Genomic DNA, 72,089 nt, shown 5'->3' on the forward strand with positions numbered 1-72,089 from the left:
TGGCAGGACTCAGAAGGGAAGGAGTGATATTTGGATTTTGCAGCACAGATTCTGGTGGAATGAATGGTGGGTGCTATGTCGCATTAGCAAGACCCCCGAAGCACCAATACAGTGGAACCCCCCCCCCACAAGTGACCCCATTTTGCAAACTACACCCCTCAGGGAATTCATCAAGGGGTATAGTGTACATTTCAAACCCCCAGGGGTTTCACCAATTTTGGTACAACTGGGCTGTGAAAATGAAAAATTACATTTTTTTACACAAAAATGCAGTTCTGGCTCAAAATTTTTCATTTTCACAAGGAATGAAGGAGACAAAGCACCCCAAAATCTGTGCCGCAATTTCTCCCGAGTACGGCAATGCCTCATATGTGACCAAAAAATACCATTTGGGTGCATGGCAGGACTCAGAAGGGAAGGAGTGATATTTGGATTTTGCAGCACAGATTCTGGTGGAATGAATGGTGGGTGCTATGTCGTATTAGCAAGACCCCCGAAGCACCATTACAGTGGAACCCCACCCCCACAAGTGACCCCATTTTGCAAACTACACCCCTCAGGGAATTCATCTAGGGGTATAGTGTACATTTCAAACCCCCAGGGGTTTCACCAATTTTGGTACAACTGGGCTGTGAAAATGAATAATTACATTTTTTACACAAAAATGCAGTTCTGGCTCAAAATTTTTCATTTTCACAAGGGATGAAGGAGACAAAGCACTCCAAAATCTGTGCCGCAATTTCTCCCGAGTATGGCAATGCCTCATATGTGACCAAAAAATACCATTTGGGTGCATGGCAGGACTCAGAAGGGAAGGAGTGATATTTGGATTTTGCAGCACAGATTCTGGTGGAATGAATGGTGGGTGCTATGTCGCATTAGCAAACCCCCGAAGCACCAATACAGTGGAACCCCCCACAAGTGACCCCATTTTGCAAACTACACCCCTCAGGGAATTCATCTAGGGGTATAGTGTACATTTCAAACCCCCAGGGGTTTCACCAATTTTGGTACAACTGGGCTGTGAAAATTAAAAATTACATTTTTTTACACAAAAATGCAGTTCTGGCTAAAAAATTTTCATTTTCACAAGGAATGAAGGAGACAAAGCACCCCAAAATCTGTGCTGCAATTTCTCCCGAGTACGGAAATGCCTCATATGTGACCAAAAAATGGCAGGACTCAGAAGGGAAGGAGTGATATTTGGATTTTGCAGCACAGATTCTGGTGGAATGAATGGTGGGTGCTATGTCGAATTAGCAAGACCCCCGAAGCACCAATACAGTGGAACCCCCCCACAAGTGACCCCATTTTGCAAACTACACCCCTCAGGGAATACATCTAGGGGTATAGTGTACATTTCAAACCCCCAGGGGTTTCACCAATTTTGGTACAACTGGGCTGTGAAAATGAAAAATTACATTTTTTACACAAAAATGCAGTCCTGGCTCAAAATTTTTCATTTTCACAAGGAATGAAGGAGACAAAGCACCCCAAAATCTGTGCCGCAATTTCTCCCGAGTACAGCAATGCCTCATATGTGACCAAAAAATACCATTTGGGTGCATGGCAGGACTCAGAAGGGAAGGAGTGATATTTGGATTTTGCAGCACAGATTCTGGTGGAATGAATGGTGGGTGCTATGTCGCATTAGCAAGACCCCCGAAGCACCAATACAGTGGAACCCCCCCACAAGTGACCCCATTTTGCAAACTACACCCTTCAGGGAATTCATCTAGGGGTATAGTGTACATTTCAAACCCCCAGGGGTTTCACCAATTTTGGTACAACTGGGCTGTGAAAATGAAAAATTATTTTTTTTTACACAAAAATGCAGTTCTGGCTCAAAATTTTTCATTTTCACAAGGAATGAAGGAGACAAAGCACCCAAAAATCTGTGCCGCAATTTCTCCCGAGTACGGCAATGCCTCATATATGACCAAAAAATACCATTTGGGTGCATGGCAGGACTCAGAAGGGAAGGAGTAATATTTGGATTTTGCAGCACAGATTCTGGTGGAATGAATGGTGGGTGCTATGTCGCATTAGCAAGACCCCCGAAGCACCAATACAGTGGAACCCCCCCACAAGTGACCCCATTTTGCAAACTACACCCCTCAGGGAATTCATCTAGGGGTATAGTGTACATTTCAAACCCCCAGGGGTTTCACCAATTTTGGTACAACTGGGCTGTGAAAATGAAAAATTACATTTTTTTACACAAAAATGCAGTTCTGGCTCAAAATGTTTCATTTTCACAAGGAATGAAGGAGACAAAGCACCTCAAAATCTGTGCCGCAATTTCTCCCGAGTACGGCAATGCCTCATATGTGACCAAAAAATACCATTTGGGTGCATGGCAGGACTCAGAAGGGAAGGAGTGATATTTGGATTTTGCAGCACAGATTCTGGTGGAATGAATGGTGGGTGCTATGTCGCATTAGCAAGACCCCCGAAGCACCAATACAGTGGAACCCCCCCACAAGTGACCCCATTTTGCAAACTAAACCCCTCAGGGAATTCATCTAGGGGTATAGTGTACGTTTCAAACCCCCAGGGGTTTCACCAATTTTGGTACAACTGGGCTGTGAAAATGAAAAATTACATTTTTTTACACAAAAATGCAGTTCTGGCTCAAAATTTTTCATTTTCACAAGGAATGAAGGAGACAAAGCACCCCAAAATCTGTGCCGCAATTTCTCCCGAGTACGGCAATGCCTCATATGTGACCAAAAAATACCATTTGGGTGCATGGCAGGACTCAGAAGGGAAGGAGTGATATTTGGATTTTGCAGCACAGATTCTGGTGGAATGAATGGTGGGTGCTATGTCGCATTAGCAAGACCCCCGAAGCACCATTACAGTGGAACCCCACCCCCACAAGTGACCCCATTTTGCAAACTACACCCCTCAGGGAATTCATCTAGGGGTATAGTGTACATTTCAAACCCCCAGGGGTTTCACCAATTTTGGTACAACTGGGCTGTGAAAATGATTAATTACATTTTTTACACAAAAATGCAGTTCTGGCTCAAAATTTTTAATTTTCACAAGGGATGAAGGAGACAAAGCACTCCAAAATCTGTGCCGCAATTTCTCCCGAGTATGGCAATGCCTCATATGTGACCAAAAAATACCATTTGGGTGCATGGCAGGACTCAGAAGGGAAGGAGTGATATTTGGATTTTGCAGCACAGATTCTGGTGGAATGAATGGTGGGTGCTATGTCGCATTAGCAAACCCCCGAAGCACCAATACAGTGGAACCCCCCACAAGTGACCCCATTTTGCAAACTACACCCCTCAGGGAATTCATCTAGGGGTAAAGTGTACATTTCAAACCCCCAGGGGTTTTACCAATTTTGGTACAACTGGGCTGTGAAAATGAAAAATTACATTTTTTTACACAAAAAGGCAGTTCTGGCTCAAAATTTTTCATTTTCACAAGGAATGAAGGAGACAAAGCACCCCAAAATCTGTGCTGCAATTTCTCCCGAGTACGGCAATGCCTCATATGTGACCAAAAAATGGCAGGACTCAGAAGGGAAGGAGTGATATTTGGATTTTGCAGCACAGATTCTGGTGGAATGAATGGTGGGTGCTATGTCGAATTAGCAAGACCCCCGAAGCACCAATACAGTGGAACCCCCCCACAAGTGACCCCATTTTGCAAACTACACCCCTCAGGGAATTCATCTAGGGGTATAGTGTACGTTTCAAACCCCCAGGAGTTTCACCAATTTTGGTACAACTGGGCTGTGAAAATGAAAAATTACATTTTTTACACAAAAATGCAGTCCTGGCTCAAAATTTTTCATTTTCACAAGGAATGAAGGAGACAAAGCACCCCAAAATCTGTGCCGCAATTTCTCCCGAGTACAGCAATGCCTCATATGTGACCAAAAAATACCATTTGGGTGCATGGCAGGACTCAGAAGGGAAGGAGTGATATTTGGATTTTGCAGCACAGATTCTGGTGGAATGAATGGTGGGTGCTATGTCGCATTAGCAAGACCCCCGAAGCACCAATACAGTGGAACCCCCCCACAAGTGACCCCATTTTGCAAACTACACCCTTCAGGGAATTCATCTAGGGGTATAGTGTACATTTCAAACCTCCAGGGGTTTCACCAATTTTGGTACAACTGGGCTGTGAAAATGAAAAATTATTTTTTTTTACACAAAAATGCAGTTCTGGCTCAAAATTTTTCATTTTCACAAGGAATGAAGGAGACAAAGCACCCAAAAATCTGTGCCGCAATTTCTCCCGAGTACGGCAATGCCTCATATATGACCAAAAAATACCATTTGGGTGCATGGCAGGACTCAGAAGGGAAGGAGTAATATTTGGATATTGCAGCACAGATTCTGGTGGAATGAATGGTGGGTGCTATGTCGCATTAGCAAGACCCCCGAAGCACCAATACAGTGGAACCCCCCCACAAGTGACCCCATTTTGCAAACTACACCCCTCAGAGAATTCATCTAGGGGTATAGTGTACATTTCAAACCCCCAGGGGTTTCACCAATTTTGGTACAACTGGGCTGTGAAAATGAAAAATTACATTTTTTTTACACAGAAATGCAGTTCTGGCTCAAAATTTTTCATTTTCACAAGCAATGAAGGAGACAAAGCACCCCAAAATCTGTGCCGCAATTTCTCCCGAGTACGGCAATGCCTCATATGTGACCAAAAAATACCATTTGGGTGCATGGCAGGACTCAGAAGGGAAGGAGTGATATATGGATTTTGCAGCACAGATTCTGGAGGAATGAATGGTGGGTGCTATGTCGTATTAGCAAGACCCCCGAAGCACCAATACAGTGGAACCCCCCCACAAGTGACCCCATTTTGCAAACTACACCCCTCAGGGAATTCATCTAGGGGTATAGTGTACATTTCAAACCCCCAGGGGTTTCACCAATTTTGGTACAACTGGGCTGTGAAAATGAATAATTACATTTTTTACACAAAAATGCAGTTCTGGCTCAAAATTTTTCATTTTCACAAGTAATGAAGGAGACAAAGCACCCCAAAATCTGTGCCGCAATTTCTCCCGAGTAGGGCAATGCCTCATATGTGACCAAAAAATACCATTTGGGTGCATGGCAGGACTCAAAAGGGAAGGAGTGATATTTGGATTTTGCAGCACAGATTCTGGTGGAATGAATGGTGGGTGCTATGTCGCATTAGCAAACCCCCGAAGCACCAATACAGTGGAACCCCCCACAAGTGACCCCATTTTGCAAACTACACCCCTCAGGGAATTCATCTAGGGGTAAAGTGTACATTTCAAACCCCCAGGGGTTTTACCAATTTTGGTACAACTGGGCTGTGAAAATGAAAAATTACATTTTTTTACACAAAAAGGCAGTTCTGGCTCAAAATTTTTCATTTTCACAAGGAATGAAGGAGACAAAGCACCCCAAAATCTGTGCCGCAATTTCTCCCGAGTAGGGCAATGCCTCATATGTGACCAAAAAATACCATTTGGGTGCATGGCAGGACTCAAAAGGGAAGGAGTGATATTTGGATTTTGCAGCACAGATTCTGGTGGAATGAATGGTGGGTGCTATGTCGAATTAGCAAGACCCCCGAAGCACCAATACAGTGGAACCCCCACACAAGTGACCCCATTTTGCAAACTAAACCCCTCAGGGAATACATCTAGGGGTATAGTGTACATTTCAAACCCCCAGGGGTTTCACCAATTTTAGTACAACTGGGCTGTGAAAATGAAAAATTACATTTTTTTACACAAAAATACAGTTCTTGCTCAAAATTTTTCATTTTCACAAGGAATGAAGGAGACAAAGCACCCCAAAATCTGTGCCGCAATTTCTCCCGAGTACGGCAATGCCTCATATATGACCAAAAAATTCCATTTGGGTGCATGGCAGGACTCAGAAGGGAAGGAGTGATATTTGGATTTTGCAGCACAGATTCTGGTGGAATGAATGGTGGGTGCTATGTCGCATTAGCAAGACCCCCGAAGCACCAATACAGTGGAACCTCCCCACAAGTGACCCCATTTTGCAAACTACACCCCTCAGGGAATTCATCTAGGGGTATAGTGTACATTTCAAACCCCCAGGGGTTTCACCAATTTTGGTACAACTGGGCTGTGAAAATGAAAAATTACATTTTTTTTACACAAAAATGCAGTTCTGGCTCAAAATTTTTCATTTTCACAAGGAATGAAGGAGACAAAGCAGCCCAAAATCTGTGCCGCAATTTCTCCCGAGTACGGCAATGCCTCATATATGACCAAAAAATACCATTTGGGTGCATGGCAGGACTCAGAAGGGAAGGAGTAATATTTGGATTTTGCAGCACAGATTCTGGTGGAATGAATGGTGGGTGCTATGTCGCATTAGCAAGACCCCCGAAGCACCAATACAGTGGAACCCCCCACAAGTGACCCCATTTTGCAAACTACACCCCTCAGGGAATTCATCTAGGGGTATAGTGTACATTTCAAACCCCCAGGGGTTTCACCAATTTTGGTACAACTGGGCTGTGAAAATGAAAAATTACATTTTTTTACACAAAAATGCAGTACTGGCTCAAAATTTTTCATTTTCACAAGGAATGAAGGAGACAAAGCACCTCAAAATCTGTGCCGCAATTTCTCCCGAGTACGGCAATGCCTCATATGTGACCAAAAAATACCATTTGGGTGCATGGCAGGACTCAGAAGGGAAGGAGTGATATTTGGATTTTGCAGCACAGATTCTGGTGGAATGAATGGTGGGTGCTATGTCGCATTAGCAAGACCCCCGAAGCACCAATACAGTGGAACCCCCCCACAAGTGACCCCATTTTGCAAACTAAACCCCTCAGGGAATTCATCTAGGGGTATAGTGTACGTTTCAAACCCCCAGGGGTTTCACCAATTTTGGTACAACTGGGCTGTGAAAATGAAAAATTACATTTTTTTACACAAAAATGCAGTTCTGGCTCAAAATTTTTCATTTTCACAAGCAATGAAGGAGACAAAGCACCCCAAAATCTGTGCCGCAATTTCTCCCGAGTACGGCAATGCCTCATATATGACCAAAAAATACCATTTGGGTGCATGGCAGGACTCAGAAGGGAAGGAGTGATATTTGGATTTTGCAGCACAGATTCTGGTGGAATGAATGGTGGGTGCTATGTCGAATTAGCAAGACCCCCGAAGCACCAATACAGTGGAACCCCCCCACAAGTGACCCCATTTTGCAAACTACACCCCTCAGGGAATTCATCTAGGGGTATAGTGTACATTTCAAACCCCCAGGGGTATCACCAATTTTGGTACAACTGGGCTGTGAAAATGAAAAATTACATTTTTTTACACAAAAATGCAGTACTGGCTCAAAATTTTTCATTTTCACAAGGAATGAAGGAGACAAAGCACCTCAAAATCTGTGCCGCAATTTCTCCCGAGTACGGCAATGCCTCATATGTGACCAAAAAATACCATTTGGGTGCATGGCAGGACTCAGAAGGGAAGGAGTGATATTTGGATTTTGCAGCACAGATTCTGGTGGAATGAATGGTGGGTGCTATGTCGCATTAGCAAGACCCCCGAAGCACCAATACAGTGGAACCCCCCCCACAAGTGACCCCATTTTGCAAACTACACCCCTCAGGGAATTCATCTAGGGGTATAGTGTACATTTCAAACCCCCAGGGGTTTCACCAATTGTGGTACAACTGGGCAGTGAAAATGAAAAATTACATTTTTTACACAAAAATGCAGTTCTGGCTCAAAATTTTTCATTTTCACAAGGGATGAAGGAGACAAAGCACTCCAAAATCTGTGCCGCAATTTCTCCCGAGTATGGCAATGCCTCATATGTGACCAAAAAATACCATTTGGGTGCATGGCAGGACTCAAAAGGGAAGGAGTGATATTTGGATTTTGCAGCACAGATTCTGGTGGAATGAATGGTGGGTGCTATGTCGAATTAGCAAGACCCCCGAAGCACCAATACAGTGGAACCCCCCCACAAGTGACCCCATTTTGCAAACTACACCCCTCAGGGAATTCATCTAGGGGTATAGTGTACATTTCAAACCCCCAGGGGTATCACCAATTTTGGTACAACTGGGCTGTGAAAATGAAAAATTACATTTTTTACACAAAAATGCAGTCCTGGCTCAAAATTTTTCATTTTCACAAGGAATGAAGGAGACAAAGCACCTCAAAATCTGTGCCGCAATTTCTCCCGAGTACGGCAATGCCTCATATGTGACCAAAAAATACCATTTGGGTGCATGGCAGGACTCAGAAGGGAAGGAGTGATATTTGGATTTTGCAGCACAGATTCTGGTGGAATGAATGGTGGGTGCTATGTCGCATTAGCAAGACCCCCGAAGCACCAATACAGTGGAACCCCCCCATAAGTGACCCCATTTTGCAAACTAAACCCCTCAGGGAATTCATCTAGGGGTATAGTGTACGTTTCAAACCCCCAGGGGTTTCACCAATTTTGGTACAACTGGGCTGTGAAAATGAAAAATTACATTTTTTTTACACAAAAATGCAGTTCTGGCTCAAAATTTTTCATTTTCACAAGCAATGAAGGAGACAAAGCACCCCAAAATCTGTGCCGCAATTTCTCCCGAGTACGGCAATGCCTCATATATGACCAAAAAATACCATTTGGGTGCATGGCAGGACTCAGAAGGGAAGGAGTGATATTTGGATTTTGCAGCACAGATTCTGGTGGAATGAATGGTGGGTGCTATGTCGTATTAGCAAGACCCCCGAAGCACCAATACAGTGGAACCCCCCCACAAGTGACCCCATTTTGCAAACTACACCCCTCAGGGAATTCATCTAGGGGTATAGTGTACATTTCAAACCCCCAGGGGTTTCACCAATTTTGGTACAACTGGGCTGTGAAAATGAAAAATTTATTTTTTTTACACAAAAATGCAGTTCTGGCTCAATTTTTTCCATTTTCACAAGGAATGAAGGAGACAAAGCACCACAAAATCTGTGCCGCAATTTCTCCCGAGTACGGCAATGCCTCATATATGACCAAAAAATACCATTTGGGTGCATGGCAGGACTCAGAAGGGAAGGAGTGATATTTGGATTTTGCAGCACAGATTCTTGTGGAATGAATGGTGGGTGCTATGTCGCATTAGCAAGACCCCCGAAGCACCAATACAGTGGAACCCCCCCACAAGTGACCCCATTTTGCAAACTACACCCTTCAGGGAATTCATCTAGGGGTATAGTGTACATTTCAAACCCCCAGGGGTTTCACCAATTTTGGTACAACTGGGCTGTGAAAATGAAAAATTATTTTTTTTTTACACAAAAATGCAGTTCTGGCTCAAAATTTTTCATTTTCACAAGGAATGAAGGAGACAAAGCACCCAAAAATCTGTGCAGCAATTTCTCCCGAGTACGGCAATGCCTCATATATGACCAAAAAATACCATTTGGGTGCATGGCAGAACTCAGAAGGGAAGGAGTAATATTTGGATTTTGCAGCACAGATTCTGGTGGAATGAATGGTGGGTGCTATGTCGCATTAGCAAGACCCCCGAAGCACCAATACAGTGGAACCCCCCCACAAGTGACCCCATTTTGCAAACTACACCCCTCAGGGAATTCATCTAGGGGTATAGTGTACATTTCAAACCCCCAGGGGTTTCACCAATTTTGGTACAACTGGGCTGTGAAAATGAAAAATTACATTTTTTTACACAAAAATGCAGTTCTGGCTCAAAATTTTTCATTTTCACAAGGAATGAAGGAGACAAAGCACCTCAAAATCTATGCCGCAATTTCTCCCGAGTACGGCAATGCCTCATATGTGACCAAAAAATACCATTTGGGTGCATGGCAGGACTCAGAAGGGAAGGAGTGATATTTGGATTTTGCAGCACAGATTCTGGTGGAATGAATGGTGGGTGCTATGTCGCATAAGCAAGACCCCCGAAGCACCAATACAGTGGAACCCCCCCACAAGTGACCCCATTTTGCAAACTAAACCCCTCAGGGAATTCATCTAGGGGTATAGTGTACGTTTCAAACCCCCAGGGGTTTCACCAATTTTGGTACAACTGGGCTGTGAAAATGAAAAATTACATTTTTTTTACACAAAAATGCAGTTCTGGCTCAAAATTTTTCATTTTCACAAGCAATGAAGGAGACAAAGCACCCCAAAATCTGTGCCGCAATTTCTCCCGAGTACGGCAATGCCTCATATATGACCAAAAAATACCATTTGGGTGCATGGCAGGACTCAGAAGGGAAGGAGTGATATTTGGATTTTGCAGCACAGATTCTGGTGGAATGAATGGTGGGTGCTATGTCGTATTAGCAAGACCCCCGAAGCACCAATACAGTGGAACCCCCCCACAAGTGACCCCATTTTGCAAACTACACCCCTCAGGGAATTCATCTAGGGGTATAGTGTACATTTCAAACCCCCAGGGGTTTCACCAATTTTGGTACAACTGGGCTGTGAAAATGAAAAATTAATTTTTTTACACAAAAATGCAGTTCTGGCTCAAAATTTTTCATTTTCACAAGGAATGAAGGAGACAAAGCACCCAAAAATCTGTGCCCCAATTTCTCCCGAGTATGGCAATGCCTCATATGTGACTCAAAAATACCAGTTGGGTGCATGGCAGGACTCAGAAGGGAAGGAGTGATTTTTGGATTTTGCAGCTCAGATTCTGGTGGAATGAATGGTGGGTGCTATGTGGCATTAGCAAGACCCCCGAAGCACGGTGAAATGATGAACCTAATAATCCATAGATGTGTGGTATATTTTAAAACACTCCTTTATACATAGGCCGGGTTTGTCGGGGCAAGTTTCACAGTGGAAAATAGTATCCTTTCTTATTCCCTTTTTATAGCAAACTTTGCACCTTTTTTGTGTCCTGCCCTTTTTTGCAGTGGAGGGGATTTCGTTAGGAAAATGCTGCCCTGGTACAATACGGGGGCCAGTACTAGAAGTACTGGGGCCCTCTGCGTGCTGGTTCCCAAATATTAGGCCCTTTATGACTTCCTCTTGAAAGTGCATTAATGTCCCCCTCTGGCTGGTAGAACGGAATAGCACGTAAGCGTTATACAGTGCCATCTGGATGATATACACGGCCAGCTTCTTGTACCAGATTTTTGTTTTCCGCAGGGTACTGTACGGCTTCAGTACCTGATCTGAAAGATCCACTCCGCCCATGTACTTATTGTAATCTAGGATACAATTAGGTTTTGAGGTGTGGGTACTGGTACCTCGTACAGGGACGGAGGTGGTACTGTCTCCATGAATTGTTGTCAGTATAAGGACATCCCTCTTGTCCTTATATTTGACCAACAACATATTTTCGGTGGATTGTGCCCTGCTTTCACCCCTTCTCAGTACTTGGGCAATGTGCGTTTTTGGGAGGCCTCTTTGGTTCTTGCGCACAGTACCGCAAGCTGCTGTACCTCTTGAACCAAGGGCCTTAAACAGGGGGATGCTAGTGTAAAAGTTATCCACATAGAGGTGATAACCTTTATCCAGGAAGGGGTGCACTAAATCCCAGACAATTTTTCCACTAACACCTACGAGGGAGGGGGGGCATTCTGGCGGTTCAATTCTTGAATCCTTCCCTTCATATACCCTAAACCTGTGGGTGTACCCTGAGGTGCTTTCACACAGTTTATACATTTTTATGCCATACCTTGCCCTTTTACTGGGAAGGTACTGGCGGAATTTAACCCTTCCTTTAAAATGTAAAGGGGCTCGTCGATACAAATAAATTTTTCAGGGATGTACATCTCTGCAAATTTGGCACTGAAATGATCAATGACCGGCCTGACTTTGAATAGCCGGTCAAAGGTGGGATCATCTCTGGGTGGGCACTGTGCATTATTGGTGTAATGTAAAAATTTAAGGATTGTCTCAAAACGAGTCCGGGTCATGGCCATACGATGAAGTGGGGTGCTGTACAGAACATCTGTACTCCAATATTGTCTAATTTCTGGCTTTTTAACTATGCCCATATGTAACACCAGACCCCAAAACGTCATCATCTCTACTGCATCTACAGGGGTCCACCTAGCAAATGATGACGTGGGGTTTTGGGCAATAAACTGCTGGGCATATAAATTACTTTGGTCCACCATTAAATTTATAAAATCATCAGAGAAAAAGACTTTGAAAAAGTCAATTTCTTTGAGGCCTGTACTATCAAATTGGATTCCTGGGTTGGCCAAAAACTCAGAAACCTGGGGCTCAAAATTGTCTGGTGGTGGGGTCCATACGGGATCAATCATTTGGGGGGGGGGGGTCTCAGCTGCTCTACGGGGGCGTCTTTGAGGGGGTCCCTCATCACTAGAGGAGGAAGATGAGGTTAAGACGAATCCTTCAAATTCCCCGCTTGCATCACTGGCTGTGTCAGAGTCAGAGGCAAGCATGGCATATGCCTCCTCCGCTGAATACATTCTTCTGGATGACTGGGATGAAATTTGGGATGACATTTGGGATGCCATTTTTATTTTTGTGTTTCTGTAAGTGTAATGTTTCAACACGTGTATAGTGTAGGGGGGGTACAAACTTTATTTCAACACGGAGGGTATGTAGTGTGTAGTGTGTATGTAGTGCAGAAAAAAAAATACTTTATACAGGAATTTGATCCCAATTAAAAAAAAAAATTAGATCAACCCTGTGGCAAAAATGCTGATCTGTGATGTACGTCACTTAGCAACTTCAAGGCAGCTTTTGGTACAACCTTGAAGGGGTTAAAAAAAAAAAAAAAAAAAAGGTCCTGCGCCAAAAATTGAGCACAGATGTTGGTCAGTAACGTCCGTCACTGAACAGCGCTCAAAGGCAACATGAATTTGATCCAAAAAAAAATAGATCAACCCTGTGCCGAAAATGCTGATCAGTGATGTACGTCACTGATCAGCGCTCAGCGGCCACAGGACACCCACAAAAGCAACGTGGGTGTAAAAACAATTTAAAAAAAATAAACCACAGCACTCTCCAAAAAAAAAACTATTTAAAAAAACTGCAGAAAAAAAATTATATCAACCCTGTGCCAAAAATGCTGTTCAGTAATGTACGTCACTGATCAGCGCTCAGCGGCCACAGGACACCCAACGTGGGTGTAAAAACAAAACCCCACTGCACTCTCCAAAAAAAAAAAAAACCTGCAGATCAGTGATGCAGTGATGCAACACTGATTAGCAGTGAGGGGCAGCAGGCACACAACTGTGGGTGCAACCTGACAGGGTATATATATAAAAAAAAAACCTGCACCCCCAAAAAGTTGCTGATCAGTTAATTTATACTGATAGGCACAAAAGGGGGGGGGGCAGCAGGGGGGGCAGCAGTCAGTTGCACAGGCAGCACAACCTTTGGTGCAACTGACAGGTATATATATAAAAAAAAAAACCCTGCACCCCCAAAAAGTTGCTGATCAGCACAGATATACTGATCAGCACAAAAGGGGGGCAGCAGACACAAAATATAGCACTCTCTATCACTCTCTGTCACTATCTCTCACTATCTCTCACTATCTCTCACTATCTGTCACTCTATGACACTGCAGCAGCACACAGGAAGTCACAAGATCCAGGAAGCATCCAGCTGCTGGCAGCACGCTACCAGCGGTGATCAGGTAAGTATCAGGCAAGGATCAGGTCAGTATATCACGACAGATTGGCACGGTGACCGCTCTGCACGCAATTCCAGACCGGAATGGCGTCTGCAGCGCAGTCACCGTTAGTTTAAATCACGCGCCATGGCTGTGATTGGTCCTTCGGTCCGACGGACCAATCACAGCCTTGGGGGCAGGTGGGGTGAGGTGTGGTCATCACCGGTGACCCCCTCACGCCCCCTCACACCCGGCGGTGATTGATCCCTGTGTTACCGAGCGTCTGATTCGCCGGTAACACAGGAAAACGCTGCGATTGGCTGTTCACATTGAACAGCCAATCGCAGCGATCGCCGACGGGGGGGAGGCATCGCCGCCCCCCTGGGCATGCTGGGACATGTCAGGGACAGCAGACATGTTTAAACTGTCACCGCGTCTATAGACGCGGTGACAGTTTAAAGTCATGACGTATATATACGTCATGTGTCGGGAAGTACATCCCGGCCATGACGTATATATACGTCAAATGTCGGGAAGGGGTTAAAGCAGTGCAGCAAATAACATCCAAGTTACTAACAGGGTGAGCACAGTTTGTATTTATCAACGGTTCCATTGGCCAGGATAAAGATTTCTCAGTGTCACTGGCCGGGGAGTGCAGTGACAGACTGGAGAGACGGATATGGGGGAAAAAAAGGGAAAAATGGTACATTTGGTACAGTTTTTACTTGCCGGTACAGACTGTCAACAAACGGCAAATTCTGGAACAGTTGGAGGGCATGCTATGATGCATTAATTTGTTTTGTGACAAGAGAATCTGAGGGTATGGAAGACACTCCTAAGAGATCTCCAAAAGACCCGCAGAACCCAGCGCTTTAAATAGTGAAAGGTATAAATTAAAAAATTAATGTTAAATTTATAAAAAATATATATCAGGTTATGGCTGCAGCAGGGGCAGGTGAGTCTGCTTAAGGCTCACTAGGAGATTGGACAAAAGAAGGTTTTTTTGCACTTGCGCTGCCAGAAACTGATTTGTAAATCACCTGCGATCCACACTGAACAGAAGGACACCAGGGCACAAAATGATGTAGCAAAATTTTATATATAAGAAAAAGACATATAATACACAAATACACATATACTAAAATTATGTATATAAAAATATATAATATATAGGCAGATACCATATATTCAAAATCAAGGGTTACTCATATGCAAATGAGGTCCCAAGAGGAAAAAATGGGTTAAAAATAGCCAGCAGCACCAAATAAGTCGTATAGTCCGCAAATAAGCGTATCAGCACAGTTAGTATGTAGTAGCATCAGCCAGATGATAAGTAGCAGGAATGAATGGGTTAATGACAGAATGGAGCAGGATTTTAGTAAGCCAGAAATATTTGAAGCAGGTTGTTAGAATGGAAGCTCAATGCGGTATGCCTGGTTTAGCGCTTGTAACTCCAGGTGGTATAAGGTCAGGTAGCGCAGAGACTTTCCTTAAGGTATGCTCACCCTCCTTGATGTTTTGGAGACGGAGGGGCGGGGAGCCCAGCTGACGGTGGGCTCTACCCGCTGTAGATAGTGACTGGCGTCCTTTGCTCTCCAAAGATATGGCTGTCGGGCCGTGAGCCGGTTTGTTGGCGGCAGTGGCTGAGTGCGCCGAGAGGGGAGTCTGCAGCTGGAAGCCGGAATAAGCACAGTGGGACGCTGGATCAGTGGTGCTGTAGCGTGACCTCTCACGTAACTTGGTGTGCTGGCGGATGTGATGTTGACGCGTTTCGTTCCCTAGCAACGGGAACTTTTTCAAGACGGATTGTAGTGGAACCCAGTATACAGTATTTATAGGCATCTGCCATCTGTTTTTAATTAGCACTTAAATGACTAGATTATCTGATAAATTAACACTCACAAATGTGCCCGGTGTCATGGTCATACAATATACGAAAAATATATACATTTAAATAAAACAGTGTTGCAAAGACTATATATATAGTTCATTGGTAGTTAATTGAACGGCATTTTTATACAGAGAGTTTAAACAAATACATAAATAGATTATACTTAATGATATATTACTAAGTCTATATATTTTTAGAGAGATAGAATTCAATCAAATTTACGAATATTTTCCATATGAGAGAGAGATTTATTTTCAACATTAGTCTATAACGGGTTAATATTCTGAAAATTTATTTGCATTAATTAGCATACTTCAATCAACTTCAAGTCATATCTGCGATTTTAATGTGCTTTTTTATATCAAGACAAATATATTAGTTGAAATATGATTACATATATGTATGTACCCACAATCAATTTATACATAGATAGAATTATATTAAGAGACTCAATATCAATTATAGTATTTATTTATTTGTTTATTTATTTATTTATTTCTTGGAAAATGTATTGTCTGAGCCCAAATGAAGAAATTCTTCCAATATATAAGAGTAAGAAAGGAAAGGGGGAGGGGAGGGGGGAGAGGGGGAAGGGGAAGAAAGAGAGCGGATAGTTGGAGTCAGAGGGATGTATAAACTGACCAATGCACATATTTTATAGTTCATTTTTCACATATTGATAGGTTTATATGTTATACCAGTAATGATTTATTACTATCAGTCTAAATAAATCGAGATATAGGGATCAGTGTGTTGGGAATGCGGGGAATATCATCTGCAAACCTAGGGCATCATGGAAACCCAAGTGTCCTGGGTAGACTTAAGTCCCCGCAGTCGAAACACAACGTCCCTATTTGATATTCAATATATTTGAATCTTACCCTATGGTTCTTAGGATATAGACAAAGGGGAGGAATAGGGGAGACTGAGAAAAAAGGGGGGGGAGGGAGGGGGGGGGGGGAGTTTGGGGGGTAGCTAAAGAAGAGGGGGACTAACATGGACCAACCCCGGAATCACCCGAAAGGTTAATCCATACAGGTGAGGTCCAGAGCTTCGTTCAAGCCTGAGTGACTCAAGGTGTCAAGCTTAAAATTCCATGAAGACTCGATGATACACAGCCTTCTAAACCTGTCACCTCCTCTTTTAGTGTTCCCAACATGATCAATGCCTGTTATTTTGAGGCCAGCAGGATCTCCATTGTGAAATTCTGAGAAATGTCGGGGAATGCTATGATTAACTGTTTTCTTCAGAATATTATTGCGATGTTCTCTGAATCGAGTTTTTATATTATTATTAATTTGTTTTGTGTTTTGTGTGTGCTGTACTGTTTTTGTGTGTGTGTTGTAGTGTATGTTGTTGTGTTTGTTGTGGGTATCTGTCCAAGAGTGTGAGGTGCACTACATCTATACGGTATATGTGTTGTGTGTATCTGTGCTATGTTTAAGTGTGTGTATGTGGTGTGTTTGTGTATCTGTGCAATGTTTAAGTGCGTATGTTGTAATGTCTTTGGGTGTCTGTAGTGAATGTGTGTGTGTTTTGTACTGTTAGAGGTGTGTTATGTGTGTGTTGTGTGTATCTGTCCTATGTACATGTAGGTGTGCTATGTATATATGTGTTTAAGTGTGTGTGTTCTGTGTGTTGTAGTGTTTTTAGATGTGTGTTGTACTGTGAGTGGTGTGGTGTGTTATGTGTGTATGTTGTGCTGTGTATATCTCTCCAATGTGTAAGTGTGTGAGTTGCGTTACGTATATGTGTGTGTGCAGTGTATTGTGCGTATCCTTGCAATGTTTAAGTGTGTGTGTTCTGTGTGTTTCAGTATCTGAGCAATTTTTAAGTGTATGTGTTCTGTGTGTTTTTGTTTTTGTATTGTTTTTGGATGTGTGTTGTAGTGTATGTGGGTTTGTGTTGTACTGCATATGGGGGGTTATTCTAGTTCACTTTTTCTGACATAATCCTTCTTAGATGGACAAAACCATGTGCACTGCAGGTGGGGCAGATGTAACATGTGCAGAGAGAATTAGATTTGGGTGGGGTTTTTCTTCAAAGTGAGATCTATATTGCAGTGTTAAAGTAAAGCAGTCAGTATTTTCCCTGCACAGAAACAAAATAATGCACCCAAATCTAATTCTATCTGCACCTGTTACATCTGCCCCCTGCAGTGCACATGGTTTTGTCAATCTGAGAAGGAATTTGCCTCTAAGAGTAAACTAGAATAAGGCCCATGGTGTGCAATATGTGTGTGTGTTCTGTTGTGTGTATCTGTCCAGTGTGAAAGTGTGTGAGTAGCACTGCGTATATATTGTGTGCGTATGTGGTGTACTATGCGTGTACAATGTGTACGTGTGTGATGTGTAGTATATGTATATATAACTATTTGTTTAAATCCTTGACCATAATGTTAGAATGTGTAATTCATGCTCAATGACAGCAAAGAAAGCAGATGTGGAATTGTTCCTCCTCCATCTTTTTTCCAGATCATCAATCTAGGCAAATTGAACCTTGGTGTTTTCTAAATGAAAATTCCCAAAAACGGCTTTGAGATGCACACCACCAGGTACATAGGTACCTTGTTGCTGAATTTGGTGGCTTTGAGTGCCACAGTGTGTCTGCAATGCGACATAAATGCACACACAGGCACGCACAACTTTAACTTTTTATATAGATTTTGAATAAGTAGCTGCAGTTTTGAAAGGGTCGTTGTCCCTATTACCATCGAACAGGAGATACATTTTTCCCAAATACTATAATGGACCTGTTAATTTAGACCCACTATGAACACAACTTTGCATACTGAGTAGCGCAAACAGCTTTTATTGTACTGTACTGTGATGGCTGTGGCTATAAGTGATATCTTTATAATTATAATGGAAAGAGATAAAAGCTCCTCCCTAAGTTCCTGGATGCCAAAACACTGTGCTTAGCATTTATATACAGTTTTTGTTTGTTTTTTTTCATTTTGAGTACTAAACAGCTTTTATTGTACTGTGCTATAAGTGATATCTTTATATAATGGGGAGAGATAAATGCTCCTGAGCAAGTTCCTCTATACCAAAACACCGTGCTTAGCATCTACATACAGCTTTTCCATTTTTGAGTTCTAAGTAGTACTTTGCATACTAAGTAGCTGAAACACATACTGCATTAAATAATAAAAGAAAGACCGAATATCATTTGAACCAGGAGCTCATTGGCCGTATTGGCTATGGGACATAGGCACTCACACAACTTCCCCATTGTGCAGGTTTTAGCTAACTATGAGATGTTGATTAATGCTGTCACCTCTACCCTGCCACTTCCCCCTTCCCTGGGAGACTGCTCTTTTCACATGCAATGAAGCCAGTGTAAATAATGTAAATATCATCCAAGTCCCATAGCCAGAATCCCCTTCACCTGGGCAGACAATTGGAGCATGCAACAGCATAGGTTTTACATGTCTGAGGGTAACGCTGAAGGTGCATCTCATTATGCTAGTTAAAAACACGCAAGAGCTAATTACAAAGGCACACATGTATAAATGTCTCACAATATTACATTTTACCCGTAATCTTGTGATTCCCATTGTGACACATTCGCTTTTACTCAGACATCAGTTGTGACCAGTGATCATATAATTATTTATTTTTTGTTGTTGTAATAAATGTATTTCCTCATTAACTATATAAATACCTGGCAAACAATCAAACCATGCAGGGGAGGAGACAAGGGCTGGTCCAATGTTTATGTCTACATACTGTATTTTCACTATTGTATTAGATTTACACAGAGCATTAAATGTAAGAATGTAATAGGTTAGATGTGTAACTCTGTAGAGGTACCTATACATATTGATAAAAGGGTATGACATCAGGGGAAAAGGTTGAGGCATTGTATACTAATGCTCTACATGAGGCTTTACATATTGTTTTTCACAAGAATGATTGTTCTGGAGTTAAGTTCTGGTTTTATAAGCAGAATATAAAGTTTTGGGAGAAATATACAGCCCAGAACTCCAGCACATGAAGTCAGTATGGCGAATATCTCCACAGCCACCGCATCTTTCCCCTTGGTGCTCAGATAGGCCGGGATCATTGCAACCCACACACTGCAGAACACCAGCATGCTGAAGGTGATGTACTTGGCCTCATTAAAGCTGTCCGGTAATGTCCTCACCATGAAAGCCAGAACAAAGCTCACAGCAGCCAGGATCCCCATGTAACCCAACATACAGCAAAACCCAATCACTGACCCTTCATTACACTGAATGATAATTATTCCCTGGTAGGTGTGATGGTCATACTCCTGGTAGGGAGGAGACACAGACAGCCAGACACTACAGATCAGAGCTTGGACAGAGGAGCACACAATGACCACATAATGAGATAATTTGAGTGTGACCCACTTCCTCCAGGTACTGCCGGGTTTGGTGGCTTTGAAAGCAATGCAGACATTAACAGTTTTGGCCAGTACAGAAGAGACAGCTGTGGAGAAGAAGATCCCAAATGACGTCTGTCTCAGCCTACAGGTTATATCCACCGGCCGGCCGAGGAACAAGAACACAGAGAGGAAGCTCAGCAAGATGGAGGCAAGGAGAATGAAGCTTACAGTACGATTATTGGCTTTCACAATTGGGGTGTCCCAGTAATAAATAAAGTTCCCTAGTATGAATAATGTTATAGCAGAGAAAAATAAAGCTGTGACTGAAGATATTAGCACCACAATGTCCTGCTCATACGACAGAAAGTTGTATGTTTTGGGAACACATCTGACTTTTATTTCATCCGGCCATTCCTCATCAGGACACTTATAGCAGATCTCACTGTCTACAATGAAACAGAAAACACACATCAATAGTAATTAGACAAAACAGCCTCTATCCATTTTATTAGCAAAAGGATGTTCAACCATCTGTTAACCTAATGGGGGTATTCAGTCCCAGACAATATTTCAAACGGGTGGAAATATTGTCCGTTTTGTCAAGATAAAGTCAAATTGATATTCAATGGGCAGCAAGATTCCCTTTTTTGGGGCGAGAATGCCATTCCTTTCGCCAAATAATGGTCCTTGCACTATTCAACGCTCCTGGTTTTCCAAAAATGAACAGCAAGCTTTGCCTTGTTTGCTGCTTTGTGCTCGCCATTGCTCACCCTTGTTTTTTTTATGAGATTTTTTGCGTACGTTGCTGTTTGTGTATTCAATGCTTAAACAGCTCACTTTATTTTGGAATGCTTCTTTATTTAGTTTTCTGCATCTTTTCTAGGTGAATTCAACTTACGTACTTATTTAAAAAAAAGTATTTTCTTTGTTTTATGGTGACTCCAAGTCTATTTTTCGTGGTAATCCCCCCCCCCCCCCATGATGCATTTTTTTCTCACTATTTATTATACCCATGATTCACCTTAGTTATTACAGATTATTCACCTCTTCTTCCTCACTACTTCATTTGGCCTTTGAGAAGATATACACAGCTTTAGCTGTTTGCTGATTTGGAATAGTTTTTTTTAGGCTAATTTGCGTTTCTCTGCATCTCTGCAATATTTGAAGACTGGCTACAACAACTCCGTCCACCTCCTCATATGCCGCATTGGCCAATGCTCGCCATCAGGGGCAGCCAGCAGCTGATGCATTAAATAGGGTGAGCAGGAGGCATAGTGAGGGGTGGAAAAAACTGCGCATGCCGGAGCATTTAATTCTGTCCAATGTTGGGACCATTTTTTTTAAATTGTCCTAATAGATTCTGACAGATGAAAAGTTGGTAGATTGGCAAAAACATTTGCATGTTGTTGAATATGGCCATGGATTTGACAATCCAGCGGCCGTTTTGACAATGCAGCTTTTAATCTGCACAGGTGGATCCCGTCCAAAACAAAATGCGATAAAATACTGATGCTCATGGCCAATATTTCCACCTGTTGGAAATAGCCAAGATAGGACACCGCCTATATATCTCATGTGGCATTAGTGTACAGGAAAACTATTATAAACATATTACAGATGGGGACATCTCTGTCAGGTGTGCTTGTGCGCTGAGGTGACTTGACTGAGCACGCCATTTGCCAGGACATGGATTCGCAACCATCTTACATACATGCACTCCTCATTTTCCCCAAGGCGCACTAAGCCATTTACTGGGAGCCACTCAGATGAGAGCAGATCCATCTGTATCTACAGTATGTGAATGCATTTTTGTATGACCACAAATTAAATAACACTGTGCTAGTACTCTGTGAAGATTGAAATGAAGAATAACACATTCTGAAACAAATAATAAAAAAAACTTTTTTTGTATCTTGGAATGTTCGGTCAGACACATATTAAACATCTACTAAATAATACATATAATAAGTATATGTGCACATACACATGGAGCGCCCCTCATCAGACTGCAAATGGTGGGGATGCGCGAATCTCACTTGCTCTCGTATTCCACTCAGCTGGGTGGCAGGGAGAGGGGTCAGGGTGCTTCTCTGTCCATCTCTGCTTCAGGGAGTGGGCAGAGTGGGCAATGAGTGTGGAGACAGGCAGGGAGCGGGGACAGGGCTGCAGGGCTACCGGGAGAATGGGGGGAGCATGCATGCCTCCTTCCTGGCGCATACCGCGGGATGGCGATGGCGATAGCCTCATCAGGAGCCGCATTAATGAGAGCAGCTCCATCTGTATAAACCAGCGGTTCTCAAACTGTGGGTCCTGACCCCAAAGTGGGTACGACTTTCTCAGCATGGGGTCTCTCCGGTCACAGGACAGTAGGAGTAATATTCCTCCTTACCGCAGGGACACAGAATGAGCAGTCCCTTATGCAGCTTCCAATATAGGACAGCATGTTCCGGTTACATTCTCCTCCAGTCACAGGAGAGTAGAAGTAATATTCCTCCTTACCGCAGGGACACAGAATGAGCAGTCCCTTATGCAGCTTCCAATATAGGACAGCATGTTCCGGTTACAGTCTCCTCCAGTCACAGGAGAGTAGGAGTAATATTCCTCCTTACCGCAGGAATACAGAATGAGCAGTCCCTTATGCAGCTTGCAATATAGGACAGCATGTTCCGGTTACAGTCTCCTCCAGTCACAGGAGAGTAGGAGTAATATTCCTCCTTACTGCAGTGACACAGAATGAGCAGTCCCTTATGCAGCTTCCAATATAGGGCAGCATGTTCCGGTTACAATCTCCTCCAGTCACAGGAGAGTAGGAGTAATATTCCTCCTTACCGCAGGAATACAGAATGAGCAGTCCCTTATGCAGCTTCCAATATAGGACAGCATGTTCCGGTTACAGTCTCCTCCAGTCACAGGAGAGTAGGAGTAATATTCCTCCTTACAGCAGGGACACAGAATGAGCAGTCCCTTATGCAGCTTCCAATATAGGACAGCATGTTCCGGTTACAATCTCCTCCAGTCACAGGAGAGTAGGAGTAATATTCCTCCTTACCGCAGGGACACAGAATGAGCAGTCCCTTATGCAGCTTCCAATATAGGACAGCATGTTCCGGTTACACTCTCCTCTGGTCACAGGAGAGTAGGAGTAATATTCCTCCTTACTGCAGGGACACAGAATGAGCAGTCCCTTATGCAGCTTCCAATATAGGACAGCATGTTCCGGTTACACTCTCCTCCGGTCACAGGAGAGTAGGAGTAATATTCCTCCTTACCACAGGGACACAGAATGAGCAGTCCCTTATGCAGCTTCCAATATAGGACAGCATGTTCCGGTTACACTCTCCTCCAATCACAGGAGAGTAGGAGTAATATTACTCCTTACTGCAGGGACACAGAATGAGCAGTCCCTTATGCAGCTTCCAATATAGGACAGCATGTTCCGGTTACACTCTCCTCCGGTCACAGGAGAGTAGGAGTAATATTCCTCCTTACTGCAAGGACACAGAATGAGCAGTCCCTTAAGCAGCTTCCAATATAGGACAGCATGTTCCGGTTACACTCTCCTCCAGTCACAGGAGAGTAGGAGTAATATTCCTCCTTACTGCAGGGACACAGAATGAGCAGTCCCTTATGCAGCTTCCAATATAGGACAGCATGTTCCGGTTACACTCTCCTCCGGTCACAGGAGCGTAGGAGTAATATTCCTCCTTACAGCAGGGACACAGAATGGCAGTCCCTTATGCAGCTTCCAATATAGGACAGCATGTTCTGGTTACACTCTCCTCCGGTCACAGGAGAGTAGGAGTAATATTCCTCCTTACTTCAGCGACACAGAATGAGCAGTCCCCTATGCAGCTTCCAATATAGGACAGCATGTTCCGGTTACACTCTCTCCGGTCACAGGAGAGTAGGAGTAATATTCCTCCTTACTGCAGGGACACAGAATGAGCAGTCCCTTATGCAGCTTCCAATATAGGACAGCTTGTTCCGGTTACAATCTCCTCTGGTCACAGGAGAGTAGGAGTAATATTCCTCCTTACTGCAGGGACACAGAATGAGCAGTCCCTTATGCAGCTTCCAATATGGGACAGCATGTTCCGGTTACATTCTCCTCCGGTCACAGGAGAGTAGGAGTAATATTACTCCTTACTGCAGGGACACAGAATGAGCAGTCCCTTATGCAGCTTCCAATATAGGACAGCTTGTTCCGGTTACAATCTCCTCTGGTCACAGGAGAGTAGGAGTAATATTCCTGCTTACTGCAGGGACACAGAATGAGCAGTCCCTTATGCAGCTTCCAATATAGGACAGCATGTTCCGGTTACACTCTCCTCTGGTCACAGGAGAGTAGGAGTAACATTCCTCCTTACTGCAGGGACACAGAATGAGCAGTCCCTTATGCAGCTTCCAATATAGGACAGCATGTTCCGGTTACACTCTCCTCTGGTCACAGGAGAGTAGGAGTAATATTCCTCCTTACTGCAAAGACACAGAATGAGCAGTCCCTTATGCAGCTTCCAATATAGGACAGCTTGTTCCGGTTACAATCTCCTCTGGTCACAGGAGAGTAGGAGTAATATTCCTCCTTACTGCAGGGACACAGAATGAGCAGTCCCTTATGCAGCTTCCAATATAGGACAGCTTGTTTCGGTTACACTCTCCTCCGGTCACAGGAGAGTAGGAGTAACATTCCTCCTTACTGCAGGGACACAGAATGAGCAGTCCCTTATGCAGCTTCCAATATAGGACAGCATGTTCCGGTTACACTCTCCTCTGGTCACAGGAGAGTAGGAGTAATATTCCTCCTTACTGCAAAGACACAGAATGAGCAGTCCCTTATGCAGCTTCCAATATAGGACAGCTTGTTCCGGTTACAATATCCTCTGGTCACAGGAGAGTAGGAGTAATATTCCTCCTTACTGCAGGGACACAGAATGAGCAGTCCCTTATGCAGCTTCCAATATAGGACAGCATGTTCCGTTTACTCTCTCTCCGGTCACAGGAGAGTAGGAGTAATATTCCTCCTTACTGCAGGGACACAGAATGAGCAGTCCCTTATGCAGCTTCCAATATAGGACAGCTTGTTCCGGTTACAATCTCCTCTGGTCACAGGAGAGTAGGAGTAATATTCCTACTTACTGCAGGGACACAGAATGAGCAGTCCCTTATGCAGCTTCCAATATGGGACAGCATGTACCGGTTACATTCTTCTCCGGTCACAGGAGAGTAGGAGTAATATTCCTCCTTACTGCAGGGACACAGAATGAGCAGTCCATTATGCAGCTTCCAATATAGGACAGCTTGTTCCGGTTACAATCTCCTCTGGTCACAGGAGAGTAGGAGTAATATTCCTGCTTACTGCAGGGACACATAATGAGCAGTCCCTTATGCAGCTTCCAATATAGGATAGCTTGTTCCGGTTACAATCTCCTCTGGTCACAGGAGAGTAGGAGTAACATTCCTCCTTACTGCAGGGACACAGAATGAGCAATCCCTTATGCAGCTTCCAATATAGGACAGCATGTTCCGGTTACACTCTCCTCTGGTCACGGAGAGTAGGAGTAATATTTCTCCTTACTGCAAAGACACAGAATGAGCAGTCCCTTATGCAGCTTCCAATATAGGACAGCTTGTTCCGGTTACAATCTCCTCTGGTCACAGGAGAGTAGGAGTAATATTCCTCCTTACTGCAGGGACACAGAATGAGCAGTCCCTTATGCAGCTTCCAATATAGGACAGCATGTTCCGGTTACACTCTCCTCTGGTCACAGGAGAGTAGGAGTAATATTCCTCCTTACCGCAGTGACACAGAATGAGCAGTCCCTTATGCAGCTTCCAATATAGGACAGCTTGTACTGGTTACACTCTCCTCCAGTCACAGTAGAGTAGGAGAAATATTCCTCCTTACCGCAGGGACACAGAATGAGCAGTCCCTTATGCAGCTTCCAATATAGGACAGCATGTTCTGGTTACATTCTCCTCCAGTCACAGGAGAGTAGGAGTAATATTCCTCCTTACCACAAGGACACAGAATGAGCAGTCCCTTATGCAGCTTCCAATATAGGACAGCATGTTCCGGTTACATTCTCCTCCAGTCACAGGAGAGTAGGAGTAATATTCCTCCTTACCGCAAGGACACAGAATGAGCAGTCCCTTATGCAGCTTCCAATATAGGACAGCATGTTCCGGTTACACTCTCCTCCGGTCACAGGAGAGTAGGAGTAATATTCCTCCTTACTTCAGCGACACAGAATGAGCAGTCCCTTATGCAGCTTCCAATATAGGACAGCTTGTTCCGGTTACACTCTCCTCCGATCACAGGAGAGTAGGAGTAATATTCCTCCTTACCGCAGTGACACAGAATGAGCAGTCCCTTATGCAGCTTCCAATATAGGATAGCTTGTTCCGGTTACACTCTCCTCCGGTCACAGGAGAGTAGGAGTAATATTCCTCCTTACTGCAGGGACACAGAATGAGCAGTCCCTTATGCAGCTTCCAATATAGGACAGCATGTTCCGGTTACATTCTTCTCCGGTCACAGGAGAGTAGGAGTAATATTCCTCCTTACTTCAGGGACACCGAATGAGCAGTCCCTTATGCAGCTTCCAATATAGGACAGCTTGTTCCGGTTACAATCTGCTCTGGTCACAGGAGAGTAGGAGCAATATTCCTCCTAACCACAGGGACACCGAATGGGCAGTCCCTTATGCAGCTTCCAACATAATACAGCATGTTCCGGTTACACTCTCCTCCGGTCACAGGAGAGTAGGAGTAATATTCCTCCTTACTTCAGGGACATAGAATGAGCAGTCCCTTATGCAGCTTCCAATATAGGACAGCATGTTCCTGTTACAATCTCCTCTGGTCACAGGAGAGTAGGAGTAATATTACTCCTTACTGCAGGGACACAGAATGAGCAGTCCCTTATGCAGCTTCCAACATAGGACAGCATGTTCCGGTTACACTCTCCTCCGGTCACAGGAGAGTAGAAGTAATATTCCTCCTTACTTCAGGGACATAGAATGAGCAGTCCCTTATGCAGCTTCCAATATAGGACAGCATGTTCCGGTTACAATCTCCTCCGGTTACAGGAGAGTAGGAGTAATATTCCTCCTTACTGCAGGGACACAGAATGAGCAGTCCCTTATGCAGTTTCCAATATAGGACAGCTTGTTCTGGTTACAATCTCCTCTGGTCACAGGAGAGTAGGAGTAATATTCCTCCTTACTGCAGGGACACAGAATGGGCAGTTTCTTATGCAGCTTCCAACATAGGACAGCATGTTCCGGTTACAATCTCCTCCAGTCACAGGAGAGTAGGAGCAATATTCTTCCTTACTGCAGGGACACAGAATGAGCAGTCCCTTATGCAGCTTTCAATATAGGACAGTATGTTCCGGTTACACTCTCCTTCGGTCACAGGAGAGTAGGAGTAATATTCCTCCTTATTGCAGGGACACAGAATGAGCAGCCCCTTATGCAGCTTCCAATATAGGACAGTATGTTCCGGTTACACTCTCCTTCGGTCACAGGAGAGTAGGAGTAATATTCCTCCTAACCACAGGTACACAGAATGGGCAGTCCCTTATGCAGCTTCCAACATAGGACAGCATGTTCCGGTTACAATCTCCTCCAGTCACAGGAGAGTAGGAGCAATATTCCTCCTTACTGCAGGGACACAGAATGAGCAGTCCCTTATCCAGCTTCCAATATAGGATAGTATGTTCTGGTTACACTCTCCTTCGGTCACAGGAGAGTAGGAGTAATATTCCTCTTTACTGCAAGGACACAGAATGAGCAGGTCCTTATGCAGCTTCCAATATAGGACAGCATGTTCCGATTGCACTCTCCACCAATCACAGGAGAGTAGGAGTAATATTCCTCCTTACCGCAGGGACACAGAATGAGCAGTCCCTTATGCAGCTTCCAATATAGGACAGCTTGTTCCAGTTACAATCTCCTTTGGTCACATGAGAGTAGGAGTAATATTCTCCTAACCACAGGTACACAGAATGAGCAGTCCCTTATGCAGCTTCCAATATAGGACAGCATGTTCGGGTTACACTCTCCTCCGGTCACAGGAGAGTAGGAATAATATTCCTCCTTACCGCACTGACACAGAATGAGCAGTCACTTATGCAGCTTCCAATATAGGACAGCATGTTCCGGTTACACTCTCCTCCGATCACAGTAGAGTAGGAGTAATATTCATCCTTACCACAGGGACACGGAATGAGCAGTTAATTATGCAGCTTCCAATATAGGACAGCATGTTCCGGTTACACTCTCTCCGGTCACAGGAGAGTAGGAGTAATATTCCTCCTTAGCAAAAGGACACAGAATGAGCAGTCCCTTATGCAGCTTCCAATATAGGGCAGCATGTTCCGGTTACACTCTCCTCCGGTCACAGGAGAGTAGGAGCAATATTCCTCCTAAAAGCAAGGACACAGAATGAGCAGTCCCTTATGCAGCTTCCAATATAGGACAGCATGTTCCGGTTACACTCTCCTCCGGTCACATGAGAGTAGGAGCAATATTCCTCCTTACCACAGGAACACAGAATAAGCAGTCCCTTATGCAGCTACCAATATAGGACAGCATGTTCCGGTTACACTCTCCTCCGGTCACAGAAGAGTAGGAGTAATATTCCTCCTTACCACAGGGACACAGAATGAGCAGTCCCTTATGCAGCTTCCAATATAGGACAGCATGTTCCGGTTACACTCTCCTAAGGTCACAGGAGAGTAGGAGTAATATTCCTCCTTACCGCATTGACACAGAATGAGCAGTCCCTTATGCAGCTTCCAATATAGGACAGTTTGTTCTGGTTACACTCTCCTCCAATCACAGGAGAGTAGGAGTAATATTCCTCCTAACCACAGGGACACAGAATAAGCAGTCCCTTATGCAGCTTCCAATATAGGACACCTTGTTCCGGTTACACTCTCCTCCGGTCACAGGAGAGTAGTAGTAATATTCCTCCTTACCACAGGAACACAGAATGAACAGTCCCTTATGCAGCTTTCAATATAGGACAGCTTGTTCCGGTTACACTCTCCTCCGGTCACTGGAGAGTAGGAGTAATATTCCTCCTTACTGCAGGGACACAGAATGAGCAGTCCCTTATATAGCTTCCAATATAGGACAGCATGTTCCGGTTACACTCTCCTCCGGTCACAGGAGAGTAGGAGTAATATTCATCCTTACTGCAGAGACACAGAATGTGCAGTCCCTTATGCAGCTTCCAATATAGGACAGCATGTTCCGGTTACACTCTCCTCCGGTCACAGGAGAGTAGGAGTAATATTCCTCCTTACCACAGGGACACAGAATGTGCAATCCCTTATGCAGCATCCATTATAGGACAGCATGTTCCGGTTACATTCTCCTCCAGTCACAGGAGAGTAGGAGTAATATTCCTCCTTACTGCAAGGACACAGAATGAGCAGTCCCTTATGCAGCTTCCAATATAGGACAGCATGTTCCGGTTACACTCTCTCCAATCACAGGAGAGTAGGAGTAATATTCCTTCTTACCACAGGGACACAGAATAAGCAGTCCCTTATGCAGCTTCCAATATAGGACAGCATGTTCCGGTTACACTCTCCTCCGGTCACAGGAGAGTAGCAGTAATATTCCTTCTTACCGCATTGACACAGAATGAGCAGTCCCTTATGCAGCTTCCAATATAGGACAGCTTGTTCTGGTTACACTCTACTCTAATCACAGGAGAGTAGGAGTAATATTCCTCCTAACCACAAGGACACAGAATAAGCAGTCCCTTATGCAGCTTCCAATATAGGACAGCTTGTTCCGTTTACACTCTCCTCCGGTCACAGGAGAGTAGGAGTAATATTCCTCCTTACCACAGGAACACAGAATGAGCAGTCCCTTATGCAGCTTCCAATATAGGACAGCATGTTCCGGTTACACTCTCCTCCGGTCACTGGAGAGTAGAAGTAATATTCCTCCTTACTGCAGGGACACAGAATGAGCAGTCCCTTATGCAGCTTCCAATATAGGACAGCATTTTCCGGTTACACTCTCCTCCAGTCACAGGAAAGTAGGAGTAATATTTCTCCTTACCGCAGGGACACAGAATGAGCAGTCCCTTATGTAGCTTCCAATATAGGACAGCAAGTTCCGGTTACACTCTCCTCCGGTCACAGGAGAGTAGGAGTAATATTCCTCCTTACTGCAGGGACACAGAATGAGCAGTCTCTTATGCAGCTTCCAATATAGGACAGCATGTTCCGGTTACACTCTCCTCTGGTCACAGGAGAGTAGGAGTAATATTCCTCCTTACCACCGGGACACAGAATGAGCAGTCCCTTATGCAGCTTCCAATATAGGACAGCATGTTCCCGTTACATTCTCCTCCAGTCACAGGAGAGTAGAAGTAATATTCCTCCTTACTGCAGGGACACAGAATGAGCAGTCCCTTATGCAGCTTCCAATATAGGACAGCATGTTCCGGTTACACACTCCTCCGGTCACAGGAGAGTAGGAGAAATATTCCTCCTTACCACAGGGACACAGAATGAGCATTCCCTTATGCAGCTTCCAATATAGGACAGCATGTTCCGGTTACACTTTCCTCCGGTCACAGGAGAGTAGGAGTAATATTCCTCTTTACTGCAGGGACACAGAATGAGCAGTCCCTTATGCAGCTTCCAATATAGGACAGCATGTTCCAGTTACACTCTCCTCCTGTCACAGGAGAGTAGGAGTAATATTCCTCATTACTGCAGGGACACAGAATGAGCAGTCCCTTATGCAGCTTCCAATATAGGAAAGCATGTTCCGGTTATACTCTCTTCTGGTCACAGGAGAGTCTGAGTAATATTCCTCCTTACCACCGGGACACAGAATGAGCAGTCCCTTATGCAGCTTCCAATATAGGACAGCATGTTCCGGTTACATTCTCCTCTAGTCACAGGAGAGTAGAAGTAATATTCCTCCTTACCACCGGGACACAGAATGAGCAGTCCCTTATGCAGCTTTCAATATAGGACAGCATGTTCCGGTTACACTCTCCTCCGGTCTGTCAATGCCTAATTTTCCCCAGCATAAAATTTCCATAATTAAGATTTTTAACCATGCCCATAACATTAATATAGTCTGAGAGAAATATTATTTTATCTCATAAGCCAGGAAAATATTGCATATCAAGTTACATATTTTAGCTCATATGCCATGTTTAGTCTTAAAATGAATGGAATCATTTTAGCTATCAGATGACAGTTATTAGAATTCCATATCATGTTGCACTCACATTTTATACAAGTTATAAGTTCACATTAGAGTAATCATAAATGACCAGCAGAAGAGGTGTGGCCATTAACTTTCAAAAGGAATACCTGAACCATTCAAGATACAGTAACAAGGGGCGTGTCTGCAGGCTTTTGATAGAAGGTGACTGAATGGTCCCTGGAAAGACAAAAGGATCAACCCCTCCCCCTAGAGAGTTTTCTTGGAAAGTAAATGAGATAAGTTACAGTTAGTTGCTATTGGAACTTGGCCCAGATAAGATGCAGTGCAGCACTCCTGGAGAAGACAGATAAGATGGATACATGGCGTTAAGTAATGTATACTTGTAGGACTGATTGAATTGTGTACTAGGACCCACGGTTATGGAACATGGATTATGTTAGAAAGTTTAGGAGCAGTTAACTTCCAATCTTTGTTATCTTCGGATATTAACATGTGCTTAGGCCCAGAGTATGTTTACATACAGCTACACAAAGAAAGCTTGTGTCTGTGTTTGAGATATAATGTTTAGCTAGGATCATTGAGATAAGGCATTGTAATAATATATCATACATAGATCTGATGGTTGAAACGTGCTGTGTTATAGCCTGTAATTATGAATCGTGAGTGGAGTATATGGGCAGTACGGATGGTGTAATGGTTAGCATTACTGCCTCACAGCAATGAGGTCATGGGTTCAATACCCACCATGGCCCTAACTGTGCGGAGTTTGTATATTCTCCCCGTACTTGCGTGGGTTTCCTCCGGGTACTCCGGTTTCCTCCCACAATCCAAAAATATACAGGTAGGTTAATTGGCTCCCAAAAAAAAAATTAACCCTAGAATGTCTGTGTGTGCATGTACATGTGGTAGGGAATATAGATTGTAAGCTCCACTGGGGCAGGGACTGATGTGAATGGTCAAATATTCTCTGTAAAGCGCTGCGGAATCTGTGTGCGCTATATAAGAAACTGCTAATAATAATAATAATAATATGTGGATCAGCAGGATCTTGGTGTGATGTGTTGACCCTGGACATAAGGAGGTTTACTGTGTTGGAAGTGTGGTGTTTTGATCTGTTAAGAGAGGATATGTTTGGCTTGTTAGATTGAGATACTATCCTGTATCATACCAGAGGGTTAGGCAGAATGAGGCCTGGAATATCAATTGTAAACATGTGCTCATGCTTCGGCCCACAGTATAACCTTTGTGTAGATAGACGGTTAACATTGATATTTAAACTAGCCCATGTGTGTCCTAGTGTGGTTGTAGAAGAGTTTTATAGTATATTGTCTGGCTAGAGTATCTAGATAATCGGATGTAAAGGTCTGTAAGAAACATGTGCTGTGAGAGTAGTCTATTGTATGGATGGATTCTTTGTATTCACATGTGTGTTGCTAAAAGGGACGCATGTAGTTGAAAACCTGTGTTAGGCTATGCGTGAGTACGAATGGATTCCAGCATTTGTGTTTAATGGATTGTGTGTTTATGTCCTAGAATGGATTAGCTCTGAACTGTTTCCACCTAAGTGTGTGAAAGCTTTGTGTAATATCCAGTGAGAATATCTAGATAAACTGGCGGATAAAACCTATATGAATGTAATATCAATGCCATGTGATGTGATTTTGGTATAGCAAGGCTTGGATTGTATAGTGCCATTTGGGTGCACTATTTAGCGAGTATATGGTTGCTTAATAATATTCAAATTGTGTATGCTGCAGGTTTAGTGTGTTTGCTGAAGGTGCAAGTTATATTCCGGATGGTGAGTGTTGCTTGATGCAGGTTTGTGTTCATCATTGTCTACCATAAGATGGCCGACCCCATGCGGCATACCAACATGTGATCTGGCCACAAGATGGCCGACAATCAGGTTCTTTCATGCTGCTGTATAGCCACGCCTCCCGCACTGTATTCACAAACACATATATAACACTGAGGTTAACTGTATTTAAGGATGCTGGTGTAATAATCGTATTAATTATAATATCTGTATTGTCATATTGTGCAATCCGTGATACAGTTTCATCCGCTTGCATTCATAAATAATATTCATTAATTATATTTCTGGACATTCGCTTATTGATCGCGTGCGACATGAATAAATTAAGTATACTTTGCATATATAAATAAATGGATTTTCATAGGTCACAGGAGAGTAGGAGTAATATTCCTCCTTACTGCAGTGACACAGAATGAGCAGTCCCTTATGCAGCTTCCAATATAGGACAGCATGTTCCAGTTACACTCTCCTCCGGTCACAGGAGAGTAGGAGTAATATTTCTCCTTACTTCAGGGACACAGAATGAGCAGTCCCTTATGCAGCTTCCAATATAGGACAGCTTGTTCTGGTTACACTCTCCTCCGATCACAGGAGAGTAGGAGTAATATTCCTCCTTACTGCAGTGACACAGAATGAGCAGTCCCTTATGCAGCTTCCAATATAGGACAGCTTGTTCCGGTTACACTCTCCTCCGGTCACAGGAGAGTAGGAGTAATATTCCTTCTTACTGCAGCGACACAGAATGAGCAGTCCATTATGCAGCTTCTAATATAGGACAGCTTGTTCCGGTTACACTCTCCTCCGATCACAGGAGAGTAGGAGTAATATTCCTCCTTACTGCAGTGACACAGAATGAGCAGTCCTTTATGCAGCTTCCAATATAGGACAGCTTGTTCCGGTTACACTCTCCTCCGGTCACAGGAAAGTAGGAGTAATATTCCTTCTTACTGCAGGGACACAGAATGAGCAGTCCCTTATGCAGCTTCTAATATAGGACAGCATGTTCCGGTTACACTCTCCTCCGGTCACAGGAGAGTAGGAGTAATATTCCTCCTTACTGCAGTGACACAGAATGAGCAGTCCCTTATGCAGCTTCCAATATAGGACAGCATGTTCCGGTTACACTCTCCTCCGGTCACAGGAGAGTAGGAGTAATATTCCTTCTTACTGCAGGGACACAGAATGAGCAGTCCATTATGCAGCTTCTAATATAGGACAGCATGTTCCGGTTACACTCTCCTCCGGTCACAGGAGAGTAGGAGTAATATTCCTCCTTACTTCAGGGACATAGAATGAGCAGTCCCTTATGCAGCTTCCAATATAGGACAGCTTGTTCCGGTTACAATCTCCTCTGGTCACAGGAGAGTAGGAGTAATATTCCTCCTAACCACAGGGACACAGAATGGGCAGTGCCTTATGCAGCTTCCAATATAGGACAGCATGTTCCGGTTACACTCTCTTCCGGTCACAGGAGAGTAGGAGTAATATTCCTCCTTACTTCAGGGACATAGAATGAGCAGTCCCTTATGCAGCTTCCAATATAGGACAGCATGTTCCGGTTACAATCTCCTAAAGTCACAGGAGAGTAGGAGTAATATTCCTCCTTACTGCAGGGACACAGAATGAGCAGTCCCTTATGCAGCTTCCAATATAGGACATCATGTTCCGGTTACATTCTCCTCCGGTCACAGGAGAGTAGGAGTAATATTCCTCCTTATCACAGGGACACAGAATGAGCAGTGCCTTATGCAGCTTCCAATATAGGACAGCATGTTCCGGTTACATTCTCCTCCAGTCACAGGAGAGTACTGTAGGAGCAATATTCCTACTTACTGCAGGGACACAGAATGAGCAGTCCCTTATGCAGCTCCCAATATAGGACAGTATGTTCCGGTTACACTCGCCTTCGGTAACAGGAGAGTAGGAGTAATATTCCTTTCCTCCTTACTGCAAGGACACAGAATGAGCAGGTCCTTATGCAGCTTCCAATATAGGGCAGCTTGTTCCGGTTACACTCTCCTCCGGTCAAAGGAGAGTAGGAGCAATATTCCTCCTTACTGCAGGGACACAGAATGAGAAGTCCCTTATGCAGCTTCCAATATAGGACAGTATGTTCCGGTTACACTCTCCTTCGGTCACAGGAGAGTAGGAGTAATATTCCTCCTTACTGCAAGGACACAGAATGAACAGGTCCTTATGCAGCTTCCAATATAGGACAGCTTGTTCCGGTTGCAATCTCCTCCGGTCACAGGAGAGTAGGAGTAATATTCCTCCTTACCGCAAGGACACAGAATGAGTAGTCCCTTATGTAGCTTCCAATATAGGACAGCATGTTCTGGTTACATTCTCCTCCGGTCACAGAAGAGTAGGAGCAATATTCCTCCTTACCACAGGAACACAGAATGAGCAGTCCCTTATGCAGCTTCCAATATAGGACAGCATGTTCCGGTTACACTCTCCTCCGGTCACAGGAGAGTAGGAGTAATATTCCTCCTTACCACAGGGACACAGAATGAGCAGTCCCTTATGCAGCATCCATTATAGAACAGCATGTTCCGTTAACATTCTCCTCCGGTCACAGGAGAGTAGGAGTAATATTCCTCCTTACTGCAGGCAGAGCCGGCCCTAGCCTAAATGACATCCTAGGCAAGATTTTGGCTGGTGCCCCTTAGCACCGCCACTAGTTCTGCCTCTGACCCTGCTACCCTTTCCCAGCACCATCAACCCTCATCATAGCAGTCATCATTTTGGTGCTCCTACCTGCAATATTTTAAATAGAAACAGTGCACACATTCTGTGCACAGCCCAAAAAGGGGTGTGTTCTTGCTGGGAAGGGGAATGGCCTCACTCACACACAGAATATAGGCATGCTGCATATCATTTTAATCAGCAGAAGCTGCTGATGCCCCTAGGCATTCCAAATGCCCTAGGCAATTGCCTAGTTTGCCTATGCCTAAGGCCGGCCCTGACTGCAGGGACACAGAATGAGCATTCCCTTATGCAGCTTCCAATATAGGACAGCATTATCCGGTTACACTCTCCTCCAGTCACAGGAGAGTAGGAGTAATATTCCTCCTTACTGCAAGGACACAGAATGAGCAGTCCCTTATGCAGCTTCCAATATAGGACAGCATGTTCCAATTACATTCTCCTCTGGTCACAGGAGAGTAGGAGTAATATTCCTCCTTACTGCAGGGACACAGAATGAGCAGTCCCTTATGCAGCTTCCAATATATGACAGCATGTGCCGGTTACACTCTCCTCCGGTCACAGGAGAGTAGGAGTAATATTCTCCTAGCCACAGGGACACAGAATGAGCAGTCCCTTATGCAGCTTCCAATATAGGACAGCATGTTCCGGTTACACTCTCTTCTGGTCACAGGAGAGTCTGAGTAATATTCCTCCTTACCACAGGGACACAGAATGAGCATTCCCTTATGCAGCTTCCAATATAGGACAGCATGTTCCGGTTACACTTTCCTCCGGTCACAGGAGAGTAGGAGTAATATTCCTCTTTACTGCAGGGACACAGAATGAGCAGTCCCTTATGCAGCTTCCAATATAGGACAGCATGTTCCAGTTACACTCTCCTCCTGTCACAGGAGAGTAGGAGTAATATTCCTCATTACTGCAGGGACACAGAATGAGCAGTCCCTTATGCAGCTTCCAATATAGGAAAGCATGTTCCGGTTATACTCTCTTCTGGTCACAGGAGAGTCTGAGTAATATTCCTCCTTACCACCGGGACACAGAATGAGCAGTCCCTTATGCAGCTTCCAATATAGGACAGCATGTTCCGGTTACATTCTCCTCTAGTCACAGGAGAGTAGAAGTAATATTCCTCCTTACTGTAGGGATACAGAATGAGCAGTCCCTTATGCAGCTTTCAATATAGGACAGCATGTTCCGGTTACACTCTCCTCCGGTCTGTCAATGCCTAATTTTCCCCAGCATAAAATTTCCATAATTAAGATTTTTAACCATGCCCATAACATTAATATAGTCTGAGAGAAATATTATTTTATCTCATAAGCCAGGAAAATATTGCATATCAAGTTACATATTTTAGCTCATATGCCATGTTTAGTCTTAAAATGAATGGAATCATTTTAGCTATCAGATGACAGTTATTAGAATTCCATATCATGTTGCACTCACATTTTATACAAGTTATAAGTTCACATTAGAGTAATCATAAATGACCAGCAGAAGAGGTGTGGCCATTAACTTTCAAAAGGAATACCTGAACCATTCAAGATACAGTAACAAGGGGCGTGTCTGCAGGCTTTTGATAGAAGGTGACTGAATGGTCCCTGGAAAGACAAAAGGATCAACCCCTCCCCCTAGAGAGTTTTCTTGGAAAGTAAATGAGATAAGTTACAGTTAGTTGCTATTGGAACTTGGCCCAGATAAGATGCAGTGCAGCACTCCTGGAGAAGACAGATAAGATGGATACATGGCGTTAAGTAATGTATACTTGTAGGACTGATTGAATTGTGTACTAGGACCCACGGTTATGGAACATGGATTATGTTAGAAAGTTTAGGAGCAGTTAACTTCCAATCTTTGTTATCTTCGGATATTAACATGTGCTTAGGCCCAGAGTATGTTTACATACAGCTACACAAAGAAAGCTTGTGTCTGTGTTTGAGATATAATGTTTAACTAGGATCATTGAGATAAGGCATTGTAATAATATATCATACATAGATCTGATGGTTGAAACGTGCTGTGTTATAGCCTGTAATTATGAATCGTGAGTGGAGTATATGGGCAGTACGGATGGTGTAATGGTTAGCATTACTGCCTCACAGCAATGAGGTCATGGGTTCAATACCCACCATGGCCCTAACTGTGCGGAGTTTGTATATTCTCCCCGTACTTGCGTGGGTTTCCTCCGGGTACTCCGGTTTCCTCCCACAATCCAAAAATATACAGGTAGGTTAATTGGCTCCCAAAAAAAAAAAATAACCCTAGAATGTCTGTGTGTGCATGTACATGTGGTAGGGAATATAGATTGTAAGCTCCACTGGGGCAGGGACTGATGTGAATGGTCAAATATTCTCTGTAAAGCGCTGCGGAATCTGTGTGCGCTATATAAGAAACTGCTAATAATAATAATAATAATATGTGGATCAGCAGGATCTTGGTGTGATGTGTTGACCCTGGACATAAGGAGGTTTACTGTGTTGGAAGTGTGGTGTTTTGATCTGTTAAGAGAGGATATGTTTGGCTTGTTAGATTGAGATACTATCCTGTATCATACCAGAGGGTTAGGCAGAATGAGGCCTGGAATATCAATTGTAAACATGTGCTCATGCTTCGGCCCACAGTATAACCTTTGTGTAGATAGACGGTTAACATTGATATTTAAACTAGCCCATGTGTGTCCTAGTGTGGTTGTAGAAGAGTTTTATAGTATATTGTCTGGCTAGAGTATCTAGATAATCGGATGTAAAGGTCTGTAAGAAACATGTGCTGTGAGAGTAGTCCACTATTGTATGGATGGATTCTTTGTATTCACATGTGTGTTGCTAAAAGGGACGCATGTAGTTGAAAACCTGTGTTAGGCTATGCGTGAGTACGAATGGATTCCAGCATTTGTGTTTAATGGATTGTGTGTTTATGTCCTAGAATGGATTAGCTCTGAACTGTTTCCACCTAAGTGTGTGAAAGCTTTGTGTAATATCCAGTGAGAATATCTAGATAAACTGGCGGATAAAACCTATATGAATGTAATATCAATGCCATGTGATGTGATTTTGGTATAGCAAGGCTTGGATTGTATAGTGCCATTTGGGTGCACTATTTAGCGAGTATATGGTTGCTTAATAATATTCAAATTGTGTATGCTGCAGGTTTAGTGTGTTTGCTGAAGGTGCAAGTTATATTCCGGATGGTGAGTGTTGCTTGATGCAGGTTTGTGTTCATCATTGTCTACCATAAGATGGCCGACCCCATGCGGCATACCAACATGTGATCTGGCCACAAGATGGCCGACAATCAGGTTCTTTCATGCTGCTGTATAGCCACGCCTCCCGCACTGTATTCACAAACACATATATAACACTGAGGTTAACTGTATTTAAGGATGCTGGTGTAATAATCGTATTAATTATAATATCTGTATTGTCATATTGTGCAATCCGTGATACAGTTTCATCCGCTTGCATTCATAAATAATATTCATTGATTATATTTCTGGACATTCGCTTATTGATCGCGTGCGACATGAATAAATTAAGTATACTTTGCATATATAAATAAATGGATTTTCATAGGTCACAGGAGAGTAGGAGTAATATTCCTCCTTACTGCAGTGACACAGAATGAGCAGTCCCTTATGCAGCTTCCAATATAGGACAGCATGTTCCAGTTACACTCTCCTCCGGTCACAGGAGAGTAGGAGTAATATTTCTCCTTACTTCAGGGACACAGAATGAGCAGTCCCTTATGCAGCTTCCAATATAGGACAGCTTGTTCTGGTTACACTCTCCTCCGATCACAGGAGAGTAGGAGTAATATTCCTCCTTACTGCAGTGACACAGAATGAGCAGTCCCTTATGCAGCTTCCAATATAGGACAGCTTGTTCCGGTTACACTCAACTCCGGTCACAGGAGAGTAGGAGTAATATTCCTTCTTACTGCATCGACACAGAATGAGCAGTCCCTTATGCAGCTTCCAGTACAGGACAGCATGTTCCGGTTACACTCTCCTCCGTTCACAGGAAAGTAGGAGTAATATTCCTTCTTACTGCAGGGACACAGAATGAGCAGTCCCTTATGCAGCTTCTAATATAGGACAGCATGTTCCGGTTACACTCTCCTCCGGTCACAGGAGAGTAGGAGTAATATTCCTCCTTACTGCAGTGACACAGAATGAGCAGTCCCTTATGCAGCTTCCAATATAGGACAGCTTGTTCCGGTTACACTCTCCTCCGGTCACAGGAGAGTAGGAGTAATATTCCTTCTTACTGCAGGGACACAGAATGAGCAGTCCATTATGCAGCTTCTAATATAGGACAGCATGTTCCGGTTACACTCTCCTCCGGTCACAGGAGAGTAGGAGTAATATTCCTCCTTACTTCAGGGACATAGAATGAGCAGTCCCTTATGCAGCTTCCAATATAGGACAGCTTGTTCCGGTTACAATCTCCTCTGGTCACAGGAGAGTAGGAGTAATATTCCTCCTAACCACAGGGAACAGAATGGGCAGTGCCTTATGCAGCTTCCAATATAGGACAGCATGTTCCGGTTACACTCTCTTCCGGTCACAGGAGAGTAGGAGTAATATTCCTCCTTACTTCAGGGACATAGAATGAGCAGTCCCTTATGCAGCTTCCAATATAGGACAGCATGTTCCGGTTACAATCTCCTAAAGTCACAGGAGAGTAGGAGTAATATTCCTCCTTACTGCAGGGACACAGAATGAGCAGTCCCTTATGCAGCTTCCAATATAGGACATCATGTTCCGGTTACATTCTCCTCCGGTCACAGGAGAGTAGGAGTAATATTCCTCCTTATCACAGGGACACAGAATGAGCAGTGCCTTATGCAGCTTCCAATATAGGACAGCATGTTCCGGTTACATTCTCCTCCAGTCACAGGAGAGTACTGTAGGAGCAATATTCCTACTTACTGCAGGGACACAGAATGAGCAGTCCCTTATGCAGCTTCCAATATAGGACAGTATGTTCCGGTTACACTCGCCTTCGGTAACAGGAGAGTAGGAGTAATATTCCTTTCCTCCTTACTGCAAGGACACAGAATGAGCAGGTCCTTATGCAGCTTCCAATATAGGGCAGCTTGTTCCGGTTACACTCTCCTCCGGTCAAAGGAGAGTAGGAGCAATATTCCTCCTTACTGCAGGGACACAGAATGAGAAGTCCCTTATGCAGCTTCCAATATAGGACAGTATGTTCCGGTTACACTCTCCTTCGGTCACAGGAGAGTAGGAGTAATATTCCTCCTTACTGCAAGGACACAGAATGAACAGGTCCTTATGCAGCTTCCAATATAGGACAGCTTGTTCCGGTTGCAATCTCCTCCGGTCACAGGAGAGTAGGAGTAATATTCCTCCTTACCGCAAGGACACAGAATGAGTAGTCCCTTATGTAGCTTCCAATATAGGACAGCATGTTCTGGTTACATTCTCCTCCGGTCACAGAAGAGTAGGAGCAATATTCCTCCTTACCACAGGAACACAGAATGAGCAGTCCCTTATGCAGCTTCCAATATAGGACAGCATGTTCCGGTTACACTCTCCTCCGGTCACAGGAGAGTAGGAGTAATATTCCTCCTTACCACAGGGACACAGAATGAGCAGTCCCTTATGCAGCATCCATTATAGAACAGCATGTTCCGTTAACATTCTCCTCCGGTCACAGGAGAGTAGGAGTAATATTCCTCCTTACTGCAGGCAGAGCCGGCCCTAGCCTAAATGACATCCTAGGCAAGATTTTGGCTGGTGCCCCTTAGCACCGCCACTAGTTCTGCCTCTGACCCTGCTACCCTTTCCCAGCACCATCAACCCTCATCATAGCAGTCATCATTTTGGTGCTCCTACCTGCAATATTTTAAATAGAAACAGTGCACACATTCTGTGCACAGCCCAAAAAGGGGTGTGTTCTTGCTGGGAAGGGGAATGGCCTCACTCACACACAGAATATAGGCATGCTGCATATCATTTTAATCAGCAGAAGCTGCTGATGCCCCTAGGCATTCCAAATGCCCTAGGCAATTGCCTAGTTTGCCTATGCCTAAGGCCGGCCCTGACTGCAGGGACACAGAATGAGCATTCCCTTATGCAGCTTCCAATATAGGACAGCATGTTCCGGTTACACTCTCCTCCAGTCACAGGAGAGTAGGAGTAATATTCCTCCTTACTGCAAGGACACAGAATGAGCAGTCCCTTATGCAGCTTCCAATATAGGACAGCATGTTCCAATTACATTCTCCTCTGGTCACAGGAGAGTAGGAGTAATATTCCTCCTTACTGCAGGGACACAGAATGAGCAGTCCCTTATGCAGCTTCCAATATATGACAGCATGTGCCGGTTACACTCTCCTCCGGTCACAGGAGAGTAGGAGTAATATTCTCCTAGCCACAGGGACACAGAATGAGCAGTCCCTTATGCAGCTTCCAATATAGGACAGCATGTTCCGGTTACACTCTCCTCCGGTCACAGGAGAGAAGGAGTAATATTCCTCCTTACTGCAAGGACACAGAATGAGCAGTCCCTTATGCAGCTTCCAATATAGGACAGCATGTTCCGGTTACACTCTCCTCCGATCACAGGAGAGTAGGAGTAATATTCATCCTTACCAAAGGGACACAGAATGAGCAGTCCCTTATGCAGCTTCCAATATAGGACAGCATGTTCCGGTTACACTCTCCTCCAGTCACAGGAGAGAAGGAGTAATATTCCTCCTTACTGCAAGGACACAGAATGAGCAGTCCCTTATGCAGCTTCCAATATAGGACAGCATGTTCCGGTTACACTCTCCTCCGGTCCCAGGAGAGTAGGAGTAATATTCCTCCTCACTGCAGGGACACAGAATGAGCAGTCCCTTATGCAGCTTCCAATATAGGACAGCATGTTCCGGTTACACTCTCCTCCAGTCACAGGAGAGTAGGAGTAATATTCCTCCTTACTGCAGGGACACAGAATGAGCAGTCCCTTATGCAGCTTCCAATATAGGACAGCATGTTCCGGTAACACTCTCCTCTGGTCACAGGAGAGTAGGAGTAATATTCCTCCTTACCGCAGGGACACAGAATGAGCAGTCCCTTATGCAGCTTTCAATATAGGACAGCATGTTCCGGTTACACTCTCCTCCGGTCACAGGAGAGTAGGCGTAATATTCCTTTTTACCACAGGGACACAGAATAAGCAGTCCCTTATGAAGCTTCCAATATAGGACAGCATGTTCCGGATACACTCTCCTCCGGTCACAGGAGAGTAGGCGTAATATTCCTTTTTACCACAGGGACACAGAATGAGCAGTCCCTTATGCAGCTTCCAATATAGGACAGCATGTTCCGGATACACTCTCCTCCGGACACAGGAGAGTAGGAGTAATATTCCTCCTTACTGCAGGGACACAGAATGAGCAGTCCCTTATGCAGCTTCCAATATATAACAGCATGTGCCGGTTACACTCTCCTCCGGTCACAGGAGAGTAGGAGTAATATTCTCCTAGCCACAGGGACACAGAATGAGCAGTCCCTTATGCAGCTTCCAATATAGGACAGCATGTTCTGGTTATACTCTCCTCCGGTCACAGGAGAGAAGGAGTAATATTCCTCCTTACTGCAAGGACACAGAATGAGCAGTCCCTTATGCAGCTTCCAATATAGAAGAGCATGTTCCAGTTACACTCTCCTCCGATCACAGGAGAGTAGGAGTAATATTCATCCTTACCAAAGGGACACAGAATGAGCAGTCCCTTATGCAGCTTCCAATATAGGACAGCATGTTCCGGTTACACTCTCCTCCAGTCACAGGAGAGAAGGAGTAATATTCCTCCTTACTGCAAGGACACAGAATGAGCAGTCCCTTATGCAGCTTCCAATATAGGACAGCATGTTCCGGTTACACTCTCCTCCGGTCCCAGGAGAGTAGGAGTTATATTCCACCTTACTGCAGGGACACAGAATGAGCAGTCCCTTATGCAGCTTCCAATATAGGACAGCATGTTCCGGTTACACTCTCCTCCAGTCACAGGAGAGTAGGAGTAATATTCCTTTTTACCACAGGGACACAGAATAAGCAGTCCCTTATCACACAATCACACAATCTGCTATCACTGGAGATGTGTGTTTTTAGCACCTGCCTATCCAGATGTGTCCACATACATCTTGGTTTTACTGCACCATGTATGGCACATGAAGAACTTTGATTTATGTTATTTTTGTGTATTATATTCGGTACTTGTGGAGTATCACGGCTCCCACGACCTGCATCGTATGCAGATCGTATGCTAAAAATCGCATCGCATCGCATCGCATGTGGCATACGATGGCATACGATGCGAAGCGATGTTTTACCGATTTTTGACTATTTTTGCTCAAAAATCGTATGCCATCGCATAACATCGTTTGCCATATGTAGTGGCATACGATGTCATACGATGCGATACGATGTTTTACCGATTTTTGAGCAAAAATGGTCAAAAATCGGTAAAACATCGAATGACATCGTATGCCATATGTAGTGGCATACGATGTTATACGATGCGATACGATGTTTTACCGATTTTTGAGCATTTTAGCTCAAAAATCGTATGCGATCGCATCGGATGCCATGCGATGCGATGGCACCCGATTTTGGACTGAAATACATCAGAATGCATTGAAATGTGTATTAAAGTAGTGAAATGCCCCCAAATGCCATTTTTCATAGTGCACCACCCCCACTATCAACGTCAACCCGAAGCGTGGCGAGCGCAGCGAGCCCGCGAGGGGCGGCGGTACGCGTCCTACGACCTTTTCATACCCCCACTATCCACGTCGGCGTGGAGTTGAGAATAGAACAGTGTGGCGAGCGCAGCAAGCCACCGAGCCTGAAGCGTGGCGAGCGCAGCGAGCCCCGCGAGGGGACGCGGATACCTTCACAACTATACGCGTCTCCTCGCGGGCTTTACAGGTATCCGCGTGCGCTCGCCACGCTTCGGGCTCGGTGGCTCGCTGCGCTCTCCACACTATTCTATTCTCAACTCCACGCCGACGTGGATAGTGGGGGTATGAAAAGGTCGTAGGACGCATACCGCCGCCCCTCGCGGGCTCGCTGCGCTCGCCACGCTTCGGGTTGACGTTGATAGTGGGAGTGGTGCACTATGAAAAATGGCATTTGGGGGCATTTCACTACTTTAATACACATTTCAATGCATTCTGATGCATTTCAGTGCAAAATCGGGTGCCATCGCATCGCATCGGATGCCATCGTATGGCATACGATGCAATCGCATACGATTTTTGAGCTAAAATGCTCAAAAATCGGTAAAACATCGTATCGCATCGATGGCATACGATGCCATGCGATGTTTTACCGATTTTTTACCATTTTTGTTTAAAAATCGGTAAAACATCGTATCGCATCGTATGACATCGTATGCCACTACATATGGCATACGATGTTATGCGATGTTTTACCGATTTTTGACCGGTTTTGCTCAAAAATCGGTAAAACATTGTATCGCATCGTATGACATCGTATGCCACTACATATGGCATACGATGCCATGCGATGGCATACGATTTTTGAGCAAAAATGCTCAAAAATCGGTAAAACATCGCATCGCATCGTATGCCATCGTATGCCACTACATATGGCATACGATGCCATACGATGGGAGCCGTGATACTCCACAAGTACCTTATATTCATTTAAATATATGTCTACTGTACTATGTACTATGTACTATGAATCATAGCCACAGTTACTAACATACATATACTGTAGTGATTATATAGCAATCATATCCTCAGTTACTAACATGTGTCTACTGTAGTGATCATATAGCAATCATAGCCTCAGTTACTAACATACATGTACTGTAGTGATCATATAACAATAACAGCCTCAGTTACTATCATGTGTCTACTGTAGTGATCATATAGCAATCATAGCCTCAGTTACTAACACATATCTACTGTAGTGAGCATATAGCAAACATAGCCTCAGTTACTAACACATATCTACTGTAGTGAGCATATAGCAAACATAGCCTCAGTTACTAACATATATCTACTGTAGTGATCATATAACAATAACAGCCTCAGTTACTAACATGTGTCTACTGTAGTGATCATATAGCAATCATAGCCTCAGTTACTAACACATATCTACTGCAGTGAGCATATAGCAAACATAGCCTCAGTTACTAACACATATCTACTGTAGTGAGCATATAGCAAACATAGCCTCAGTTACTAACATATGTCTACTGTAGTGAGCATATAGCAATCATAGCCTCAGTTACTAACAAATATCTACTGTAGTGATCATATAACAATAACAGCCTCAGTTACTAACATGTGTCTACTGTAGTGATCATATAGCAATCATAGCCTCAATTACTAACACATATCTACTGTAGTGAGCATATAGCAAACATAGCCTCAGTTACTAACACATATCTACTGTAGTGAGCATATAGCAAACATAGCCTCAGTTACTAACATATGTCTACTGTAGTGAGCATATAGCAATCATAGCATCAGTTACTAACATGTGTATACTTTAGTGATCATATAACAATCACAGCCTCAGTTACTAACATGTGTTTACTGTAGTGAGCATATAGCAATCATAGCCTCAGTCACTAACATACATCTACTGTAGTGAGCATATAGCAATCATAGCCTCATTTACTAACATATACAGTATCTACTCTAGTGACCATATAGCAATCATAGCCTCAGTTATTAACATATGTCTACTGTAGTGAGCATATAGCAATCATAGCCTCAATTACTAACATACAGTACGTCTACTGTAGTGATTATATAGCAATCATAGCCTCAGTTACTAACATGTGGCTACTGTAGTGATCATATAGCAATCATAGCCTCAGTTACTAACACATATCTACTGTAGTGAGCATATATAACAAACATAGCCTCAGTTACTAACACATATCTACTGTAGTGAGCATATAGCAAACATAGCCTCAGTTACTAACATATATCTACTGTAGTGATAATATAACAATAACAGCCTCAGTTACTAACATGTGTCTACTGTAGTGATCATATAGCAATCATAGCCTCAGTTACTAACACATATCTACTGTAGTGAGCATATAGCAAACATAGCCTCAGTTACTAACACATATCTACTGTAGTGAGCATATAGCAAACATAGCCTCAGTTACTAACATATATCTACTGTAGTGATCATATAACAATAACAGCCTCAGTTACTAACATGTGTCTACTGTAGTGATCATATAGCAATCATAGCCTCAATTACTAACACATATCTACTGTAGTGAGCATATAGCAAACATAGCCTCAGTTACTAACACATATCTACTGTAGTGAGCATATAGCAAGCATAGCCTCAGTTACTAACATATGTCTACTGTAGTGAGCATATAGCAATCATAGCATCAGTTACTAACATGTGTATACTTTAGTGATCATATAACAATCACAGGTTCAGTTACTAACATGTGTTTACTGTAGTGGGCATAAAGCAATCATAGCCTCAGTTACTAACATACATCTACTGTAGTGAGCATATAGCAATCATAGCCTCATTTACTAACATATACAGTATCTACTCTAGTGAGCATATAGCAATCATAGCCTCAGTTATTAACATATGTCTACTGTTTGAGCATATAGCAATCATAGCCTCAATTACTAACATACAGTACGTCTACTGTAGTGATTATATAGCAATCATAGCCTCAGTTACTAACATGTGGCTACTGTAGTGAGCATATAGCAAACATAGCCTCAGTTACTAACACATATCTACTGTAGTGAGCATATAGCAAACATAGCCTCAGTTTCTAACATATGTCTACTGTAGTGAGCATATAGCAATCATAGCCTCAGTTACTAACATATATCTACTGTAGTGATCATATAACAATAACAGCCTCAGTTACTAACATGTGTCTACTGTAGTGATCATATAGCAATCATAGCCTCAATTACTAACACATATCTACTGTAGTGAGCATATAGCAAACATAGCCTCAGTTACTAACACATATCTACTGTAGTGAGCATATAGCAAACATAGCCTCAGTTACTAACATATGTCTACTGTAGTGAGCATATAGCAATCATAGCATCAGTTACTAACATGTGTATACTTTAGTGATCATATAACAATCACAGCCTCAGTTACTAACATGTGTTTACTGTAGTGGGCATATAGCAATCATAGCCTCAGTTACTAACATACATCTACTGTAGTGAGCATATAGCAAGCATAGCCTCATTTACTTACATATACAGTATCTACTCTAGTGAGCATATAGCAATCATAGCCTCAGTTATTAACCTATGTCTACTGTAGTGAGCATATAGCAATCATAGTCTCAATTACTAACATACAGTACGTCTACTGTAGTGATTATATAGCAATCATAGCCTCAGTTACTAACATGTGGCTACTGTAGTGATCATAGGGCAATCATAGCCTTAGTTACTAACATGTGTCTACCGTAGTGAGCATATAGCAATCATAGCCTTAGTTACTAACATACATCTACTGTAGTGAGCATATAGCAATGATAGCCTCAATTACTAACATACCGTACATCTACTGTAGTGAGCATATAGCAATCATAGCCTCATTTACTAATATATATCTACTGTAGTGAGCATATAGCAATCATAGCCTCAGTTACTATCATACAGATGGAGCAGCTCTCATCCTGGCAGGGGATGGCGCTGGCGTCGCCAGCCGCCATCCCCCGCCAGCGCCATGGCGACGGCGAGAAGGGGACGCGCGCGCATGAGAGGCGCGCGCGTCCCCTTCCGACGGCGCTTTCATCCGTTCCCCCGGGTCCCCTCCGGCTTGCCAGCGGTAACCCGGGGTCACCGCCGCCTGCACGCACCCCCCTTTAACCCCCCCCTAACCCCCCCCCTAACCCTGTCCGTCTCCCTGAGGCGGAGACGGACAGGGTTTCCGTCGCGCTGGCGACGGAGACGTGCGTGCGCGTGAGACGCACGCGCGTCTTAGTATATTCGCTGGCGAGGCTGCTGGTGGGTCACCAGAGGGGACGTCCTGGCGACCCGCCAGCAAGGATGAGACCTACTCCATCTGTATGTATACTTTAGTGATCATATAACAATCACAGCCTCAGTTAGTAACATGTGTATACTGTAGTGGGCATATAGCAATCATAGCCTCATTTACTAACATATACAGTATCTACTCTAGTGAGCATATAGCATTCATAGCCTCAATTACTAACATACAGTACATCTACTGTAGTGATTATATAGCAATCATAGCCTCAGTTACTAACATGTGGCTACTGTAGTGATCATAGGGCAATCATAGCCTTAGTTACTAACATGTGTCTACCGTAGTGAGCATATAGCAATCATAGCCTTAGTTACTAACATACATCTACTGTAGTGAGCATATAGCAATCATAGCCTCAATTACTAACATACATCTACTGTAGTGATTATATAGCAACCATAGCCTCAGTTACTAACATGTGTGTACTTTAGTGATCATATAGCAATCATAGCCTCAGTTACTAACATACATGTACTGTAGTGATCATAAAGCAATCATAGCATCAGTTAATAACATGTGTCTACTGTAGTGATCATATAGCAATCATAGCCTCAATTACTAACATGTGTCTACTGTAGTGAGCATATAGAAATCATAGCATCAGTAACTAACATACAGTATATCTACTGTAGTGAGCATATAGCAATCATAGCCTCAATTACAGATGGAGCAGGCTTCTTCTTTGCTGGTGAATCTGCAGGACATCAGCGCTGGCGATCCATTAGCAGCCACGCTAACCATCTGACTGAGACGCGTGTGCGACTCACGCACACACGCGTCTCAATCTCCGTCGGCGGGGCGACGGGAACCCTGTCCGTCTCCGCTTCAGGGAGACGGACAGGGTTAGGGGAGTGCGGGCAGGTGACGGGGACTCTGGGTGACCGCCGACAAGGTGGCGGTGACCCGGTGGAAGCGCCATCGGAAGGGGACGAGCGCGCCTCTCGTGCACGCGCGTCCCCTTCTCGCTATAGATATGGCGCTGGTGGGGGATGGCAGCTGGCGTCGCCATCCCCTGCAAAGATGGGACCTGCCCCTTCTGTACTAAAATACATCTACTGTAGTGATCATATAGCAATCATAAGAAATACAAAAGATGGGATTTCCAAACTGTCTGGGGCGCAAAAGGTCCAGATGGTATTCGGGCCGTCAATGGTTTCAGTCTATTCCTCCACGGATGTGAGTTCTCTCCGTGTATGTTTTTTTGGAAAGGAAGCCAAAGAGAAACCACCGATTAGATGAAATTTCAAAAACGAAAAAAACAAATTCACCAATGGGGCAAAGTAGAAGAAGTTGCGGTCCAGCAACCGGAAGTGGGTGGTAATCTGGGTAAACTACGCCGCTCAGACTGACGGCTCCATAGATATGAACATCGGGTAACCCCAACTATACAGGCTTACAACAGGAGACAGCACGCTGGATGCACTCCTGATGGGGACACACACGATTTATGTATAAGCCTAATCTCTAGGTACCCGAAACGGTGTTTACTCGATGAAGAAAATAATTTGTCTGTGTAAAAATAACTTCTGTTTTATTGAAAAATTGGAGTGTACAATATGAATGTATAGTAATGCACTATATGTGTATACATTTTGTATATGGGAAATTGTTTAATAAGGAAACATGTATGAGATCATTTCTTGTTTATGGTTATTGGCTGCTCAGGGTATAAATAATACCAGCATGTCTTGATAAAGGTGTTTTTACACCGAAACGCGTCGGCGGCTAGTGTGTAGAGTAAGCAGCCATCACATTTTTTCCACCACCTTGCATTGGATGTATGTATTTTATTCCGTTTTTATTTTTTTTTTATGTTTGCATATTTTTTAATTGTTTTTCTATTGGACCACTGTGGGTCTTTTTGTACTGGCTTTTTTCCCTGTCATGTGGTGTCTGACCATCATGGGGATGGAGGACTTTTAAAAGTGTTTTTGTGCTGAAGAATAAACAGTTTTAAAAGGATATAGATTTTCTCATAGTTACTGGAAAAAGTACGATAAATTAGCGGTCCTTATTTTGGAAAAGAACATTGAGATACTTCTTTTTCTTTGTCTCACTTACTACGTACCGGTTGTATAATTGGATGAGGCCCTCTCAGTGAGATTAAACACACAGGCCCGGAAAGAAAACGCTACGGGAGTGTAGAGACTTACCAACCCGTAAGTCCGGTATGCCATTAACCTTTCCCAGTTATTGCTGCCTCGGGGTAAAGGAAACCCTTTGTTCACTTTTGTTTTTGGTGAAGGAATTCTCTATGATTGAATCGCACACAAAGAAACCGTTATACACATTATGAAAATTTTCCAAGAGTGAGTCTTGGTACGATCTGTACACACTTCTTTCATAGCTCTCCTGTAGAATACCCGTATATATATTTACACACGGACCAGGACGTGATTACACATTGTTTATGTTTTTTTCACTTTTTTATATATCTACACTTTGGAGAGGAAAAAAATCTTGATCATCACATTTACAAAAAAGAAGACACAAAGAACCTGTTACGGGCATATACCCAATCCACCTTTATCGTGAGTGGGGTACGCCCATCTTTTCATAATTTTATTGTGCTTTCAAGTTTGGTTTTACTACAAAAAGATACCGTTATATGTGTACCTCCCCCTGAGATCGGGTGAGTGAGGTGCGCCCACACATCTTAAAATTGTTTGTCTCACGATTGACTCACAAATATTTAAGAATAAATGGTTTTACACATTACTGTCCATTTCGTTTTTATGATTTATACACCACCTGGAGCAAGGGGAGAAGATAGAGAGAGAAGAACCTAGCGGGAAAAGTACACGCTACGTGCACATACAGTGCCACTCGCATCGTGAGTAGGGGTACGCTCACCCTAGCTTCTTCTACTTTGCCCCATTGGTGAATTAGTTTTTTTCGTTTTTGAAATTTCATCTAATCGGTGGTTTCTCTTTGGCTTCCTTTCCAAAAAAACATACACGGAGAGGAATAGACTGAAACCATTGACAGCCCGAATACCATCTGGACTTTTTGCGCCCCAGACAGTTTGGAAATTCCATCTTTTGTATTTCTTGTTATTGTTTGTGGTTGTTGGGTGACAACCAAGGGATAGTACGCACCAGGGGCAGCAGAGCGCCAAATAGGGGATTTATCCTATACCATTTTGCCTTGTATATAGCAATCATAGCCTCAGTTACTAACATATATCTCCTGTAGTGGGCATATAGAAATCATAGCCTTAGTTACTAACATGTGTCTCCTGTAGTGGGCATATAGCAATCATAGATTCAGTTACTAACATATGTCTATTGTAGTGGGAATATATCATCCATAGCCTCAGTTTCGCACATATGACGATTCTTCCTATGTACAACACATCAGTACCTGTAACATTGGACATTTCTCCCTCAGAACACGGGACACAGTCATAGCAGCAGACTTTGATTCTTCCATTAGAAGCTTTTCTGTACCCAGGAGGACATCTGTCATTGCACTGAGATTTTGGCATCTTGTGTAAGTAATGAAATGTAAAATATGAATCAAATTTTTATGCAAAATATTATCTTAATATTTTTAATAGATGTTATTTATAAATTATTACAACCATTAACTCAACATATTATTTATTATAAGTGTGATATTTCCCCTTTGTAACACTTGTTCCATTATGAGATATTGGTATCTGATGCTTGCATTACATACATCTGTGTATGTCCTTGTCTGTAGAACAAAGTATTTTTTATGTTGAAAAAAGGGTAATGTCCAAACCCAGATGTATTAAGGTTCAAAAAGTGATATAGTTGAGTATAATAAACAACCAGCCAATCAGTCATTTCAATGTACGTGTCAGGTCCATGGAATTGGATGGATTCGGTTTAGATGGAGAAATAACAACTGAATCTGGAACTTTGTGGTGAAACCAAGTTGATTTAATAAAGTTTCTTTGCATGTATCTAATATAAAACAAAAACAACTGAAAAAAGTTATGTCCCCACATAATGTCTTTGGAGCAAAAAGAAAATTCATGGCGGAATCACAAACACTTTATGATGAATTAGTATGTAGTTCAGAACATAGAAACATAGAATTTGATGGCAGATAAGAACCATTTGGCCCATCTATTCTGCTCCTTTTTTTTACCCTTCAGGTAAACTCAACCCATTTTAATCCTTATTTCTTTGTAAGGATATTCATATGCCTATCCCAAGCATGTTTAAATTGTTCTACTGTCTTAGCCTCTACCACCTCTGATGGGAGGCTATTCCACTTATCCAATATCCTTTCTGTGAAGTAATTCTTTCTAACATTTCCCCTGAACCAACCTCCCTCCAATTTCAGTGCATGTCCTCGTGTTCTATTACTTATTTTCCTTTGAAGAAAACTTCCCTCCTGTACTGTGTTGAAACCCTTGATATATTTGAAGATTTCTATCATGTCCCCCCTTTCCCTTCTCTGCTCCAAACTATACATGTTAAGATCTTTTTGTCTATCCAGGTAAGTTTTGTAATGTAGGCCATGCACCATTTTAGTTGCCCTTCTTTGTGCACTCCCCAATGTATTTATATCCTTCTGAAGATATGGTCTCCAGAACTGGACACAGTATTCCAGATGAGGCCGTACCAATAACCTAAAAAGTGGCATTATTACGTTTTTTTTTTTCTGCTACTGATTCCTCTCCCTATGCAACCAAGCATCTGACTAGCCTTCCTCATTGCTTTGCTACATTGTTTTCCTGCCTTTGTCACTTGAAATAGTGACTCCTAGATCTCTTTCCTCCTCAGCAGTTTCCATTATAGTTCCCTTGATACTATATTGAGCCTTTGGGTTTTTGAGTATCAAGTGCATAAATTTGCATTTTTTAGCATTAAACTGTAGTTGTCATGTTCTTGACCAATTCCCAAGTTTACTTAGATCATCAGTCATTTGATTTACCCCTCCTGGTGTGTCTACTATGTTGCATATCTTTGTGTCATCTGCAAAAATGCATACTTTCCCTTCAATACCATTTGCAATGTCACTAACAAAGATATTAAAGAGCACTGGTCTATGTACAGATCCGTGGGGTACTCCACTGGTAACATGTCCCTCCATAGAATGCAATCCATTTACTACAACTGTCTGTTTCCTATCCTGCAACCAGGTTCTTATCCATTTAATTGTTTTATAATCCAATCCCACACTTTCAAGTTTCTCAGTGTCTGTCTGCAGTCTTATTATTCCTCCATTTGTTTTTCTCCTTTCACTTATATACTTAAAAATAGTTTTGTTTCCTTTATCTACTGACTGAGCCATTTTCTCCTCAGCTTGTGCCTTGGCACACCTGATCACTTTCTTAGCCTCTTTGCGTCTGGCAAGATACACTTTGTCGTTATTATTTTGAGTCTGTTTGTATGTCCTAAAAGCCATCTTTTTTGCTTTTACACTAGTTGATACCTCTTTAGTAAACCACACTGGATTTCTTTTCCTGGTACTTTTCTTAACCCTTTTGATACAAAGGTCCTTTGCCTTTAGTATTGCACTTTTTATTTTTTTCCACCTCTCCTGCACTCCTTTCAGGTTCCTCCAATCTGCTAATGAGTCGCTTAAACATCTCCCCATGGCCCTTATTCTGGTTGGTGCGGTCGAGCCGCATATGCGGCTCCGACCGCACCAGACGAATCCCCGCCCACCCTACGGATCGCCACGGCCGTCCGTACACGGACGGCTGGCGATCCGCATAAAAATGGTGGAGGCGTACGCCTCCACCATGGTGGGAGCTGCCCCCTGCATTCGATGGTCGTCGACCATCGAAGGCAGGTCCGCACGCCGCGGCAGCTCCCGCAAGCTGAGACCACACGGACAATCGTCCGTGTGGTAGCTTGTATGGGGGCTGAAAGCTGACATCCGGCGACGTCAGCTTTCCGCCCCCATGAGTTGCGTCATGGCCTCATTACCATGCGTACGCCCCGCGTTTGCATGGGAACGCCCATGAAACGCGGGGCGTACACATAGGGAAATGAGGGCATGATGCCTCTCACGCCCCTATACGCCCCCTTTGCGGCGGACAAAATACGTCTGCGGCGAAGGGGGCTGCACATGCGCAGATTGACCTCTGCGCATGTGCAGTGTAAAAACATCGGCGGTACGGCCGCACGCGGGCCGTACCGCACGAACAAGAATAAGGGCCCATTTTTGCAAAGTCAGCCTTCCTAAAATCCGACACCTTAGTTTTTGTGTGACTGGAGTTGGACCCTGCCTTGATACTAAACCATACAGCTTGATGATTACTGGATCCCAGGCCTGATCACAATCTTAGCCTCTTTGTGTCTGGCAAGATACACTTCTTTGTCATTATTATTTTGAGTCTGCTTTTATGTCCTAAAGGCCATCTTTTTTGCTTTTACACTAGTTGATACCTCTTTAGTAAACCACATTGGCTTCCTTTTCCTGGTTCTTTTCTTAACCCTTTTGATACAAAGGTCCGTTGCCTTTAGTATTGCACTTTTTAATTTTTTCCACCTCTCCTGCACTCCTTTCAAGTTCCTACAATCCACTAATGAGTCGCTTAAACATCTCCACATTTTTGCAAGGTCAGCCTTCCTAAAATCCAACACCTTAGTTTTTGTGTGACTGGAGTTGGACCCTGCCTTGATACATGATCATGACTTCTCCCTTTAAAGCCATTTTAGTGACATCAAGCAATAGGCTCCTGTCCAAGTCCTGCCCCTGGCCTGGTGGCCTATAGATGACCCCAGTACGAATAATGTCCTTCTCCCCCATTTCTATGGTCACCCAAAGGGCCTTAATTTTTTCTTCAATGTTTTGTATTAAGGTAGCATTTGTGCTTTTCATTACATACATTGCTACCCCTCCTCCGATTCTTCCCATTCTGTACTTCCTACATAAATTGTATCCTGGTATAGCTATGTCCCAGCCATGGTTCTCATTACACCATGTCTCTGTGATAGCCACAATGTCTAGGTCATCCCTTGTCATTATTGCAATTAGATCAGGAATTTTGTCTCCTAGGCTTCTAGCGTTTGCACACATAGTTTTAAAAAAATTGAGTGCATTTGTTATTCCTAGCCATGTCAGACAGTACAAAATCAAAGTCTAAAGTTTAAATTACCTGTTTGATGATGTTGTTCAATGTCTGTTTTTTCTTTTTTACTGTTCAGAAAAGCTGCAGGTCACTAATTCTAAGGATATATTGAGTCTGTCCAGGTCAGGCTGAACACTAATGGCCAAATGGTCAAAGGAGATAATTTGCACTGTGTTTGAGTAGACATCAGGCAGAATGCAACACTAAACATTTCCCACTATGCTCCCAGAAAAGAATAGGCTACATGCTGTTACATACAGTAAGTTCTTCATTATTTGTAATTATAATGAAACCCTTTCCTTTAGAGCATTTGTGCATCTAAGCATTGTATTTTGTTTAAATAAAGTGTTCTTTATAAGTATATTCATACATGCTCCAGAACACAGTCTTTGAGAAATATATTATGCTAATGCTGTTACTGATTCATAGAAGCAAGGGGACCAAACTAACTACTGTAACTGTACGGTGATTTATATGGCAGAGCCAGTACAAGTGTGATGGAGTATTAGGGGACATGTGGATCCTTTAACTACCATCAACCGTTGCAGTAAAGATAATTTTATAATACAATAGGCAGAGAGACAGAATATGCAGTGTATTATTTCCGGCTTCACCATCAATGCATCAGAAATTGGGCATGTCCTTTATTTTTTGCGTCACCAAATCTGATTGTATACTGTATTCAATACACTTTTTGCCGCAATCTGTATCTTACCTTGCCTGTTTTCCATATGACGTCATCTGGATCTATGTGGAAATCTCCCTGGTCTTCTAGTGATTTTTCTGTAGTGGTCAATGGTCTTAGAACAGACCCCCGTGTAGTATTAGTTTTGTATATGACCCAGTTTGCAATAGACCACTTATAGGGAAGATCTCCTCTCTCATTAAAGATTATCTCTTCCCCAGTGGGATCTGTGTAATGAAGGGTTCTCAAATAGTGCCGCTTAAATTTAAAAATAAAATGTATAACTAAATAATACAGATATTTTATGTACAAATACATGTTTTATAGCATAATGTGACCAAGTTCATTATAGGCTATGACAATATACTTGCATGCTTCCGTATTCAATCCAAAATTATTTTACTTACAAACAAAGCCATAAACCAAACTACACCAACATATATCTCTTCTCTTATCTCAAAATATCTTCCAACCCAACCTCTACACTCCTCACAAGATCTGCGTCTCTCATCCACACTCATTATTCGCACAAATCCCCAATTGCAGGACATTGCTCAGGCTGCACCCACTTTGTGGAATGCCCTCCCAAACACAATAAGTCTCTCCTCCAGTCTCCAAACCTATAAGCGTTCCCTGAAAACTCACCTCTTCAGGCAAGCTAATCAAATTCCAGAACCAGCCACTTAAACCTCATATACCATTCCTATCTAATCACATCCCCACTATACAGTCCACACATATCCACTCTTTCTTTTTCACATTTTCCATCCTCCTGACCCATGGCCAAACTGCTGGGTCACCGTATCTTACAGCACAGCAGGAACCTTGCTTTCTGGTGGAATTAATGCAATAAAGAATACAGTATACATGCTTATGTATCAATGCCTATTTCCCTATAGATTGTGAGCTTGCGATCAGGGCCCTCCTACCTTATGACTGTCTGTAAATACCCTGTTTGTTGTATCACTGTCTCCTATGTAAAGCAAAATGGAATATGCTGCGCTATATAAGAAACGTAATAAATAATAATAATAATATTTAGTTTAGTGTGTACCTAAAGATCCTGGTAGTGTTGATCTTTGCCTCATGCATATACCATTTACTGTAGGTCCTTATGCTTGAATGGTTGAATAGAGAGAACATAATGTTTTTTCTCTGTTACTCTGTTTCTTAAATAACTCATTGGGGGACATTTACAAGGATGAAATGGGAATGAATGGTCATATTCATACCAATTAGATGTGAAATTAGTGTGTATTCCGCATACACATTTATGAACGTACAAATGCATACCCATTCATATTTTTCGAATTTCTTAAAAATGTGAATGAATACACCATCAATATAATACGGCCATTAAAGCCTATTCTTTACAATGGTAGTGACAAATTATCTAATGGTTCGTATTGGTGAATTCAAATCACTAGTAAATACCAATGGCAAATAGACCATGTTTCCATTTGTATTTCAGGGAAGCCTACATGGATCTGTCATGGGCAAGGGATTTGATGGTATTGTGTGGTGCTAAGGAATTGAAGACTGACCAGAAGATGAAGGGTTGAAACATGCAGGTTTAATGAAGGAAACAGGAAAATTGTTCCACTATCCTCACTGCGCCTTGAGCTGCAATATGAAATCATACCAAACGGGGGACAGTTCCACCCCCCAATAAAACATGTGAAACAACTACAAAGGAAATATTTCTAATCTCGCTCAATTAATATAGTTATGTGTCCAGACGTAATGACACTAACAAGGATGTAGGTTCATAGATTGGTCACACATATAACGGTATCTTTATAAGCTCACATCAATGTTTACATCTTCCAGGTGCTGTATCCTCCCATAATGGTTTCTTTGTTATATGGTCAAAACAAGGACCAAATGCAATGCAGACTTTTTCTTAAAAAAAAAAAAAAAAAAACATTCTTTTTTTTTATTAGTATTGAAGTAAAATATATCAAGGAGCATAAGGTAAATATGATCTCCTGATAAAAAAAAACACACCAGCAGCATTGATGTGAGCTTAATAAGATACCGGTATATGTGTGGCCATTGTGTATTTGATGTAAGATTTCTGTAAGCATTCCTTAATTGTTCCTGCACAGAGTGTGACCCCAAGAGAGGATTCATTGCACAATCCCTTATCAGAAGAAATTTTTACACTTTGGGAAATGTACTTTTTACTCTTAATTATTTTGAAATACTACACTATGTATATTCTTGTTTGATTATACGAAAATCATCACAAGAGCCATCGGAACATGTTAAGTGTCATTACGTCTGGACACATAACTATATTGATTGAGCGTGATTGGAAATTTTTTCTTTTTTGTTGTTCCATATAGGTTTAATGACGGATTTCATATAGGGGAAAACAAAAGTAACCACAAATACTTCTTTGTGAAAAAGTCTGAGACAAAAGAAATAAGCAAGTCCTTGCGGGGGGCAACTGTCGTTAAGGTTGTTGAAGAGAACTGTGCTGGAAGCTGAGGATGATGATTTGAGGAAGATAATGAAGGCTGTGATAGTCCAGAAAGAAGAGTGGAGCTGATTATAAGGCAATTGGATCCAATGAGAAGAGCTGAAAGACTGGTATACTGGAAATAATTTTGATACTGGAACTGGACCGAGAATTGGAACTACAACTGGAACTGGAGGGTACTGCGAAGGCCCAGTGAGACCCAGAGGATAAAGGCGGACCAACAGGAATTGCTGACCTGTAGAGACTGCAAAGAGGTCAAAGGCAAGCTGGAGTAATCTAACAGGCAGGGCAGAGTGAGATCAAGGCACTAGGAATAGTCAGGAATCTCCCCAAGAATGTGCACAGCTCAGGAGACTTTTTGTACTGACCAAGAATAGCACAGGCAAGTCCCCTTTATATCTAGAGGGTGGCTACTATTGGCTTACTGGTTAGAGAGGGTAGGAGAGACCCTTATCTGGCCAAATCACTGCTTGCTCAAAAGCAAGATGGCAGCGCCAGCCTCCTGATGCCGCCAACCCTGTTTCTCCCCCACAGCCACTCACATGATGCCCAGAGCACGTCGCCACCTGACTGCCCCAGAAGCTTGCCGGGCACATGCCATCCATCGGACATGGATGTGTGAGTACTATGCTTGCAATGTCCCACAGCAGTGGCATGTGACAGTGCCCTCCCTTTTTGAGTGGCCTCTGGACACTTATGGTTCTGCATAGGAACTGTCTAATAAGACCAGGAGTATGTATATCAGCTGCTTCCACCCAGGAGTACTCTTCAGGACAATATCCAGATCAATCCACCAGATACTGAAGACAAGAATTGTGGTGGCGACAGTGTAGGATCTGCTTGACTTCATTCAACATCCTTCTCTGTATTCACAATAAGAGGTTTCAGTATCTGGCTTTGATAGACATTCAATTTCAACAGTTTAAGAAGTGAAATATGACATGAGTTTGAAATCTTCATGGAAGATGGAAGTTTTAATCTGTAAACCACAGGATTGATGAATCACAGTGATAACTTCATGGATGGTAGACGGAGTCATAAGTTACCGGTTGACAATCAAGCTTGGTCCCCCACCTTAAGGCTAGGAACAGCTCTTCTCTTCATATTGGCTGATCTTTTATAGTGGGCTGACGCCTTAAGAAGAGATTCATGGACAAAGGACCAGATGCTAAAGCAGCGGTGTAAATAGGACGATACTGCCGGTACATCTGGTGTCGTAAAGCTTGAGAAATCAAGAGTCCATGGATGTTTTCCAAGAACAGTAAAGAATGGAGTTGTACCAGAAGATGAGTGAAAAAATTGTTGTAGGGTAACATTTCTAGGAAATCATCCTGAGAGGAGGCTACAAATATGAATGCTTCTAAACCTTGATTGACACGTTCAGTTTGACCATTAGTTTCAGGGTGGTAAGCGGTGGAGAACTGGAGCTTAGATTGGACATCTGAATATAGGGATTTCCAGAAATTAGCAACAAATTGTACTCCACGGTCTGAGATAATTTCTTTGGGCAGGTCGTGAAGTTTGAAAATTGTGGCAATAAAAAATTGTGCAAGGACTGGTGCTCATGGAAGTGACTTTAATGGAAAGAAATAAGTCATCTTTGAAAATCTGTCAACTACCAACCAGATAACAAGACAAAATTCAAAACTGTGCAAGGGTCAAAGTTCAAATGCTAATATAACATTTTTTAAATTAAAATAGAAATAAGAATAATATTAAAAAGTGTATAATATAACATAGACATATAGTTATAACATTATGTCATAAAAAACCTTGGTGGTACCACTCTGGCTAAAAACAATGAACATGATTTATCACAACATTCTGGACTAACTCGTTCTCCGCAAGCAAGACAATTAGTGGCACTTTGGAGGTGTTAATATTGCAGCAGCATTAGTATGCATATAATTAGCTGAATAAATCCGGGTTAATAAGCAGTTGTAATAAAATAAAGTTAGTGTCCTGGATTAGCAGTTGATATGCTATAGCCTGTTAGCTTCTAAAATGTTGAGGTGCAGTTATTTCATCCAGTGATGGCACACTCTTTGAGAAAGCCGCTGAGAGCGAGAAGCAGGCGGAGAAACGCATCAGAGTACCAATCCCTTTCAGTCTTCACTTGTCATCAATTTTTCCACCTGACTACATAATGTCCATGTCTTTAACATCTACAAAAAGCAAGGACTTCGGATAAAGTTGCCTTCTTAAAGTGATTCAGCACCAGCAACTGGGAGCTCAGTGATTTAAGATACCGTGGCAATATTAACTTTTCATAATGTCTGGCCAGACTAAATAAAAGACTATTCAGTGCAACTGTATGCCTACACTGGATTAAATAACTGCACCTTAACATTCTATAAGCTAACAGGCTATAGCATATCAATTGCTAATCCAGGACACTAACTTTATTTCATTACAACTGCTTATTAACCCGGATTTATTCAGCTAATTATATGCATACTAATGCTGCTGCAATACTAACACCTCCAAAGTGCCACTAATTGTCTTGCTTGCGGGGAATGAGTTAGTCCAGAATGTTGTGATAAATAATATAGTATGGGGGGTAGTGCTGCGCTCAATCTAAGGTTGTCTTGTATATGCTGTAGTAGACTCTAAATTGTGGTTCAATTAATCTGACACATTGTTTATTACAACAATATTTTACTTAAAAATAATTTTAGGTATTGAAAGATACAAGCTTGCAGTACTGTGGTCTTAATACACTAAAAGGATGCACTAGTTTGTAATTCACTGTGCACAATCTGTCGTATTATCTCCCAGTCTGTACGCCCGATAAAAAAGTCTCAATGTCCCAATTTGCAATTACTCAGAACAAAACTGCATGAACTGCAGTATAATGGATCTCAGTTTATGTCTAGACTTTGTTTGCGGCGTCCCGTCAAAACAGTGGTCTAGATTCGCAAGTTTAGCACAAGTCTTCGGGTACCCCTTTTAACGTGTAGATTTGTTCAGCGGGTTTTCGGAGGGGGGGGGACCGGTGCAGCTTAGGGTGCCGGTGTCATGCCCGCTGCTGAGCGAGATAGCAGCGGTGATGTATGAGTGCTGTAGCGCTCAGTACCTCACGCGCCGCTCTCTCGCTGGCTACGGTGACTAAGGGCAGCGGGGGAAGGTGTTTGGGGCAGCTGGTCGCCGCCGTCGACACCGCCTCGCTTGACCTCCTGCCTCACAGTTCGCTCCGTCTCCTACTCACCCTCTTCACGTCCACGGTCTTCTCTGCACGACGAGCAGCCGGGTTTGGTGTTCAGCTCGCGGCGGGGGATGATGACACTCCGGTGCTTGTGCTTGTTCCTGCTGGGGTGTATGGATATCCCTCCAACGCGTTTCAGCCAGTTGCCTTCTTCAATAGAGAGGACATACTAAAATATAAGAACTAAAAGACAGACAATGAAGGCATTCCTAATGAAGTGCTATTCATCACACAATACTCCGAACAGTCAGGACAACTAAAGAAAATTCTAACCAAACATTGGCCATTACTTTTAGAAGATGAAACCCTAGCTGACCACCTCCCAATCAAACCCAAAATAGTTTTCAAAAAAGCACCAGACTTAAAACAAAAATTAACAAGAAACCACATTCCCCCAAAATCAAACACACAATTGACAATAGATAAATGCCAATCAAGCAAAGGTTTTTTCTTCTGTGGGGGCTGCACAGGATGCAAAAATCAAAAACAAAGAAGCACAAAGCCCACCACCGATTTCCAATCCACAAACAGCGAAGACACATTTAAAATAAAACAAAAAATTACATGCAGTAGCAAGGGAGTGATCTATCTATTAAAATGTGGGTGCAACAAACAATATATAGGCAGGACAACACGACAACTTAAAGACAGAATATGTGAACATATAAGGAACATAAGGAAAGGACATGAGGAACACAACCTATCGAGACACTTTAAGTTACACCATGATAGTGACCCCAAAACATTAGAATTTGTAGGAATAGAATTAGTACAACCCAACTGGAGAGGAGGAGACTTTATACACAAAATCAATAAAAATGAACTAAAATGGATGTATAAACTAAAGACATTTGCACCTAGGGGATTAAATCTTGATAATGAGGTTAAATCCATCATAGGCAAAAAATAAGTGACCATACAACCACACAGGAAAGTATCATGTGACTTACACCGCTAAATACCACATTTATGGACAGACAACTAAAAAAATGAACAGCTTGTTCATGCCAAAAATCGGCTTTACAAAATATACAAGTATGTATATAAGACAGATAGGAACGCACCCGGAGACTGATAAAATGTCACAAATTCCTCTATAATGTAAGACATGTTTAAAAGGTGCAACTATGACCCTGCAAACATACCATGCTAAATTGAGATAACAACCGGCTTTATAATCAAATATATAAGACCGACAAGATCAGACTTATAAAAATATGTCAGAATCCCCTAACAAGCAATATGTCACTATAAACATACGAGTATATCAGGCACAATCAAGAGCAAAATGGGATTGCACACAAACGAAACCACTATGCAATCACGCTAATAGGGGAACCTAGTGCCAATTAAGAATGACGGACATTCCAATTAACTAAATCAGCAACATGTGAGAGAACTGATCCAGTGCATTTAAGCAGACGGGAACCTCAGCAACACACACCTCCTTGAAGAAGGCAACTGGCTGAAACGCGTTGGAGGGATATCCATACACCCCAGCAGGAACAAGCACAAGCACCGGAGTGTCATCATCCCCCGCCGCGAGCTGAACACCAAACCCGGCTGCTCGTCGTGCAGAGAAGACCGTGGACGTGGAGAGGGTGAGTAGGAGACGGAGCGAACTGTGAGGCAGGAGGTCCCCCCGGGCGGTCAAGCGAGGCGGTGTCGACGGCGGCGACCAGCTGCCCCAAACACCTTCCCCCGCTGCCCTTAGTCACCGTAGCCAGCGAGAGAGCGGCGCGTGAGGTACTGAGCGCTACAGCACTCATACATCACCGCTGCTATCTCGCTCAGCAGCGGGCCTGACACCGGCACCCTAAGCTGCACCGGTCCCCCCCCTCCGAAAACCCGCTGAACAAATCTACACGTTAAAAGGGGTACCCGAAGACTTGTGCTAAACTTGCGAATCTAGACCACTGTTTTGACGGGACGCCGCAAACAAAGTCTAGACATAAACTGAGATCCATTATACTGCAGTTCATGCAGTTTTGTTCTGAGTAATTGCAAATTGGGACATTGAGACTTTTTTATCGGGCGTACAGACTGGGAGATAATACGACAGATTGTGCACAGTGAATTACAAACTAGTGCATCCTTTTTGTGTATTAAGACCACAGTACTGCAAGCTTGTATCTTTCAATACCTAAAATTATTTTTAAGTAAAATATTGTTGTAATAAACAATGTGTCAGATTAATTGAACCACAATTTAGAGTCTACTACAGCATATACAAGACAACCTTAGATTGAGCGCAGCACTACCCCCCATACTATAGAATTTAACTCTTGGGATACAGTCAGATCCCATAATTGTTCTTGCAGCTCATCGCTTCAAAAACTTTTCAGTGCGCAGGTATAACCAAAAATTGTAAACTATTTGTGATAAATAATGTTCATTGTTTTTAGCCAGAGTGGTACCACCAAGGTTTTTTATGACATAATGTTATAACTATCTGTCTATATTATATTAAACACTTTTTACTATTATTTTTTTTTCTACTTTAATTTAATAAATGTTATATTAGCATTTGATCTTTGACCCTTGCACGGTTTTAAATTTTGTCTTGTTTTTTTACCTTCCCCTTGGGGAGTTCGAGCAAACTCCCTGCAGAACAGCAGCAGTGGGTTAAAGGATTGATTGCTCTTGAATCTAAATCTTCGATGGTATTTCTTTCCACCCAGAAAGAAATACCCTATGTAACTCTGAGACAAAGTTCATGGACAAATGTGTCCATGGTTCAGTTGGTACTGGAAGCGGCAAGAGAGTCCCAGCTGGAGATGTCTGAGATGTCTTATGCTGAGCGCACTTAATGCAGGAAGAGACAATGATGTTTACTGCAATACATATGTCCGGCTGTAGATGGATGGGAGCTGAAATAAAGGCTTGTTTTAACTGGAGGAAGGGGCTTGTAGCCTCAGGTGACCACTGGGAATGACCTGCCCCTTTCCAAGTGAGAGCGGTGAGAGGTGCAGCTATGGTGGATAAATTGTTATTGAATCAGTGATAGTAATTAGAGAACCCAAGATATCTCTGTATTCCATTAAGGTTGGTCAGAGCGGTCCAATCTTAAATAGCTTTTACCTTCTCAGGATCCATCTCTAACCTGGTACTGAAAAGGATGTGGCTGAGAACTGCAATAGAAGAGACCTCGAATACACACTTCTCTAGTTTGCAAAACAGACAAGTCTCTCAGAGATGGCTTAATACTTCCTTTACAGTTTATCTGTGATTCTGAAGATTGGGTGAGAATATTGTCCAAATAAACCTTGAATATATCATTTACAAACTGCTGGAACATGGCAGGGACATTGTATTTCAAATTTAGTGAATACTGCGGCTCCCTTGATCTTGTTAAAGAGTTCTGTGATGAGTGGAAGAGAGAAACTATTTTTATGGTGATGTAATTCAACCCCCGGTAGTCGATGCAAGGTCTGACTGATCCGTCTTTATTTTTCACAAAGAAGAACCTGGCTCTCTTGGATATAAGTAGACATGGCCTTAGTCTTTGGAAGGGAGAGGGATACTGCCTCTGGGAGGAGTCTTCCTTGGAATTAGTTCAATGGGACAGTCCCAAGGCCAATGAGGAGGCAGGGTGTCAGCACCTCCTTTACTGAAAATGTCTAAAAGAGAACAATATTGAGATGACACAGAAGAAGGAGCATCTTGAGGATGAGTTTGTCGAACTGGTATGACTAGCAGCAAACAAGAAGTAAGACATGGTAGGCAAGTCAACATGTGGGTTGTGCTTGGAGAGCCATGGCATCCCTAGGACCACATCATGAGAAGTTTGAGGAATAACGATGAGCTTCAGCCACTCCCGATGTAGAGCCCCTACTTGGTGTTAAAGAGGTCAACTTTGTAAGGTAATCTGACCATTGGGGATGTGACTGCCCGTCAACTGCGGTAAGAAACAATAGCTAGTTTAACAGTTACAAAGGAAAGGAAAACTGACTAGTGATCTTGAATGATAGGTAATTTCCAGCGGCTCTTGAGTCTAGAAAGGCTCTAATCTTCCTCTGAGGAGTGGAAAGGGTAACAAATATGGTGTATTCAGGTGGTGAGGGAGATGTGAACAGGACTCCTTATCTGTCCACCCCCTTAGAGATTAGGAGAGGTCATTTCCTAGACAACAAGGGCAGGCATAAACTAGGTGAGAGGAGGACGCGCAGTACATGCTCAAGTTTTCTTCATCTAGCTTTATCCTCGGGAGATATTGCAAAAACTGTTTACTTGCATTGGTTCCTCTGGTGGTAGAGTCGAAGAAGCACTGTCCCTGGGTGTGGACAGAGCACCGGGAGGAGGCCGGAAGCAAAGATGGTCTGCCATGTTTCTCTCTAGCTGACGTTCTTGAAACTGTTAGTCCACCTTGTTGCACAGAGATATTAGATTGGCTAGAGTGGTGGGCATGTCAAGGGTAGTGAGTTCATCTTTTAAGTAGCCAGAGAGGTCATTCCAGAAGGAAGACACAAGATCATCTTTGTTCCAAGTTAGTTTGGATGCTAAAGTTTGAAATTGTATGACATATTGTGCCACTGGTCGAGACCCGCGTAGTAGTTTGAGGATCTCAGTTGCCGCAGAAGAAACCCTCCTGTGCTCATCGAGATCCACCGAAAGGTGGAAATGAAGGCAGCATAGTCAGAGAGCAGTGGATCAGAATGTTCCTACAGTGGAGATACCCATTCAAGGGCTAGACCAGTGAGGAGCAACACAACATAGTCAACTTGGGAATTTGGTGTTGGGAAGCTGGCTGGCTGCAAAGTGAAATGTACATCGCACCGATTGAGGAATCCCCGACTGGCCTTTGGTGAGCCATCATATTTATTTGGTGTGCGTAACTGCAGGTGACCCAGCACTGACGAGGCAGAGGTGGATGGAGATGGAACAACTGCTTGAGAGGTTGGTGGAGAAGCAGGAGAGACTGTAGGAGCCGATTGTGGAGGTATTAAGGTTAAGCCACTTGTTGCTGAGATTAATTAAATTGTTCCAGGCGACTCATTATTCCTTATAAAAGATCCGTGGGTACTCCCGGATTCCAACTCGATTCCATAGGGTCAGTACAAACTGTCACAGGCAAGGGATTTGATGGTATTGTGTGATGCTCAGGAATTGGAGACTGACCAGAAGATGAACAGTTGAAATGGGCAGGTTTAGTGAAGGATTTCATATAGGAGAATACAACAGTAATCTCAAATACTTCTTTGAGAAAAAAGTTTAAGACAAAAGAAATAGGCAATTCAACTGGGGTTTTTCAAAGTTAATTGAAAAGAACTGTGCTGGAAGCTGAGGATGACAATTTGAAGAAGATAACGAAGACTGTGATAGTCCAGAAAGAAGAGAGAAGCTGATAATAAGGCAATTGGATCCAATGAGAAAAGCTGAAAGACTTTGGTATGCTGGAACTGGACTTGAGCCTGTAACTGGTCCGGGAACTGAAACTAGAACTGGAACTGGAGGGTACTGCAAAGGCCCAGTGAGACCCAGAGGATGGACTTTTTGTACTGACCTAGAAGAGCCTAAGCAGATACCCTATATACCTATAGGGCAGCTGCAATTGGCTATCTGGTCATAGAGGGGAGGAGAGAGCCTAACCTTGCAAAATCACTGTTTGCCCATAAGCAAGATGGTGGCTCCAGCCTCCCGACACTCATACAGTACACTGCTGCACACAATGTCCCGCCATGGCGGCATGTGACAGTATTAGTCAGATTCATGAGAGGTTTCATAGTGTAAAAAAATATTAAATAGATAAATAGTTTTTTTAATATAATGACACCCACTCCCACGGCGACAACCAGCCCTGTTATCAAAGAACCAGTCCTGGTTTTAGAAACTCATGAGCCAAATAAGTTGAGGTTCACCCTTATTTCTAAAACCAGCACCAGGATCAAGGGCTGGTCCTGGTTCACAAAATGCAGGGGATAAAATTAATGATGAAGCCCAGGGCTGTCCCTGGTGCCCCAACACAGACACCAGAGTAATAATACTTGAATACATACTACATTCAATCACACTATATTGACCTCGGGTTTTCCATCATATGCCGGTCCTCTACTCCACTAGAAATCTAAGTGTGGTAACCTGTGTAAGATATTAAACCTATCGAGGCATCGGGTAAAAAATGCGTCCTCTAGCATCCCGGTAGGTAAAAAAAGAAACCAAGACACCCTTAGCCATTTCCGGACAGAAGTAAAGAATATTTTGTTTACATTCTCTGCTCCTCCCTGGAACTTTGAGTTAGTCCCGCCCACCCGCCAATCAAGAGCAGCCTCCAGGAAAATTCTAATTGGCTGATATTTTTATATTATTTATTTATTAAATCTTTTTTTTTTGAACCCTTGAAAGCTTTACATGGATCACAAAGATCTGTGCAATACTGGCAATCTGAAAGAATTTAGCAGCTAAATATACAGCTGTCAAATACATATACGATCCGTTATAGGTACAAACAAGTATGACATCAGGAAGTACTAATGAGAAAAATACAACAGCTTCGTAATTTGTTCTATTTTTCATTTGTAATTTCGGGACATATATGGCCGATCCCATTTATACCTGTCTGTATGGGGATCGGCCATAGTCGGCTGCTATTAAATTTCCCCCATTCTGTTACTTTAGAGAGAAATGTGGTTGTAGTATCTATATTATCAATATTTCCGATAGTTTCCAGTCAAAACCCAATGCACGTTAGATGCTTCACTTAAATCCCCTCCATGGGCTCGAATCAGACCTGATCACAGAGCTGTGAATTAGCACATTGGGCGATTATTGATACACTGTGTATGCGTACAGTTTGCAATATGTATGCGCGAGGACACCTTGCAAGGAAATCCTGCCACTATTTGTAATTGCACGCTGATTGCAAGTTGATTGACAGGAGGTTGGCATCTGGGGGTGGTAACCGCTGCCTAGTGGGAGTACTAAGAAAAGCACAGGATGATAAAATGCTGGGAGTGTATGGGAAATGCTGGGCGTGAATAAGCGTTCGAAGGGAGGGTGTGTGACATCAGCTACAGGCCGGATATGCCTTTTTTATCACATTGCCGAGTAAGTCCAGAGCTAAACGTTGTCTGCGATGACTTAGCCCCATATGCATATCAGGAGATGCCACACACTTATGGGCTCATATGAGACTTTTAAGACTGAGGTGTTCCCATTAGAATTATCGAGGGTTTGACTGGCCCACAGAGATACAGGAGGAACCCCAGGTTGGGCCGACTGCCTGGACCCCTACTTCCTCTGACATATCCCTAAACATGGGCCCCTACTACTGAATTCCACTGGTGGGCCCTTCATTCCTCAGGTGGACAATGAAGGCACCAAAAGTCAATCATAAATGATCACTTTATTATTAGCAGAACGTACAGACAACTTACTATTTGTTTTAATGAATATGTTTTAAGTGGATTAGTTTCATGAACAGCTTGAGCTAGTGAATATACCGCCATGTAGGCATAGCGGGGTGTGATATCAGCAACGCCATGAAATAATGACAGGAGATCTTTTTTGTCAGTGCAGTTAACACCAGAAAAGCTGTAGCTGTGTTGATAAAAATTATTTTTTAATGTGTTTGTGGAAAGACAATTAAAAGCGTAAAGCCAAATATCTTCTAGAATTGCGTCGTCCGGTCGGTTAGATGGGTCTGCATTCGCAATAAAATTATTCATTTTGGAAAATGATTTGGAATTTAACATAAGAATCAAGCTGCAATTTACAGATGGGAAAAATGCATCTTCCATTAATGTTATATCAGTCCTTGATTCATGAAGGATTAAAGTGATATTTTCATTAATAGTTTCAAAAACATAAACACAGTCTATATAATTTATGGAAAAAATACCAATTCCTACTATAACGCTAGCAGTATATTTATTAATCTCATACATTTTCTGTGTATTAATATTTATATTATTAGTACATTCAATGATAAACTCAATGCAGATCCCGTGTGCAGTCATCATTTTAGTCATTTCTTGTAATTCCATGTCCCCGCTGCCATCACTTGGTGTAACAACTCCAACCCAATTCCAACCAAAATTTAGCAGACACCTAACAATAGCTGCATACAGGCCCAGATCATCTGGGACAATCCGGTAAAAGGTGGGATATAATTCTCTGTCACTTAGGGCAAGGTTAGTGGTTCCATAATTAATCTGGGGAAAGAGAACATAATAGCAAACAATGTAAATATACTTTTTATTTGATATGACAATATTTACTCCTTTGCAGCCATCACATTTCTAATGGACAAGAGTAACCCCACCGAGAATAGATGCACATTTCAGTAATGTTGGACACTGATCTCATAGCTGCCCTAACAAAAACATCTGACCAAACATGGACAAAAACTACTTGTACGTGGACCTGAGACCTCTCTCCTTTCCCCATGAGCAGGGCCGGACTGGGACCAGAAATCGGCCCTGACATTTTGAGCACACAGGCCCACTCGCAGTGGGCGGGACCTTTACTGCCTCGCAGAAAAATTGGGGCGTGGTCTCATGGAAAGGAGGTGTGGCATCACAAAAAAAGGAGGGGTACTTGTGTATTATAGCGGCGCCCCCGATGTACATCGCACGATGAACGCGTCGCATCGCATGCCATGTACCGGATGGCATGCGATGCGACGCAATTTTGACCCCCTATGCTTTTGAGCACCCTAATGGGTGCTTACAATGTTAAATGCACCCCCACGCCACCCCCCCACTATAAACGTGAACCCGAAGCGTGGCGAGCGCAGCGGTACGCATCCTACGACCTTTTCATACCCCCACTATCCACGTCGGTGTGGAGTTGAGAATAGAATAGTGTGGCGAGCGCAGTGAGCCACCGAGCCCGAAGAGTGGCGAGCGCACGCGGATAGCTTCACAGGTAAACGCGTCCCTTCGCGGGCTTCACAGGTAACCGCGTCCCCTCACGGGGCTCGCCACACTATTCTATTCTCAATTCCATCCCGACGTGGATAGTGGGGGTATGAAAAGGTCGTAGGACGCGTACCGCCGCCGCTCGCCATGCTTCGGGTTCACGTTTATAGTGGGGGGGTGGGGTGGTGTGGGGGTGCATTTAACATTGTAAGCACCCATTAGGGTACTTAACATTGTATAAGCACCCATTAGGGTGCTTATACAATGTTTAATCGCATTGCATGGCATTGTATGCCATGTACAATGGCATTCAATTTGAAAATTGTATGCCATCGCACACTTTCCAAGGAAATCGCGTCGCATCGCATACCATCGCATGCGTTATGGTATGCGATGCGATGGGCGCCGCCAAAATACACAAGTACCAAAGGAGGCATTACAGATTATGGAACACACCGTAATGCCCATTACACATTATGGAACACACCTTAATGCCCATTACACATTACGGAACACACCGTAAAGCCCATTACACATTGCCAGATACATTTGCTCTACAGCGTGCCAAATACATATGCCCCCCAGTGCCAGATACATATGCCCCACAGTGCCAGATACATATATGCCCCAGTGCCAGATATATATATATATATATATATATGTACAGTACTTGGATGCTGTTGCGCTGGTGTTTAGTGTATGTCCAATAGTAGGGGAAGTCACTGTGTCGACACACAATGTGACTACTTCGCACCAAAAGTCCGTTTATAAGACTGCAGCTCAAACTTCCACGGGTGTAGCTCCCGGGCTCACAGGAGTTGGAAATCTAGACAGAACAGAGGAAAGGAAGAAGGCGCTTCCTGGTGCATTAAACGAGATTTTATTTTAAACAATTAGGAGTGACAAACTCCAGGGTACTTCAAGGTGATGCTCGTACCAATATTAAAAGCTCTGTGGGCTGGTTACCACAAGATTTAAAACATATTCAAACAGGCAATAACAGCTCACGCGAATCCTTGCTGGTATCTATCGGGGCGTTTGTAGGTGCGCACGCTGGATTGCGTCGCATAGACAGGGAGTCCCGAAGAACCAAGCAGCCATCTGGTGAGTGACAAGGGGTACGTAGCAGGCCACGTGGTAACCAGCCCACAGAGCTT

The 72,089-nt window shown here is 43.1% G+C and overlaps 1 protein-coding gene across 1 annotated transcript; it reads right to left on the bottom strand.

Annotated features, from left to right (window-relative positions):
• Nucleotides 1-19,375: 19,375 nt before the first annotated feature.
• Nucleotides 19,376-52,126, bottom strand: LOC146080117 (vomeronasal type-2 receptor 26-like). The gene is made up of 2 exons (XM_083187459.1): nucleotides 52,003-52,126; nucleotides 19,376-20,283 (listed from the first exon to the last, which is right to left on the bottom strand). Exons 1-2 carry the CDS (start codon nucleotides 52,124-52,126, stop codon nucleotides 19,376-19,378), a joined length of 1,032 nt encoding a protein of 343 aa, XP_083043585.1.
• Between the last annotated feature and the right edge of the window lie 19,963 nt (nucleotides 52,127-72,089).

The sequence above is a fragment of the Crinia signifera genome, chromosome 1, assembly GCF_055691185.1.
Source record: "Crinia signifera chromosome 1, ASM5569118v1, whole genome shotgun sequence".
In the NCBI taxonomy this organism is placed as follows: domain Eukaryota; kingdom Metazoa; phylum Chordata; class Amphibia; order Anura; family Myobatrachidae; genus Crinia; species Crinia signifera.

Bases quoted from the DNA above. Each gene is read 5' to 3' on its own strand.
- LOC146080117 (XM_083187459.1), bottom strand. From the start codon at position 52,126: ATGCCAAAATCTCAGTGCAATGACAGATGTCCTCCTGGGTACAGAAAA. The intron at 20,284-52,002 runs GTACTGATGTGT...GTTTCATTGTAG, and splicing joins AGAAATGTCCAATGTTACAG to ACAGTGAGATCTGCTATAAG.